The sequence below is a fragment of the Panthera uncia genome (assembly GCF_023721935.1).
Source record: "Panthera uncia isolate 11264 chromosome B2 unlocalized genomic scaffold, Puncia_PCG_1.0 HiC_scaffold_24, whole genome shotgun sequence".
Taxonomy (NCBI): Eukaryota; Metazoa; Chordata; class Mammalia; order Carnivora; family Felidae; genus Panthera; species Panthera uncia.
This window is the reverse complement of record NW_026057580.1, coordinates 34,244,846-34,316,934: the sequence shown is the minus strand read 5'-3', so window position 1 is coordinate 34,316,934 and position 72,089 is coordinate 34,244,846.

Here is a 72,089-nt window from a genome sequence, read left to right as displayed (position 1 = left end):
TCTTCCAAAGAGTCAGCCACATTTAACTTTCTGACACAATGTTTTAAGAGCATCGTTGGCTTCCTCACAAACCTCCAGCAGTTCACCACAGTGCATGTAAATGTGTGATTCTATTCCGTAGTCTCGGGTACAAACACTGCCTGCATCAGCCAGTGTCCAATCAGCAGACAGAAAACATACTAGTCATTGGGGCTGGTAAAATTTAGTTTAAAGAATTGTTAACTAGGTAAAGATGGTTAACTACTAAAAGGTGTAAATGAGAACTCTTAAGTGTACAAAGGTAGCAACTTCAGGAAGCAGCTACTACCCCTAGGACTAAATGAATAAGGAGGGAACTTTGCAACTTAGATATCATTATATCTATTATTCTTTCCTAGAGAATATATATCTCTTTCCTAGATTGGTCCATTATACTCATAATAATTCTATATAATTATATGTATAATATATAGTTACTTATATGACAAACATAATTATGTAATATATAAAACTATAAATGTAAATATGTATATTTATTATTTAAAGATAAAGTCCCTCATGTTTTCCTACTGATCCTTCCAATTCAAATTCCATATTAAACTCTTCTTTCATCCAATTAGATCAGTATTTGTGGTTAAAAAACAAACGAACAAACAAAAAAACAAAAAAAACCCTCTTGTTTCATCCAAGTCTCCTTTTGTCCACAAGAATCCTAGATCTCAAAGACAATGGGGACAAATGAATGTTTTTTCCATGTCTCAAAACATTCTTAGAATTATAATACCAAAACTATTACCACTATAATTACTGGAAAACTATTTTAAATGTTTTACATGTGCTATTCCCATTCTCTCATTTTTTAGACTATTACCATATCTATATTGTCAGAGCAAAGAGCCATTACATACTACAGTTTATTCGTTTTGCCCTTTGCTTGTTCTCCATACAAATACTTAATGCTCACTATCAACTTCTATGGCAATGTCTCTCCAGTTACTTTGATTGTCTGAAGCTCCAGTGTACCCCCCCAGGAAAAGCTCATGAAAACAACATTCCCCAAGTTTCTGCATGTTGATGGCAATTTGCTGCCTTCATACTTAAGTCACTTTAGTTGTATATAAAATCCTTGGGTCACAGTTTATTTCCCTCAACATCTTCAATATGTTACTCTGTTTTCTTCAGGGTAAGGCACTGTTATTGAAAAGCTGATAATCTACTTTTCTTGCCCTCTTAAATCACTAGGTCTATTGCTCAGATATTTGTTCTGAGTTGGTATTCTCAGATACACACACATGCACACACACACACAGGGTCCTCTCTGTCTTTTGAATAAATCACATGCTTGCTGATACTCTTCATTTCTTTAACTTTTTTCTTTTCCTTTCAATTTTTTTATTGTGATAAAATACACATAACATAAAATTTACCATCTTAACCATTTTTAAGCCTAAGTGTCATTAAGTACATTCACGTTGCTGTGTAACCATCACTAGCATCCTCCTCCAGAACTCTTTTCATCTTACAAAAATGAAACCCTGTATCCATCAAGCACTAAATACCCAGTGTACCATGCACTCTCAGCCCCAACCCCAGCCCCTGGCATCTTCATTTCTTTTTGATCTTCAGTTTTTTTCCTTCTTTTTATCCTCTCTTTATTGTGAGATATTACCTATTACGTATATTTGTTCTTTTGTTATACTTGTAGTTAGTCGATTTCTGAAATGATGTTTTCTTTTTTGTCTTATTCTTTCTTGAGTTTTACCACCTTATTACTGAGTTTTCTTCATTCTGATTCATCTCTCATATCTTATATCTTTTTTTTAAGTTTTTTTTTTAAGTTTATTTATTTTTGAGAGAGAGAGAGAACAAGCAGGGGAGGGGTAGAGAGACAGAGAGGGAGACAAAATCCAAAGCAGGCTTTAAGCTCTGAGCTGTCAGCACAGAGCCTGACCTGAGGCCCCGAACCCATGAACCGCAAGATCATGATTTGAGTTGAAGTCAGATGCTTAATCGACTGAGCCACCCAGGCACCTCTTGTATCTTCTTTTACCTCATTTTGAAATATTAAGTTTTTATTTTTCCAAGAACATTTATCCCATATTCCTTCATTACCTATAGAGTCTATTCTTTATTCTCTCTTTTAATCCTGTAATACATTTAAATGTAATTTGAACTCTATCCTTTTCTGTTGCTCATTTTGACATAGAATTAGATTTTCTGAACTTTTATAAAGGAGGCTTGGCTTAAATAATTTTTCCAATTTAACGTGTCTAGGCCACCCTCTCCTGGTTGTTTTGTAAAGTATTCAACAACATGAACACTTAAATTCTAAGATCTTCTGTTTCTATTCTCCCTTAACACTTTGATCTGGACTTTATATTTCTATGGTCTCTATTGTCCATGACCTGTTCAATTTAGATTCTCATCTCAGCAGTTTTTTCTGTTTGGACTATCGCCCAGCTTTGTCCAGGAGGGACCTTTGTTTAGTAGCTTTGAGAATGAACACCACTCGGTCTATTCAGGCTCCTTCAGTCTTTATCACAGACCATGCCTCACCACAGACACTTTTGGATCATGAAAATCCCCCTTAGTTCCAGTTGCTATTCCCAGCTTGGCTGTCTGAGTTTTTCAGGTAAATGTGTGTGTTTGCTTATTGGAAGTCATCAGGTTTGTCAGACATCTCATTGCTTCTTTCTGCCTTCTCTTGGAAGGTGCTAATACCCAGGAGATCTTGTAACTGTTGGTGATTTGTCATTACATGCTCATAATTTGGGGTTTGTGGAAATACTGTTGCCTAGTTTTGCAATGATTGTCTGTGGCCCATTTTTTTAATCCTAGTTCTCCTGTGTGTTTTATAGAGGAATTTGGGGAGATGCCACTGCGTTCCTCACAGAACCCTCAGAGCATACCCTGTAATTTCCTAGTTCAGTATACCTTGTACACAGAAGGGGCTTAATAAATGTGTGAATAAACAAATTTAAAAGTTTGAGGTATTTCCTTCAAACACTTTGTAATGTTAGAGCAAGAAGTGTCAAAATTATAAAGGAAGTGAAGCTTATTTTTAGTATCAACCCACTAACTTTCCTGATCCTGTGCTTTTGACATCTTTCTCTTGTCTTCTTTTTCTTCTTCTTTCTAAGACACATTCCCCTCCTTCCTTATCTACCTATTTATACACTATACCAATTTATACACTCATGTTGTGAATATTTGCTCAAGATTTTTTCTTCTAAGTTCACAAGTTAGATTTTCCTTTCCCAAACTGTCCTCGTTAGGTTTGATATCAAGATTATGACAACCAAATTCCTACAGTGATTTGTCAAGTGTTCTTCTTTCTCTATATTCTGGAATAGTTTGTGTAAGAAAGCAATTACTTGTTCTTTGAGTATCTGCTAGAATATATTGGAAAAACAATCTGTGCCTATACATTTTGGGTAGGAAGACTTAACTAGAAAGTAATTAATTTATTGGATATAAGAATATGTTACAAGATAAACAGGGATATTAAAAATCTTATGTGTGGGGCACCTGAGTGGCTCAGTTGGTTAAGTGTCTGACTTTGGCTAGATCATGATTTCGCAGTTTGTGAGTTTGAGCCCCACATCGGGCTCTGTGCTGACAGGTTGGAGCCTGGAGCCTACTTCAGATTCTGTGTCTCCTTCACTCTCTGCTACTCCCCTGCTTGCTCTCTGTCTCTCTTTCTCTAAAAAATAAATAAACATTAAAAACATTTTTAAAAATATTAAGTGTTTGTGTTTGAGCAAAAAACAATTCAAATGAGGCAGCATCCAGTCTAGCAAAAGAGCCCCAAAGAGCTGTACAATATGAAAGACTTTTTAAATTTTTTTTTCAACGTTTTTTATTTATTTTGGGGACAGAGAGAGACAGAGCATGAACGGGGGAGGGGCAGAGAGAGAGGGAGACACAGAATCGGAAACAGGCTCCAGGCTCCGAGCCATCAGCCCAGAGCCCGACGCGGGGCTCGAACTCACAGACCGCGAGATCGTGACCTGGCTGAAGTCGGACGCTTAACCGACTGCGCCACCCAGGCGCCCCTGAAAGACTTTTTAAAAAGATTTTATTAGTAATCTCTACATCTAACATGAGGCTCAAACTAATGACCCCAAGATCAAGAGCCGCACACTCTTCTGACTAACCCAGCCAGGCATCCCAAAATGAAAGCCTTTTAAATGACAATAAAGTCATACTGGCAAAAAAAAAAAAAAAAAACAGGTTGGTTATTGCACAGTTAATTTCCTTTAGAGGGTGGCAGGGGTTATTAGGAAGATTACTTAACTAGTGTTGATCAGGTGATTTGTAATTGACTGGTTTAAGATTCCATTTCCGGGAAAGCCAAAACTGTAGTTAAGTCTCAGTTTGGTAGCATGGGGCGTAGCATAAGCAACTCCATTATTTCTTCCTTGGTCAATTATATTTTTCTAGGAATATGTCCAAGTCTGTTATAAACGATGCTACTTATGATATCCTCCTATTATCATTTTGTTCTGTAGCTCTATAGATATGTCCTTTTTTTCCTAATGTTTGTCTTCTCCTTTTTTATTAAATTCACCTAGATTTCTCAAATGTACTCTTCAAATAATCACCTTTTGCCTTTGCTGGGCCTCTCTATTACATGTTGGTATTATATTTCACTAAATTCATACTCCTTATTATTCTTTCTACTTTCTCTTGGTTAATTTTGTTGCTTTGGGGTTTTTTTCCCTTAACTTTTGAATATAGATGATTCATTTATTTTTATTTTTCTTCTCTAATAGAAGTACTTAAGGCTAAAAACTTTCCTCTGAGCACTGCCTTAACTGCTTCCAATAAGTTTTAATAAAAGAATTTCCAAGTCATTTGGTTCTAAATATTTCCTGATTTGTTATGATCTATATTGATCATAAGTTATTTAGAACTGTGTTGCTTAAATTTCAAACATATAGACTTTTCTTTTTGTTTTTAACAATAATAGCTAAAGTTTTAGTGATAGAAAAGATATTTTAGATTTCCTCAAGACTTTTTCTCTTTGTTATTAAATTCTAACATAATTGTAATATGGTCAGAAAGTACAGTCTCTATGATAACAATCCTTTGAAATTTGTTGAGACTTGCTTCATGGACCAGTATGGATCAATCTGCGTAAATGTTTCATGAGTCCTTGAAAGGAGTGAAATGTGTATTCCACAGCTGTTAAGTGTAATATTCTTTCTATGTCCATTAGATCAAGCTTGTTAATTGTGTTATTGAAATATTTTATATTCCTATTGACTTTTTAATCTATATAAAATAGCTCTGAAAGGGTACACAGGAGACTAGTAATATTGGTTGCTTTGAGGGGAGAAACCAGATGGCCATGGAGGAATGTAAATAGGACCCTCCAAGCTGTGTCTGCTCCAGTTAATGCCACGTCATCCCAGGACTGGATCCTGCCATGAAAAGGAGGGGAGACCCCCAGACTGCCTCTTATAAAGGCATTATAAATTTATAATCTTATAAAGAAGACTAAAATTGGAACTTGTGGTACATTTTCCCCTTAGAGAACATCAGGAGTAAATCCATCCCTCTTCACATCTGTGTTTATCTCCATCACCAGGAGCAGTTCAAAGTGCCAGGTCATCCTCATTATTTGTCTATCTTTTTCATAAATTCTGTACATCCCTTCATCGATCCAGTCTCACACACTTACCCCGAATACTTACACTGTGACCTCAGGAACTCACCAATATATTACCAAATTGCATATATCTTTAGTCTCTTCATAGAATGTTCCTGCAACTTCTTACTCTGACTGAAACCTGCCACCCCGTTTTGTATTCCCACCTCACAAGCAGTAGCTGTTTGTTCTCCTACACCCCTAAGTCCATAGGGTCTGGGGTAGAATAAGTGTCCTCATTATTGATTCTAGACCATTACCTCCAAGTGTGGTCTACAGACCAGCAATAACCACATTGCCTGGGAGCTTGTTGGAAATACAGAATCTCAAGCTCCACCTGATACCTACTAAATCAGAATCTGCATTTTTAAAAATATAATTTATTGTCGAGTTAGCTAACATACAGAGTATATAGTGTGTTCTTGGTTTCAGGGATAGGTTCCCTTGATTCATCGCTTACATACAACACCCAGTGCTGCATTTTAATAAGATCTTTTCATGTCTTGCATTTACTTCATAACCGCATTTTGAAGCAAACCACTCAGGATAAAATCTGAAGTCTACAAAGCTGTAGACCTCCTATCACCTCTAAAGAACCAATACTTGTCTCTCCCACTTCTTTCCTTAGCTCCACTTAGACTCCTCTCATAGTTCCTCAAACATGCCACCATGTTCCTGATCAGGGCCTTTCTACTTCCTGCCCCCACTACCTGGGACACTCTTCCATAAGATAACCACTCAGCACATTCTGTACCACATTCAGTACTCTACTCCAACCCATTTCTCAGAGAGCTTTCCTGGACCACGCTGCATAAATACAAAATTTGCCTACCTCCCCATAATTATTAACTGCTTTATTTTCATCAGAGAACTTTGATATATTATATTATATTATATTATATTATATTATATTATATTATATTATATTCCTTTTTGTTTTATTTCTTTATTATCAGTCTCCTCCTCCTCCTCCTTCTCTCTCTCTCTCTCTCTCTCTCTCTCACACACACACACACACACACATAGAAGCACCATGTCAGCAGGAACTTCTCTGTTTTGTTTACTGTTGAGTCTCCTGCATAGGAACCAGTACCTGAATACTGCAGGTGTTCACTAAAGTGTTTTCTAAGAAGGTAAAGAATGAAAAGCAGGAATGCGGAGAACATTTTTCATTGTATAACTTTCAAATTTTGAACCATAGGATAGTATTATCTGCTCAAAAAATTTTTTTACTTAAATGTTTTTAAAGTTGTCCCAATATCTCCTTCTTTCTTGTATTCAATCTCAGGGAAAGACTTGTCCCTTTTCTCACTGAAAGACAATTCATCAGAATAGAATCTTTATCCCAGTCCCTTGTAAATTTATACGATCATGACCCTAGTGATATTCCTTCTTCATTTCCACAAACACCCACCATCAACCTTTAAATATACTTGGGGCTCTCCTGCAGAGGAAACAAAATAAACTCTCTGAAGCCACTTGGTCCATTTATACTTGTCCAAATTTCATGTGAGTTGACTACACTTAATTCCCACTTTCTTCTCAACTGACTACAATCTGCCTCTTGTTCCCACTAATCCATCAGTGTTTTACTCTCTCTCTCCTAATGGTGACATGCAATTTCTGGTTTAATCTGACTGGACTTTTCTGGTGCTCCTCACAGCTTCTATGACATGATGGTATCCTGTTGTCCTCCTATTCCATTTTTTTTATCCTTTTTTAAGGACTCTTTTACTTGTTGGGGTTCTCCAGGATTCTCTCTCCAGTCTACTCTTTTACAGACACTCCTTGAGTGGTCACATTCATTTTACAGTTTCTACCTACATGTTCATGACCTCCAAAGCTCTCATTCTTCCCCAGACTTCTCCTACATGTTTCTTTCTTATAAACAGATAAGGATATAGGTTAAAGTCCAGGCTTGTTAGTTAGCATGGTGTATGAGGTCTTCCTTGGAATGCAACATGGACCCCATTTGTCTCTTCAGCCACATAGCTTCTTATCCCAGCGATTCTCAAATGCACTGTGCTGTTTCTAGCCCCTTGCTTTTTGCTCATGCAGGCACATGTTCTGGGAACATCGTCACGCACCACACTGCATCCTTTTCTTTGACTGACTAAGCATTCCTATCTCTCCAGGCTGTGCTTAGTGTCTTCTCATGTTTGGCATACTCTTTGCACACATCTCTCAAAGCATCAGCTGCATTGTATCAAAATCATATCCTTATGAATCAGTTCTTGTCCTTTTCCAGTGAGGTTTCTGAAGGCAGATGCTGGGTCATATTCATCTTGGTTTCCCCAGAACAGGGCCTGCTATATAAAAAGTGCTCAACAAACAGGTGTTGAACTGAGCTAATAATTGTACTGAATGTATCAGGCTCTGAGAAAAACTGGTGTAAAGAGATATAGTTTTCCCCTTATTCTTATGCAGGAAAAAAATCATTACAATTAAATCCCTACCAGGTATTTTCACATGTAAGTCCATCTGTTTTATGAGTACTCTTAGAAGTTGTTTGCTGAAGATAAAATCAGCCTATAAAAGAGAGACCATGATCAGGGGTAGACAGAGTATGGCCTTCCTTAGAAATAATGGACAATCCTGGTTATAGATTTTTTTTTCTAACGATGGGCAACACTGTTGTTGCATTATATTACCATAGGAATGTTGTTGTGTGAGAAAATACATGAATGTTCACTCTTTCCCTCTTAGCATGAAAATAGCTTGTGCTTCAAGGAGATAGTCTGAGTTTATTAGTGAAAATGAAATTCTTCAGAAGACCCCAATAGTACCTTTAAAATGAATAAAAAGTAACTCCAATAACAGATAAAATACATTTTATCCAAATTGTCCTGAAGCTATTTTCTATATATTTTGGAGGATATAAAATAAATAAATACATGGCTTACTGTATTTTCTAAAGAAATATTGAAGACACATTTCTTTACCCTTGTTTCCTTAAGTCTATTTCATTCTTAAGTTACACAATTTAAAATTACTGTTCTAAGAACTGGTTTCACATTTTCCCAATGAGAAATAAATATGAGGTCTTAAACCAGACATAAAACCTTCATTATATCTCTTTAAATTTTTATACTGTTCCCACCAGCAACTTGCAGTTAGTGGATTGCATGTTTAACATTAATATCCGTGTTTAAAATGATCTCTCGTTACCTAACACAATTTCTCTATTCCTTTTAGCAACTTATTTAAATTATTAAAATATCAGCATTATTAAAAGCATCTCAAATATTTTCTTGTCTTGCTTTTATTCTAGTACAATTTTATAAACTTGAAAGCACCAAATTGCTAATACATCTTCCACCTTTACTTCTTGGAATTAGAATACAGTATATTACTTTCTGGGAAGCAAATACCTCTGAAATACATACCTTGGTAGTAAAATTGGTAACATTACCTAAATTTGAAGGTTATTGGTAGGGAGGAACATGCAATAATGCATCCTTATTAAAGAAAAAAAAGGCATTATATTCTAACTTCATAGCTTGTCATGACCACATCAAATATGAAAGTAGAAGAAGATACACAATATACAGATACTGTTTTCAATAACAGAGAATGATACGAGCTGTTCAGAATCTATCCTCATCCTATGAGAGTATGCCCTTTTCCAGCAGGTGTTTCAGAAGAGCAATGACTATGTGTGCAGAGATTCTGAGGCATTATTTATAATGCCTTAAAATGAAATTAGATTCTTTCCACACTAAGAATTTTTAAATAAGGGTCCATCAGTGAATTTCAGAGACTATTGTTACCCAAAATTGTTAGCAAAAATATTTTTATGTGCATTCTCCCGAGGAGAGGATCAGTTGCTTACACCAAGAATGTCATTAGGATTAGTAAAAGGCTAAATTCCAGAGAAATCAATAGCACCTAGTTATGGGTATTCCTTCTTTTTTTTTTAAGTTTTATTTATTTATTTTGAGAAAGCGAGAGAAAGGGCACGAGCAGGGGAGGGGCAGAGAGAGGGAGAGAGAGAATCCCAAGCAGGGTCCTCATATGAGGCTCGAACTCATGAACCATGAGATCATGACCTGAGCTGACACCAAAAGTCAAACTCTTAACTGACTGAGCCACCCAGACACCCCTGGGTATTCCTTCTATTCCTTCTTTCTTTTCTTCCTGTGCCTTCTAAACTCAAAACTCATTGGAAACTGGTGGAACTAGAAGTCACAAAACCCAGGCTCTACTTCCATTTCTATTATTTACTATGAACCATGTGGCTTTGAGCAAATAGCATCTCTCTGAGATTTAGCTTTATTTATTTATTTGTTTATGAGAGAGAGAGAGAGAGAGAGAGAGGGAGGGAGCTGGGGAGAGAGGCAGAGAGGGAGAGAGAGAGAGAGGGAGAATCTCAAGTAGGCTCCATGCTCCGTGTGGAGCCCCACACAGGGCTTGATCCCACGATCCTGGGATCTTGACCCGAGCTGAAATCAAGAGTCAGCTGCTCAACCGACTAAGCTACCCAGGCACCCAGAGATTTAGTTTTATTATCCTAAAAAGTGGACAGTAATGCCTGAAGATTCCCCCCACATGGGGAGGGCATGGTCTGAGTTTGCATAGCCAAGAGCCACCATCTGATTCTCCTTCTCCAAGTAAAAATAGACCTATCAATAAATCAGAATAACAATCTGAATATAAAGAAGAAAATCATTTTCAGGATTAAGACATTTTTAAATTTTACTCATCAACTGTGTATTGAAAAAGATGTCAAACTAGGAGAGAAAAGAGTGATTTGTCATTGCAGAGAGACCCAGCCTGGTTGTCAACCATGCTGGCTCCGAGTGACATCAATGGAAGACTGCTCTTAGATAAAGTCCTTCTTGTCAGCATCCTTACTGGCATCCTTTATAAGATACATTTTGTCAAAATTCCATTGAATTTATATTATAAATGATAGTAAGGTTGTTGTCTTAAAACTTGTCACTTCATCCGTATTCTAAAGTTACTCCATTTTATTGCCATTGTTTATTGTGCTGTCTGAACAAGGCACTGTAGTTAATCCCATATGAAGCACATCAGAATGGCAGCCCCCTTTTATTTCATGTTTCACATTTTTATTTAAATTCTAGTTAGTTGGGGACCTGGGTGGCTCATCTGGTTAAGCATCTGACTTTGGATCACGTCATGATCTCACAGGTTTGTGAGTTTGAGCCCCGCTCCAGGCTCTGTGCTGACAGCTCAGAGCCTGGAGCCTGCTTCAGATTCTGTGTATCCCTCTCTCTCTGCCCCTCCCCCACTTGTGTTCTCTCTCTCTCTCTCTCTCTCTCTCTCTCTCTCTCTCAAAAATACATAAACGTTAAAAAAAGTTTTTTGGATAAATTCTGGTTAGTTAATATATGGTGTAATATTGGTTTCAGGAGTAGAATTTAGTGATTCATCACTTGCATATAACACCCAGTGCTCATCACAAGTGTACTCCTTAATGCCCATCACCCATTTAGCCCATCCCCCACCCACATCCCTCCAGCAACCCTCAGCTTGTTGTCTATAGTTAAGTCTCTTGTGGTTTGCTTCCCTCTCTTTAGCCCTTTTGATGGTTAAGAATCTCAAATAAAATAATATATGCATAAATATCCCTAAAGTGTTTAGTTTAAATGATCTTGCACAAAATTCAATACATGCTACTAAGGTAGTGGTTTTTTTTGCCTCATTTTCTTCTTATTTGTTTCTTTACCCCATTCCTTATCTGAATAAAAGACAACACTGCAAAATCAATATAATGATAGCTACTACGTAGTAAAACTTACTATCTGCCATCTAGGGTACTCAACACTACTAAGTGATAAATTCATTTAATGCTCATTGCAATCCTATGAGGTATATACTATTGATACCTCATTTAAAGATAAGGAAACTGAGGCACAGAGAAATTAGGTCACCTTGACATAAATGTTAAGTGATAAAGCCATATCAGGTTTCTGGGTCTCAGCTATCAAACAAAATGTGATAGTGAAATAAGTATAGAACACTGACATTCATTTAATTGTCAACAGGTACTTCTTGAGTGCATAGAAAGTGTTGGGATTCCATCCTCCAGTACTGTAAATACAAAGGCAAATGAGTTGGAATCCCAGCCATCAAGAGGCTTACAGTCTATTTCAATGCTGTCCAATATGATAGCCAAAAGCCACCATGTGGCTATTTAAATTTTAATTATAATAAATAATTTGAATAAAGTATTTATAATTGATATCTACTTTATAATCTAAGTTTAAATAATTTGAACAAATATAGTTAAAATGAAATAAAATTAAAACCAGTTTCTGAGTCACATTTGCCATATTTTGAGTGCTTAATAGCCACATGTGACTAGTGGCTGTTACCACACTGGATAGCATAGATTAGAACATTTCCATCACTATAGAAAGTTCTCGGCAGTGCTGATTGTGCTTGAGCGGGAATTGAGGGGAAAATAAAAAGGTTAATTTAAGAGAAATTGAATAACCTTGCATAAGTTTTTTGCATCGTGCCTTGGAGAACAGAAAAGGGGACCTGACTCAGGTTACAGGGTCTAGAATTGCTTTCCTTTATAGGTGGCATGTAAGCCAAAACCCAGAAGGTTAAGTGGGAATTAGGCAGGCAATGAGAGAAAATGGGACATTTGAGTCAGAGAGAAGGTGTTTCTTAGTATCCTCTAGCATGACTTTCACGTCAAGCATTTGGTCCTGAAGTTCCATCCTCAAAGAATGTAAAATATTAGTCCTACATACCAGGGAGCCCAGAAGGGAAATGGGCCATGGGATGGGGAGAGGACATGGCCGTCTTCTTCTTGATAGTTTATGTCCTGTACTTCAGTGATGCTGAGCCACATCACACAGTGCAGGGTCTATCCAAACTTTTAATCCGACATCCAAATCATATCAACATGAAATGTTCCAAGCTGTAACTCATTCCTTTTAGAGTAGGTTCCCTTCATTTTTCTGTAGTCCTGTTTCTTAAAATGGAGAGAATGTCCGACAGCAGTGACAAAGGTATATTTGCCCACCAAGCCAGCCTGATAAAGTAGATTTGTATCGCTTACCGGTTTTATAGGAAAGAATACCATAGCATGGTGCTTTTGCAAGAAAGGTTATTGAATATTGAAATGATAATCTTATAACTTTTCTTCTACATCTCAAGGGCATAAGTTTGATGCTTTTATTAATATGGTAAAATCATAGATATTAAAAAGGATTTAATAAGCTATACACACAAAAATTCATTCTCAAAGGAAACCACTTAGAAGAATGTTATTCATTAATTTATTGGCAAAGGATTATATGAATTCACAAAGGAATTAGAACTGAATGACTTCTGAGACAAAATAGAAGGATACATAAACTTTCACTTCTAGGTTATCGGTTTTCATTTTTGTGAGTTGAATAAGGATAAGGGGATTTTTGACTAAAAATAAACTTTGGCATTTGAATATGTCTTCACCTAAATTGGCCACATTTTTTCTTTAATCTTTATTTACCTGGAAAGCCCCATGACTGTTTTTTTAAATTAGTTTCCTATGCCTTTTCCTTCTTACATAAAAACACAACAGGAGAGGAAAGGCAGAGAGAAAGTCTAGAATTGAATTTTCAAACTTCATTATCTCCTGAAAGTTTTTTCATAAATAGCCTCAGCATGTGCATCTCTAGTTATTGTTTCAACCTACTATTCTGTAAATTGCAAGTAACCTCAATCACAAAACTCATCATTCGCCTTTCATAACACCTTCCCTTTGCGGTTTTTGTAGTATACAGCCCAGTTCCTGGTTTATTATCACCCAGGATCCACACGAGCTCTGTATTATAGATGCAACAATTAGCATCACTAGTGCTTTAGAGAGAGGAAACCAACTGAGAGTCTCAGGCTAAAATGGGGACCCAAAATCATTCAACTGACCCTCAAACCCAGCCTTCCGCCTCCAGATTCAGTGAGTGTTCTTCTCACTTTAAGACAATAAATCTAGGAAAGTAGAGCGGAGACTGAATCAATTCCTGTTGCTCAAGGTCAGTCTGTCTATCTTATGAACACAGGCAGGCAAGGTACAATCATATGTGGGTTCTTCCCATTGCACTCACATCATTGGTCTAGCTGGTTGTGATAGTGATTGAAAAAAATGAAAACTAGCTCTGAAGAGGAGTATTCACCTCAGGCACAAGGTGGAGGGGGCGAGGGGGGGGGGCGTGTGTGGGTGGTAGAAAGAAATTCCGGTAAAGGCAGGTCTTCTGTAGTGTAAAGCATGAGAGCAGAGTGCAGGGAAGGTGAGCAACATAGTAAGCTTGGAAAGCATTGAGTGCGCACTTTTTTTTTTTAATGTTTATTTTTGAGAGGGAGAGGGAGCTAGTACGAGTGGGGGAGGGGCAGAGAGAGGGAGACAGAGGATCTGAAGCAGGCTCTACACTGCGAACCCAGAGCCCAATTCCAGGCTACAACTCATGAACAGTAAGATCGTGACCTGAGCTGAAATCAATAGTCAGCAGCTTAACTGACCCAGCTACGCATGCGCTGGGAGCACACACTTCTAGTACTATTCCATAGCTCTCATCCTTACACCATAGAGGAGGCGTTGATTGAGCAAAAATAATGATAGAGCTTGAAAACACTCTAGAAACCATTTCCTTCAACCTCTTTTTAAAGAAAGAAATGGGTTCAAGCAGGTTATACACTCACCCAATGTCCTGCAGCTCAACAAAGCCAGGACTAAGCACCCATATCTCCTCATTCTCAATGCACTGCTGCCAAGCAGAGACTCTAAGTCGGCACTAGCCAAGCTGTTTCACAAAACTCTAGTGTTCTGTGGGATGTGAATAAACAGTCCCAATTAATTAATTAATTATTAATTAAGATGTGAGATTCCACATTCACGTAATTTGGGAAATAAAGGGTTAATCACAATATTAAAGTTCTATTTATTGCACAAATTCTCAGAAGCTTTAACATGATAATATGCACTGTGTATTCCTAAGAGCAGAAGACACAGTATACATGATTTATCCAAAATTTTTACCATGAAATGTTTAAATTTTTTTCGAAGAAAATCTATTACCACTTATGTCACACGATATTAAATCTCCACAGAATATGGTTTGGAAAAGCAGCTCTAATATTGTGAGATGTTCTCAATGGCCTTTTGAGAATAAGCGTGAGTGGGGGTTGGTTGGTTTGTCTGAAAAAGGTAAGAAATATAGCTTCAGATTCTAGCAATACAACTCTTTTTCTAAAAAAGAGCTGAATTTCATAAAATATAATTTTATTGACTTTCTATGTTCAAAGAAAGTAAGAAAACTCTGCAAGATGGTTCCCGGCCTCTAAAAATAACCCATGAACTAAAACCTGAGCACATATACACACACACTTAGATACATGGGAAGAAAGAAGGCAGGTTTTATATGTTTGTATATAAAACAAACTTTAGAAGGAAAGATGCTGGGACCCAGATGGCTTGGTCAGTTTAGCTTCTAACTCTTTTTTTTTTTAATGTTTGTTTATTTTTGAGAGAGACAGAGACAGAGCACAAGTAGGGAAGGGTAGAGAGAGGAGGGAGACACAGAATCCAAAGCAGGGTCCAGGCTCTGAGCTGTCAGCACAGAGTCTGACGTGGGGCTTGAACCCACTAACCGTGAGATCATGACCAGAGCCAAAGTCAGATGCCTAACTGACTGAGCCACCCGGGTACCCCGGGTACCCCTCTAACTCTTGATTTCAGCCCAGGTTATGATCTCACAGTTCGGGGGATTAAGCCCCTCATCAGGCTCACAATGATAATGGACAGCCTGCTTGGGATTCTCTCCCTCCTCTTTCTCTCTGACTCCCTCCACTCATATGTGCACTTTCTCTCTCTCTCTCTCTCTCTCTCAAAAATAAACATTAAAAAATCTTTTTGTTTTTTTAAATGTTTTTTTTAATGTTTATTTTTGAGAGAGAGAGAGAGAGAGAGGGTGAGAGCAGGGGAGGGACAGAAAGAGGGAGACAGAGAATCCCAAGCAGGCTCCCTGCTGTCAGCACAGAGCCTGACATAGGGCTCAAACCCACAAACCGTGAGATCATGACCTGAGCCAAAGTTGGACACCCAGCCAACTGAGCCACCCTGGTTCCCCTCCAAAAATCTTTAAGAAAAAAAGGAAGGAAAGATGCCTGTATTGGTACTGCAGTCAGGAGACTAAGCCTGAGACAGAGGCAATGAGGAAGAGGTGAACCTGAGGCTAAATTAAACCAAATTAAAATACAGACTGAGTGAATGCTAAAATCATCCCAGGTAGCATATTTTGGCATCTAGTAGAAGCAAAAGAAAATTCTCTTAGGAGATAAATATCTTCACTGTAAGTGCTAGTCTCAGCTCAAATCGGGATCACCCAACATAAGGAAACAAATGGCAATGAGTGAAAGTCACCAAGGGGAAAAAGAGATTTTGCCCTCCAAGATTTTCAAATACAATGTAAGATAAAATTATAAAATCATTATGTAATAATATATTGTCAAAAATATAAAAGTATGGACATCCAGGAAGATGGTATAGACATACTTTTCCCTATTCCTTCTTCTAATTACAACTATAGCTTTGGTCATTGTATAAAATAAACATAAGACCGTGAAATGTAGAGAGAAGGCAGACTGTCTAGGAATCTCAGGAACCAAGGATTAATGTGGTGGTAAGCCTCCTGAGTTTTTTTTTTAGCTTTATATATCCCAGTTTTAGAGTTAACGAATCTAGCACCCAGAGATGCTGATGAGTATGGGGCAGGAGTAGGAGGGGGGTAAGCTCCTACAAAAGCCTGCTCTCTCCAGCAAAAGGCCAGTAAAGAGGAAGTATAGCCAGACAGAAAACCATTAGAAAATAACTGCACTATTCCTGCCAAACACAACAGGGAAACTGTGGCATCACTCCCACCATGCCAGCAACAACCAAGTGGGGAGCCTAGACTTCAACATTTCTACTGCCATTATGAGACATTGAAACACCCCTACCAGGATAGTGGCAGAGAAGGCTAGGTCAGGCTCCAGAACTTTTGTCTCAGCTAGCCAATAACAACTCCCCAACCTGTGGTATCAGTAGAAACAAAAACACTGCTGATAAATCAAAATGGAATTTTAAATTATGTTTTTATAACCAACAGGAAGGAGGAGTAAAGCAGAGAAATTAAAGAAACAGAAAACAAAATATTAAAATGATAAACCCTAACATAACAATAATTACATAAAATATAAATTGTCTAAATACACCAATTAAAAGAGAAATTGGCAGAGTGTATTTAAAAACATGACTCAGTTATGTGCTATCTACATGAAACTTCAAATATAAATATAGGTGGGTTGAAACTAGAGAAAGGTGGGGGGTGTATGTTATATAAACATTAATCAAGGAAAGCAGAAGTAGTTTTATTAGTATTAGATAAAGTAGACATCAGAGTAAAGAAATTTATTAGAGATCGAGAGGAACATAATATAATGATAAAAGAATTCAATCCACTAGGAAGCCATAAAAAGTCTTAACTGTTCATATACCAATGGTAAAAATTATTTAACTATAATAATTACTATAAATGTAAATGGCCTACATAATTTAATGAGTTTATGTCTGGGCTCTCTATTCTGTTCTCTTGATTTGTGTGTGTATGTGTGTGTGTGTGTGTGTGTGTGTGTGTGTGTGTTTGTGCCAGTACCATAGTGTCTTGATTATTATAACGCTGTAGTATATTTTGAAATCTGGGGTTGTGATACCTCCAACTTTGTTTTTTCTCAAGATTGCTTTGGCTTTTTGGGGTCTTATTTGGTTCCATACAAATTTTAGGATTATTTTTTCTAGTTCTCTGAAAAATGCCATTAGAATTTTGATAGGGATTGCATTGAATCTGTAGATTGCTTTGGATAGTATGGACATTTTAACAACATTAATTCTTCCAGGCCATGAGCATGGTATATCTTTCTATTTGTTTGTGTTATCTTCAGTTTTTTTTTCATCAATGTCTTATAGTGTTCAGAGTACAAGTGTTTCACTTTCTTAGCTAAATTTATTTCTGTGTATTTTAATCTTTTTGATGCAATTGTAAATGGAATTGTTTTCTTAATTTATCTTTCAGTTACTTCATTATTAGTGTTTAGAAATGTAGCAAATTTTTGTATATTTGTCTTGTATCCTACAACTTTATTGAATTCACTTATTAGTTCTAATAGTTTTTTGGTGGAGTCTTTAGGGTTTTCTATTTATAGTATGATGTCATCTGCAAATAGTGACAGTTTTGCTTCTTCCCTACCAATTTGGATGCCTTTTACTTCTTTTTTCTTGTCTGATTGCTATAGCTAAAACCTCCAATTCTATCCTGAGTAAAAGTGGTAATAGTGGACATCCTTGTCTTTTTCCTGATCTTAGCAAAAAAAACTCTTGTTTTTTTTTCCCCACTGAGGATGATATTACCTGTGGGTTTGTAATATATGGCCTTCATTATGTTGAGGTATATCCCATATAAACCCACTTTGTTGAAAGTTTTTGTCATGAATGGATGTTGATTTTGATCAAATAGTTTTTCGGCATCTATTGAGATGATTTTATCTTTTATGTTAATTGTGTTGTATCACATTGATTGATTTGCAGACATTGAACCATCCTTGCATCCCTGGAGTAAATCCCAGTTGATTGTGGTAAATGATCCTCTTAATGTATTGTTGAATGTAGGTTTTATAATATCTTGTTGAGGATTTTTGCATCTATGTTCAGTAGGGATAATGGCCTGTAGTTTCTTTTTTTGTCATGTCTTTGATTTAATGCTGACCTCCTATTATGTAGAAGCAACCTCAGTGTCCATTGATAGGTGAATGGATAAAGAAGGTGTGGTATATATACAATGGAAAATTACTCAACCATAAAAAAGAATGAGATCTTGCCATTTGCAACAACATGGATGGACCTAGAAGGTATTATGTTAAGTAAAATAAGTCAGAAAAAGACAAATAACATATGACTCCACTTATATGTGGAACCTGCAAAACCAAACAACAAACAAAAAAGTAGAAACAGGCCCATAATTCATAGAAAAACTAGTGGTTGACAGAGGGTAGAAGAATGGGGGAATGGGCAAAAGGGAGTGAAAGGAAGTGGGATGTACAGACTTCCAGTTATAGAATGCATAAGTCATGAGGATGAAAGATACAGCATAGAGAATATAGTCAATGGTATTGTAATAGCATTATATTGTGACAGATGGTGAACATAGTATAATGTATAGAGTTGTCAAATCACCATATTGTATGCCTGAAACTAATGTCACATTGTGTTTCAACTACACTTTAATAAATACATAAATAAAGTAATAAAAAAGTGTATGCACCAAACAAAAAAATGAGAAAATAGTAAAGCAAAAACTGATAGAACTAAAGGAGAAATAGATAACTCATACTTGTAGTAGAAGACTTCAATTCTCCCTCACAACAATTAATAGAACAATTAGACAGAAATCAGCAAGGATATAGAACTGAACTTATCATCCAACACAATCTAATCAACATATATAGAACACTACACCCAACAAGAGCAGAATACATATTTTTAAGTGCTCATAGAACATAGGTTAATATAGACCATATATATATAATATGAACCATACCCTAGGGCCATAAAAACCCCCAACAAATTTAAAATGATTGAAATAATATAGAGTGTGTTTTCCAACCACAATGGAATGAATTTAGAAATCAATAACAGATAGTAAGAAAATCTCCAAGCACTTGGAAAGTAACCAATATATTTCTTAATAATCCTTGGTTAATGGGTCCCCTTCGTGGCTCAGTCGGTTAAGCATCCAACTCTTGATTTTGGCTCGTGTCATGATCTCACAGTTTGTGAGTTCAAGCTCTGTGTTGGGCTCTGCGCTGACTGTGCAGAGCCTGGTTGGCCCCGTCTCCCTCTCTCTCTGCCCCTCCCCATCTCATAGTCTCTCTCTCTCTCTCTCTCTCTCTCTCTCTCTATCTCTCAAATAAATAAGCATTAAAAAAATAATCATGGGTAAAGGAGGAAGTCTTAAAGGAATATTTTTAAATTATATTGAATGAAAATGAAAATATAATATATCAAAATATATGTGACATAGGTAAAGGAGTGCTAAAAAGGACAGTTACAGCACTAACGGAAGATACTAAAAGGAACAAAGATCTCAAAGCAATTCTTTAAACTCCCACCTCAAGAAACTGGAAAAAACGGAAAGCAAAACAAACCCAATGCAAATAGAAGAAAAGAAAAACAAGGTAAAACGGAAATCTGTGAAATTGAAAACAGTAAATGTATCAAAGAGCTTGGGAAGAAAAATAAAACTGCCAAACGTATAGCAAAACTGACAAAAAAAATAGAAGAAACAACTTGTCCTTATACAAAAGTTGCCACAAATGCTCATAGCAGATTTGCTCATGATAGCCAAAACCTAGAGTAAATCCAGATGTCTTTCCACAGGTGAATGGGTAAACAAACTGTGGTACATCCATATCATGGAATACTATTCAGCAATAAAAGCAAATAAACTGCTGAAACATGCAACAACCTGGGTGAATTCTCAGAGAATTAAAGAGTGAAAAAGCCAATCCCAAAGGTTGCATAACATATGATTCCATTTATGTAAAATTCTTGAATGTGACAAAATTACAGAAATCAAGAACAAAGTAGTGTTTTCCAAGAGCCAAGGAGGAGATGAGGTGGTAAGGAAGTAGGTAAGGCTAGTAAAAGGGCAACATGAGGGATCTTTGTGGTGAAGGAAGCGTTGTATATTTTGACAGTATCAATGTCAATATCCTATTGTGATATTATACTATAATTCTTCAAGATGTTATTGTTGGAAAAAACTGGGGGTCTCCCTGTATTCTTTCTTACAACTATATGTGAATCTATAATTTTTAATTGTAACTTTTAAAAAATAATTCAATAGAATAAAATAGAGATGACAAAATCAAGAATGTTTAAAAATTAAATGGAACTTTTAAAAATTATATAAAATTTCTGGGTAAAGGCAAAGAATTTACTATAAGCATCTACTTTTGCTCCTTCTTTAATCACAAAATTCCTCCAGTGAAAAGTAAGACCCAGAAATCGCTACTAGAGCTTTGCCTGGAGGTGCAAGAAGAGCAGAAGAGCTAAGCTACCCCTTCACCCTAACAAGGAGAATGTACTCTTCTCCTTATAGTTCTAATATAAACACTTGGTGCACACATAAGAGCAAAGCCCTCAGCAATGATTTCTTGAACTCAGTTCTCATTACACTATGCCACTCAGAGCTTCTTGGAGTTGCTGGCAACATGTGGGGTTTTTTAAATGTTTGTTTGTTTGTTTGTTTGTTTGTTTGTTTGTTTAGAGAGAGGGATTGATTGAGCGGGAGAAGGGCAGAGAGAGAGAGGGAAAGAGAGAATCCCAAGCAGGCTTTGCATTGTCAGCACAAAGCCCCCTGTGGGGCTCAATCCCATGAACCATGAGATCATGACCTGAGCTAAAATCAAGAGTCCAAGGCTTAACCAACTGAGCTACCCAGGTGCCCCAACATGTGGGATTTCTTAAACCTCTCACAGACTTAAGCCGCAAAGAACAACTTCTGAAAATTCTCCCCATGCTCTGTAGGCTTGCAAGCACTCTGCAGTGGCCCAGACCTGAAATAACACCAGCAGTAGTTAGTTTATTAGAGAGGCAGGCTCACATAGCAGTACTAGCAGAGGCTTGATGTTCAGGTTGGGCCCTCCTCCTTGCCATCTTCTTCTTCATTTGTGCACATTTAAAAAATGTCCTAGGGGCCATTCAGCAAGCAGCAGAATGAGAAGTCCATCCAAACGCACAAGATATAGTTCTCACCGTAAATAACCTGGCCAGCCTATTCTCTATTAGATGGTTCGCTTAGGTACAGAAGTCACTCCCACATTATCAACTTCTGCATCTCCATGCCTTGTCAGTTCAAACCAAACCTCTAGAATTTTCTACATCAGAAACTAACCAAACCTCTTTTCATTACTATAGGCCCAGAGATGTTATGAACAACATCTGCCAGACGTTGGAACCAACGTCCATTCTTCTCTGATGCAGTGGACAGGACCTGGGTCTCAAACACAATAAGGTATAGTGGAAACCATGTGAGAGCACAGGAAATATAAGTATTGCCTGGTTGACACTACAGTGTAAAAAGAGAGGGATTTAATTACTTTAGCATCTTTTTTTTTTTTTAATATATGAAATTTACTGTCAAATTGGTTTCCATACAACACCCAGTGCTCATCCCAAAAGGTGCCCTCCTCAATACCCATCACCCACCCTGCCCTCCCTCCCACCCCCCATCAACCCTCAGTTTGTTCTCAGTTTTTAACAGTCTCTTATGCTTTGGCTCTCTCCCACTCTAACCTCTTTTTTTTTTTTCTTCTTTCCTTCCCCTCCCCCATTAGCATCTTAATTATACTCACATTCTTTCCTGACGGTACTTGACCCGAATCAATATCTATTGTAGAAGGTTTGAAATGTAAGATCAAAAGGTAAAATCTTATGACTTAGAATGTTTTGCTTTCAGAATATAATTGTCTATCTATAAAGGAAGCTTCCTTTAGTTCCTGAGGAAAAGAAGCCCCACAGAAGGAGGCAGCATCTTCTACTTTTTTTAAAATAACATATTAGTAAGCAAAGTAGGAAATAATGAGTTTTACTGTGTAAATAATAACTCACAATTGGACTTATAACCCTTTGAAAATGCTCTTGTTAGAAGTCAGAAATTTATCTTCATGCATTTTCTCCCATGGAAAGTTTAATATTTATTCATGGAGTCGCCAAATAGCATTAACAAGTGCAGGACTCTTTAGCTGTGTGACTCTATAATAGCTGTGTGATCACTTAGCTCCATGGCCTAACAAATCACTTTTCCTCTCTCTGTCAGAATTTCCAATTGAGTAATATCTGCCCCTACCTACTTCTTGAGGGTTATGATCAGACAAGTCTCTATTTCACATTGATAACACTGAATTTCATATTTCAACCCATTCTATTCCGCTCCATAATATAAGTTAATTGATTTATGACCCAATTCAAAAAACCAGGAGAAAAAAAATGCATATTCCTTAAGCTCGGTTTTTGATAAATTATGTCTACTTGAGATAAAATCATGGTAGTTAAGTTTTCAATTCAAAATCATTTCTTTAATTTTAAACAGATTGCAAGGAAATATGGTGCGTGGGTAGAATTTGCAGAGATAAATGACTAACAGGGGAGAAATTCATTTAACAGTAGATTCTTAGGAACTTGGATTTGGAAAAAGATCTTAACAAATATTTGGTCCAATTGAAGAATTTGTCTCCAGCAGCTAGGATAGATAGCTTTCTAGGGGGTTAATGAGTACTTCTTTATTGGCATAGTTCAAGACCATGTTAGGCAATTATTTTATTTCTGGGAAGCTTACCTAGAAATATTTTCCTTGGGATGAACAAGTTTCCCTCATTCTAAATGCCAAACTCTAATCCTAATTCTGCCTTGCCTTGTAAGATAGAAACGTTTTCTCCCTTTCCTACATAACGGCCCTTCCAATATTTGCAGACACTCAGTCTTTCTTTCCTGGTCCTCCTAACAGCTTATATAATCTCTGTACAAAAGCCCTGGCATATGCAGACTGCTCATAACAAAATCGACCTAACCACCATATGCTACTTTGAAAATACCCTACAGAGGATCAGGGTAAGATCGCAGGGAAAGCATATTATTAAGCATCAGAAAATTTGGAGTTGGATCATGGCTCCAACTGTTTCTAAATGTGGGGCCTTGGGGAAGTCCTCTCCCTTCTAACTTCTTGTACTGCTTTTGTAAGGTTTTGTTATCAAAATTAAGCTGATTTTATTAAATGAGTTGGGTAGTGCTCCCTTTTTTTCTAGAATCTGGAAGGGTTTGTATATGAGTTTTGCCTTAAGTGATGAAGAAAATAAAGTTCCATAAAGTGACAAAAACATTTTGACAAATTCCTATAGATAAGAGACAATTTCATTTCTAACCTTCCTTCACATCAATATTAACCAATAATTATTAGTTAAACCTCTAGACTAATTGGATTTTTGTATGTCCTTGTTAGGCACAGGGAAAATACAAAGTAATTATATAGGCATTTTAATGGAAAGAACTAAGCTGTAAGGAAAGCATTTTAAACCATCATCCAATTTATACATACATATATATGCAAAAAGTTGCACAATACATATTACCACTATGTGCAATGCACTATGATATTTTGTATTCTAGACTAGTCTGTTTCTTTATAAAAACATTCTGGTTGTGACTGGCTGAGTTGATTTCATGACCCATTAATGTGTCACCACATATAGTTTAAAAAATTCTACTTTAGGGGTCTTGGGATTTGTTTCAGACCATGCTATTAATTCTCTGTATGACCCAAGTTACTTAATGTCTCTGTGTCTCAGTTTCCTATAAAATGTTACTGAGCTTATAGATGTGATGTAAGTATAAAATCAGATATGAGTTTTAAGATGATTTTAAACAAGGCAAAAAGACTAAGGAAAGATGATTTTATTCAGGGATTAATATCAGAGCTGTAACTGATCAAGAAACTGCACTTTGTGTCATAATACAAAAATGTGGAGTAGGAAAACTATTTTAAATAATGAGTTTAAAAGGTTAAACAATACGTGCATCTACCAAATGACCCAGAAGTTGCGCTCTTGGGCACTTATCCCAGGGAAATAAAACTTATGCTCACACGAAGACCTGGACATGAATGCTCATAGCAACTCTATTTGTAATAGCCAAAAACTGGAATCAGCCCAGATGTCCTTCAGTAGGTGAATGGTTAAACAAACTGATGCAATCATACCACGGAATACTACTTAGCAATAAAAAGGAACTATTAACGTATACAACTGGTATAAACCTCCAGAGACTTACGCTAAGTGAAAAAAGCCAATCCTGAAAAGTTGCATGATATATGCTTCCATTTATGTGGCATTTGTTTTATTTTTAAAAATTATTTAATGTTTATTTATTTTTGAGAGACAGAGAGAGACAGAGTGTGAGTGGGGGAGGGGCAGAGAGAGAGAGGGAGACATGGAATCCAAAGCAGGCTCCAGTCTCTGAGCTGTCAGCACAGAGTCCGACACAGGGCTCAAACTCATGAACCTTGAGATCATAACCTGAACCCAAGTCGGATGCTCAACCGACTGAATCACCCAGGCGCCCCTATGTGACATTTTTGAAATGGCAAAATTTAGGAATGGCAGACAGATGAATGGCTGCCAGGGTAAACTGGAGGAATGGAGCGAGGGAGCTCCAAAAGGGCAATGAGGCAGTCCTTGTGCTGATGGAACTGTTCTGTATTTTCCCTGTGGCTGTGGGCACACAAACCTACACGTTAGATAAACTTACATAGACACATACACAAAAATGAGTACACATTAAACTAGGGAAATCTGCAGAAGATTAGTGGTTTGAATCAATGCCAATATCCTGGTTGTGATACTGGAGTATAGCTCTGTAGCATCTGCCCAAGGAGAGAAGCTGCATAAAGGGTATATGGGATCTCTCTCTGTATTATTGCTTACATCCAGATGTGAATCAACAATTTTCTCAATAAAAAATCAATTAAAACTATGCACAAATTGTATGATCTCCATATAATTCTCCATAAATCTCCTCCTCTCTGTGTGTGCGTGCACACACACACACACACACACACACACCCCTCTTCAAATCAGGGCTAAACTCTCCCCTAAGACTATCATGTATGCAGTCCTAAAGACCCCAAGGTTAAGAATCCTTGTCCCTACTATCCCCCTTACACCACCACCCCTGTCTGTTGTATATATGGTGGCTTGCTCCCTGCCCCCCCATCCCTTGACTAAAAACATTCCATGTTTCTTGCCCACCAAATTCATTAGTTACTCATTAATCCATATGCAATCCATTTGAAAAAAATGAAGCAGAGAGCAGTATTTGTGGTTCAGTATGTTATAGGCAATCTGGATATAATGCAGCCAAGTGTAGCGAACAGAGGTTGCTTTCTAGCTGTGTGCTGAGGAACGACTTTCTAGCAAATGAAGAGAACCACAGAGAGGGCTGAGGTCTGTGGCTGGGACAGAGGTTGCTTTCTAGCTGTGTGCTGAGGAATGACTTTCTAGCAAATGAAGAGAACCACAGAGAGGGCTGAGGTCTGTGGCTGGGACACAGGCTGAATGTTGTCAGAAGCTGAAGAATTTTGAGCTACGGGATGATGAGTAGGGATTTCATTTCAGCATATTTTAGGAAGATAACCAGGATGGCATGGCGAATGGGCAGAGATAGTAGACTCTAGAACAGGACCCCAGAAACCCCCCCAAGTGTGGTCCACACATCAGTGCCAGTCTTCCAGCTCCTTGTTTCTATTCTGTAAGGAAATTAGTATAGGACTAGAGAGTTCAGATTTAGAAACTTGCCCTTCACCACAGATTGTTTGAGAAGGTCTGCTCTATAAGGCTACCATGACTATCCAGCAGTGAGGTGACGTGTGTCTGGGAAGTGGTCAATCTAAAAGAAAAAAAAAATCAAATCTGATGAAAGTTTGAGCATCTGTTTTGAAGTAGTGCTAAAAATTTGAGGTACAATATAACATCATAAGCTATTATCAGAATACTGGACGAAAAAGAGGGTTAACTTTATCACTGAGAAAACATTTCCCCCATAACTATTACAGAAACTTCTGAGGAGAAAACCACTAAGAAAACCACTAAACAATTTGTCTCTCCATTCCATACAGAGCTTCTATTATTTTTCAAGAGAACATTAACTGAACAAGGAGTTTTTCAAATAAACACTCAGTGAAGGAGGCAACAGGCATAACTGATTTTCTTCAGCCGTTTATATTTCAAAAAAGCCATTAAAAGATTTGGATGCTTGAGGTATTACATAAATTATCTTATTATTATAGCAATGAAAGGATTTCACACCCATCCATTTACTTCTGATTTAATTTCCCTCCATGAAAATTCTTTGTTTTTGGAAAATATTTGTCATGCTGCAGATACAATTTACATTAACCAAGGAGTATATTTATAAGGTAAGATTTTCAGTGCTTTATTAGAAGGAAAAAAAAAACTTGGCCCTACATAACCACTTAACAATCCACTTCTTTGCACAGTATACTTGCCAGGCACCTAAAATTAATTGTCCTTAGAAACTTATCAGAGAAAGGTAATTTCACTGCATAGCTTACAATTTGTATCTCTTCTACCAAATGGCCTATCTAATAAGTGACAGGGAGTGGATGAACACTTGTTGGTTCCTCACTGCTTGCACACTCTGCAGCTTGAAGGAAAGGCTATCAGCACAGTGTTCTGGAATAGTTCTTACAAAATGAAATATACATTAAAAAAATCCCATACATAAATAAATGATACTTTGAGGTGTTCTCCCTCTATTCGAGATAGCTCTCTGTGTCTGCCCCTTTGTTACCAATTCCCTTCCCTCCCCATTCAGGTCATGCTAAGTTCCTTAGGGAAGGGCATGAATGGCCTCTCCAGCATAAATGCAGCTTTCATTCCCAAAGGTCTAAGAGGAGGGGATTGAACGGGCATAAACATGAAAAAATATGGATTTCTCTAAGACTAGGAGAAGAGTCCTCAAGGTTGGAAGGACAAAAAAAGAGCATGATTCCCAAGAACAAAAAGAGATGGCCAGAATGCAGAGATATCGGCTGTGCTGTATGTCTAGAAAGACAGGACCACAGACAGGCCAGGGAAGGGTTTCCATGACCAAAGAATAACACCAGATAGCAGAAAGTGGGATCTGAAGAGGACAAGGACACCAGGACTTCAGTGGAAATATGGGCACCGGCAACCATTCCCTGTCTGCCATCTCAACATCTTAAAACTATGTAGGATCTTGGAATTACGGAGCAACACCAGGAACATTGTACAGGGGAGATGTAACTCCATGAAAAGCTAACATAAAGACTTTTCTGCCCACTCCCAGCAGACCAAAACCTCAAGCTCCAAGTATAAAGTTACATTTCTTGCCCACCTGAGTTTACAAATTGAGATTCAGCCCGCCACAAATAAACACAGACACACACAGTGTAAGTGTATACTGTGTAATATTGATGCCACATGACAGACCATTACTTTTCACATTTCATCATGTGATGGGTGCGATGTGCTATGTCATTAGAGTAATTGCCATAGACATCCAAATTCAAAGTGTCTATAAAATAACTTTTATTAACGATAAAGCAGTGCATGTGTACATACAAGTACATGTATACGTTTATAAGAGAACAGGTACCTATGGGAGCTGAAGCAGGAGAGATGTCAGGAGAAGAAATATCAACCTTTGAGTTCTTTAATTCAGAATTCAAAGGCACACCAAAAAAGAACTAGTTCTATTTCTTCATTATGATGGTGTAGAAAATCACAAAGAATCCTTGGAACCAGAATACCAGATTTGCCTGAGTCTGTCATATTTACTGATGGCAGGCTTTCTCTGCTATTACATTTTAGTCCTGAATAAATGACTTTCCAAACTGATCTAGAATGGGGCAAGAAAATTATTTTTCATGCGTCACACCTATCCAAGCATACCTGCAAAATATTACCTTCTTCCCCAAATTATGCTATCCCCAACACCATGATACACTTGGAAACCCTACATACACAAATCAAAATATAAATAGCAATGGGAAAAAGAATGAAAAGCAATTGGACACCTACCTGCTTTGCTCCAGAGTTCTGAATTCATTATCTGGGGAGTAGTCTTGATCCAAGAGACAAAACTATAGCATAAACAAAAATTATAAATAAAAGCCCCAATTTTAAATGAAGCTATCAAGTCAAAACAGACCTAAAGAGAATAAGCAAGCTCAATCAATTCCTATTAGCAAATGTGCAAAAAATAAATTAAATCAATATGTGTCCACAAGGTGAGAAACAGGAGCAAGTTGAAAAGCACCTCAAGTTTACATATAAAGCAATTAAGATCAAGACACATAGCTAAACCTACAGCCTATTAGACTGTTGCTAAGAACTTGAAAGCAAAATCAGAAACAAAAATCCAACTTAAATTTAAAAGTGGCATAATCAGGGTAAGACAAGTGGTCTTTGTGATACAACTGTTTACCTACACCTCTGGCCCCCAAATCATGTTCCTTCCATGTTCTGGACTTTGCTGGTTGAACTTCAGAGCTGCAGTCCAGATATTCTTATTACCTTTCTTCTCTTTGCCCTCCCACTTTCATGTGTGATTTGATTTTTCCTCATAGAAACATCTCTCCAAAATCTGGACTTCTGTGAGTCTCGCCCAAGTCTTACACACCAATGGAGCAGGTGTCTACCAAGAGCTGGGATTAAGGGATGCCAGGAGAGATCTCTACAGTCCACAGCCATTGTCACCACACACACACACACACACACACACACACACACCCACACCCACACCAATCCTACAAAATCTATACTTCTCCCCCACAGAAGTACTTTTCTTGGGCAAAAAGATTACATTCAGAAAACCCTGATCAAAGTAAATGCCTCTGGGAAGATTAGCATAGCACATAACCTTCATTTGAACCTTATTGGAATATAACTATGTGGGACAAGGAACAGGTGGTACTCTGATTGGGGAAAAGCACATTGGACTTTCAACAGTGAGGTACCTGAGCACTGAAGGATAAAGGAGAGTTGAAGGAGAGGTGAGAGGCACCAAGGGCTTTACTACTCAAGAAATTCACTTTCCTGGGGCGCCTGGGTGGCACAGTCGGTTAAGCGTCCGACTTCAGCCAGGTCACGATCTCGCGGTCCGTGAGTTCGAGCCCAGCGTCAGGCTCTGGGCTGATGGCTCGGAGCCTGGAGCCTGTTTCCGATTCTGTGTCTCCCTCTCTCTCTGCCCCTCCCCTGTTCATGCTCTGTTTCTCTCTGTCCCAAAAATAAATAAAAAACGTTGAAAAAAAAAAATTTTTAAAAAAAGAAATTCACTTTCCTTTTGAGAAAAGGTTTGTAATATTAATGACACAGGCTTTGGAATCAAAAGATCTAGGTTTCAATCCTAGCCCTGTTACTCACTGTGTTTGAGTCACCTCACCTGTTTAATGGCAAGAAAAATATAAGTAACACATATGGTTTTAAGAACTCAAGGGGTTATGGCCAACATCCATTGAGCACTTACTATGCACCGATTACTCCATCCAGATTACATCCATGCTTCTCAAACTTTAATGTGCACACAGCCACCTCAGCATCTTATTAAAATGCACATGAGTCAGTCAATCCAGGGCCTGAGTTTCTGCAATTCTAATAAGTTCCCAGGTGACTCTGCTGCTGCTACTGGCTTACAGATTATACTTGGAGTAGCAAGGGCTTGTATCATTGAATTCTCACACTAACCCTAGGAAGATAGACTGTTATCGCCCATGCAAAGCCCATCCTAGATAGGCTAAAAGAAACAAAAGTACTAATGCTGCCGTAACAATGAAATGTTTTAAAAAGTAAAGACTTAGGCTGCCTTGAGGGTAGCTTCTTATTTCTCAAGGTACAGAGGCAGAGCCAGCAGCAGTAGCCTCTCCTGGAGCTTGTTAGAAATGCACAATCACAGGCTCCTTACTGGACCCACTGACTCCAGATCTGCCCTGAAACAAGATCCCAGGTGATTCACATCAATAGTAAATAGTTTGAGAAGACTGAATGATAGGATTAGTCTTCCTTTAAAAAAAAAAAAAAAGTGCATTTATTTATTTTGAGAGACAGAGAGAGAGAAAGCAAGGGAGGGCAGAGAGAGAGGGAGAGAGAGAGAATCCCAAGCAGGCTCTGTGCTGCCAGTGCAGAGCCCAGTGCAGGGCTCAATCTCAAGAACCATGAGATCATGACCTGAGCTGAAACCAAGAGTCGGACACAACGGACTGAGCCAACCAGGCACCCCCTTCATTTTTTAATAGGTATGCCTGTTGCTACCAGGAAAATTTCTTTATGTAAAGTTAAATTTTATACAAAATAATTATAATTTTAAATATTCAAGGGAAATGATTAAATAAGTTTGCATCCTCACCACCCCACCCCACCACAAACACACATTCCTGGTGGCAAGTAGAAAACGTGTTTCTTGTCACATCCTCTTAGTTAGAATAGCTGAGGAGCACTCCTTCCTAAGGTCAACAATCTTGACCAAAAACAAACAAAAAATTATATTGCCCAAAATAAAAATTTTTTAAACTTTCAAGATAATTTAATTTCCTGCAAGTATGTGGAAAGTTAGTAAATAAATTTTCTTATTCAATTAGTAGTACTTGAAATTCATTGTTGGGAATTACATGTTCCATCCTACACATCTGCAAGGCTGTTTTCTCTCTATGAGAGCCTTTCCCACCAAGGACACGTGGGAAAAATTGATAAGCTCAGACCCTGTGTTCAGCGGTGTTTATTTTATCTAAGGTGATATAATTTGAGAGAAATTACTAACAGAGATAGAATAACAGGGATATAATCAAACAACAGTTAAAGAAAAGAACCGTTACCACATATTTACTTGTGGAGTCTGGATACTACCCTAGAAAGAGCCATTTCCTAACAAAATGATAGCTGACTCGCTGTCACACAGGGTCTGTGGATTGGTTGAGCCTAACTGAGGTGCCTCAGCAGACCTCCCTCCACCCAAAGGGCTCTCTAGTGAAGGAGAAAGGGACTGTGAGTGAGAAACAAAGGATATGGAACACATGCTGTGGTCTCTCCCATGCAGAAAAGAACCCGTAGCTATTAATTCCATTGTTATGTTCAACGGATGGGATGCAATAAATACATTTCAGCTTTATAAAGACGGGAAGGGGCTGAGACTCAGAGTGTCAATTCGATGTGAGAAAACTATCCTCCCAAATCCACTGCCAACTTCCCACGGTCACCTGCCTTTCCTCACCCTGGGAATTGCTGATTTCAAGAGCAAAGAGAAGCAAACTAGACCTACCAACATGCCAGGCTTTAGACACACATACACATTTTTGGCTTTTGGACCAAGTGTGTGAGGCAGGAAATGAGCAAGAGATGCCATCTTTGTCTATTTCGACTCTATTTTCCCCCTCTGAAAAAACACTGGAAGTTTGTGTATGAGAATGTATGTGTGTTTTTAATTTATATTTATGCCCTCATATTTATAATTAATACTATTAGGGTGGCCACTGGCAATTTACTGTGAAAGTGCAATTTCTACATGTAAAAGAAGAATAGGCAAACCTTTCTAGTGCCACATTTCAGTGCTGAGCACTTTTAAAATTACCTGTCGTATATAGTATTAAAATTGCCAATCTGCATTTATTTTGAATATGGAATATATATTAAACTTTCATTTTAATAATAGAAGTGAAACCATGACAGTTCAAATCATCACAGTTCTCAACTTTAATTCAAGTCAACGAATTTCGAGCACTAACTATGCACAAAGCATAAGTAGTAGTAGGTGCTATAAGGTAACCCAAAAAGTAACCATGCCTATGTCCATCTGGGGTCCTGCTCTCGTGATATTCAAGTCTACCACAAAGTGAAACTACTTCTTTTTAAGAGGAAAATAAGGTTCTGGCCTATCTCCAATGAGGGAATGCCTGAATTAGGGAAAAATGTTCATACACACGCAGAGAATTTTCAGTGAAGACAGTAGGCGACAGGTGCCAAATGAATTCTGCCAATTAAAAGAATGCTGTAAATCCAAAGATGAGATGACTGGGACCCGTGTAGCCATGGGAGGCTCTGTGAAAGACAGCAGAACTTGGTTTCAGCCTTACAGGATGAGTTGGATTTCAAGGGTAGAAAGAAGAAAAGAGCACATTCTCCATCAGAGAGAGCAAAGCTGCAGTAAAGTAATATCAAGGCGAGTTTGGAGGGCAGTTGGGCAGCCAGAGATGTGATGGTGAAGAGCCCAGACTGAGGAGCCAGGCTGGGTGTGAATCCTGGCTCCACCACTCCCTAGCTGATGATCTGGGGCAGGTGTTTACAGTACCTCATAGACATGTGTGTGGATTCAACGAGCTAATATTTGTAAAGTGCTCAGATTAGGTAGGGGTGGAGTAGACCATTCCTGCAAGTGAGCTCTGGGAAACAGGTTTGAAAAGATAGACTGGGGTTGGCTTGTGGAGGTCCTTGGATGACTCACTTTGATCTTGTTCTTCAAAAAGACAGGAAGCCATTGAGCGCTTTGAATGGCAGAAAAGTCCAAACACCACAGAATAACCTTCCTGATGTGTCAATGCAAGGGTTTCTTTCTGTACCCTCTTCTCTAAATCCACAGTTTCTGCGTATCTTGAAAAATGCTTATTTTCCTCACTTACCATATCTTTTCAGTCCAGCTTTCATTCCTTTTTGCATCTTTATAATTGTTTTGTTCAAATTTGTGACAGATTTGCATTCATATTGTATTAATGACCCTATACTTACTAAGCTAAACTATAAGGAAGTCGAAAATAAAGATGGACCATAACAAAGGACATTTTCCCCCATCCTAATTGCTATTAAAAAGAATGTCTGTTTAAAGCAAGCAAGCCTTAATGTATTATACGACCATTATCAGCAAAATATTAGGTTCATTGAGTTCATAATTTATAAATGTAAGAATAAAGTGCCCCAGGGGTGTGTTCCAAGTGAGGCTAGATTTGGGAATACAGAATTAATCACCTCTACAATGTTAAAACATCAGATTTATTATATTTAATTAAGTGACTCAATGATCTCTCCAACTCTGATAAGTTGTCTTTATACCAAGTATAGAAATACAGATATGAGCAGTCAGGGAAAGTGTTCAGTCTTCAGATAGGATTGTTTTCCTTATGAATAATTTTTGTGCTGTTTGATCTGGATTTTTTTCTCAACTACATACTGGTAGCCCATGTTGGACACTCTGGAATCTGGCCCCATAGCCTCCTCAGCCTCCTCTGAGTGCAGCCACAATCATGAGGACATTTCCTCAGGGACTCTGCCCACTTCTACCTAACCAGTACCTCTTCTCCAGCATGCACCCCGTGTCTGGTTCTAACGGGGCCCACTCAGCCCCACACATGCTCATGAGGAACCCGCAGGGGATTTAATGCCCCACGGGCAAGCCTCAACTGGGGGGGGAGGGGGGCTGGGATAAACAAATGCTTCTCCCATCCTTTCCGCAGGTGGAAATACTGATAAGTGTCCTGCATGCTGCCAAAAGGACTGGGTGGCATCAAGCCTTAGCCACCCACAGCAGTGCTGACTCAGGGCTTTCCCATTTCACTTCCAAGCTCACTTCCCACATTAACTACCTAAACAAGGCTTTTTCTCAGACTCTGCTCTAGGGGCTCGCTGACTACAACAGTCTGAAAACACAAATCCAAATACAGGGAAATATAGTTTATTTTGTAAATTAAAGTGATGTCAAATAGCTATAAAAATCCATAACTAAGGTCCATATTATAGAAGAGACATTTATTTTAATTTCAAAAATGAGTAGTGTTACATAAATATTTCTAGCAGCAGCTTGACTTTACTTCATTCTTTTATATTTTAAAGGCTAATTTGGGAAGCTTTGAATATACAACTGCCACCAACATTTCCCCAGTTCCTGCCTGGAAATTCCAAATTAAATCCAAGAATATGCTAATTGGGTGATAAGGCAGAAAGTTGAGTTTATGTCAGATATAATGGCTTTGTTTTATATTGGGACATGTCAAAGATGACTTTTTAATGAGGATTCTATGATTATTAAGCAGTACCTTATTATCTTGGCAAACTGATTTTTATACAGGAATGTCTTCTTTTATTGATGTATAATTGACCTACAATATTATATTCAGGTGTATAAGATAGTGATTCAATATTTTTATACGTTACGAAATGATCACTACAATAGGTCTAGCCACCATCTGTCGCCATACAACATTATTACAATATTATTTACTTGATTCCCTATGCTGTATTTTATATACCTGTGATTTATTTATTTTTTTATCTGGAAGTTTGTACATCTTATTCCCCTTCAGCTATTTTGGCCACCTTCCCACACACCGCCCCCCCCTTTTGACAATCACCAGTGTGTTCTCTGAATCTATGAGTCTGTCTCTGTTTTGTTTTGTTTGTTTGTTTTGCTTTTTAGATTCCACATAAACGTGAAATCATATGATATTTGTCTTTCAGGCATACCTTTTAGTAAGAATGTGTTCAATGCAGCTTTGTGATAAACTTCACTATCATAGGTAGAAATAATACAGAAAGCACAGGAATGAGGTCTAAGACACGAGGACAAAGATCTTTGTGTTAGAAAAATACCATTAAATAGGACCATATATATATATATATATATATATATATATATATACAGTATATAATCACTGGTCACTATGTTTGCTGCAAACAGTAATAGCATGTCTATAGCATGTCTATTACTGGCACTACACTGTGGTGAAAGAATAAAATTCTATGCTTAAAGAACAGTTGTAAGTATTCTCTATTTTCAACCTTAGTAAAGTGACAGGGAAGGCTAGGGAGTAGCCTCTTCTGAAAAGTGGCTAGTGTGTTTCTAGTCTGTATAGTTGTAATGTGTTAGGCAGAATTATGGCCTTGTTGTAGTCTTTATTTGGAGATTGAGCATAGGTTAAGAAGATGCAAATTGGTGTCAAGTTGATGGTATTTGTAAGGATAATTGTATTCATCATCTGGCTGGTCATGGAGTACCTAGATATTCGGTTAGACATTATTCCTGGATGTTTCTGTGAGGGTGTTTCTGAAGGCAATTAATATTTTAAGCAGTGGACTGAGTAAAGCAGATTGCCTTCCTCAGTGTGAGTGGGTCTCATCCAATGCTGTGAAGGCCGAATAGAATGAAAGACTGAGTAAGGAAGGAAGAATCTCTGCCTTACTACCTTCAAGCTGGGACATCAGTCTTTTCCTGTCTTCAGACTCTCACTGGAACTTACACATTGGCTCTCCTGGTGATCAGGCCTTCAGATTCAGGCTGGAACTATACCATCAGCTGTCCTTGTTCTCCATCTTGCCAACTGCAGATCTTGGACTTCTCAGCCTCCATAATCACATGAACCAATTCCTTCTAATAAGTATATTTGCTAGATATATAATTATTATAGAGACATAGATATTTAAGGGCTAAAACATTCAGTAGATGACTTGAAAGACAAGAAGATCCCTATGGAGAACCAAACTAGTGAACTACAAAATGAAGTGTAAGAAATATCTCAAAGGCCAATGAAAACATATAAAGGCATGGAAATAATAAGGGAGAAGGTAAACTACTTGAAAAATAAATACAGGGGACCTAAACCTAAATGTCTAGTCACCAGACTGGAAGACAGGAGCAGAATTGAAGGTAGTGAAATAACATAATTACCAGTCCTACTTTACTGGTAAAGTACCAAAAAATCTTGGTAGAGAAAGAGGGAAAACATATGAATGGCCTTTGAATTCACTAAGAGGAAATTGAGTTAAATAGCCAAAGAGAAGATGGAGTTGAGAGAACTCTGTAAGGTGATTAAAATGTTGAGGGAAAGAATTGGAGAAAGGTGTATCAAAGGCAATTAGAAATCTCAAAAGGTCTTGGATGTGTATGCCTATCTGTGCATGTGCACTTCTGGGCACCTTTTTATTCACAAATGATACAAATTATGTGCTCTCTAATGATGTTGGCCATAGCAATGGTGGGTGATGTAAAAAGAAAACTGGAATCAAGCACACATGCGTTCTGGCCCCTGTTCTGTTACCACCAAATCCTTGGACAAGTCATTTAATTCAATTAAATGTATTTTATTCATGACACACAATCCACAGTCTCTCTAGACTTCTGTGAAGTAGAGATGTAAGACCAGACCACTGATCCCCAAACCAGAATCACCAAGGGAAATTGCCACTCCAAAGCCTTGGGACTCTACTTTGCTAGATCTAGAGTAAGTCCTGGTATGAGTTTTTAACAAGCTCCTCTGGTGACTCTAAAACAGCCAGTTTGGGGAACCACTAGTCTGTATGATATTTATGATTTCCTCCAGCTCTAAAATCCCAGAGTGGTCCCTGAGTCACCAAGAACAAGAGACTGAGATTCCCATCCATCAAACTAGGTATTTGATTCACATGAGTCACAGAAATAACAGGGCTTTTTGGTTTTCAAATAACCTCACATACCAGGCACTGTTAATTTTCTTTTATTATTTAGTTGTAGGGAAGAAAGAGCAGTTGGGATAAACCATCTGCCTTTGTGTCAACAATGCACCTCCAAACCAAATGATTAAAAGAATTGAAGGGGGCTGAGCATAGATTAGTAGATAAGCATATTATAAAATCTAGAAATAAATTATACTTTCCCAAGAGACTAAATAAAAATCATAAGTATAGAGACAGCAAATGTTTTCATTTAATAATAACTTCCTTTCCTAAAAATCCACTGTGGGCTGTGTAGTGGGCTGGCACAAGCAATGACACACACGAGTGAGAATCTGATTATACTATATCTGAGGGGGAAATATCTCATTTAGGACTGTTCTCATTATTCAGTGTGTTAGTTATATTTACTAAGGGTACAATTTTGCAGAGATCATACCTCTTTTAGGGGCTTCTTAAAACCACAAACTTGTGCTATTCTGACTTATCTAGATTCAAAAATTCATTTTGCAACTAAAAAATCATTTAAAATACTTTGAAACCTCTATTTGATTTTTTAAATTTTTTATATAATGTTTCCTTATTACATAATATCAGTTAGGACATAATAATTCATTATCAAACCTCCCCAGGACATCCTGAATGTTTAGGAACTCACACTATGGTAATTTGATTTTCATTTTATAAGACGATCTTACCACCTAGTCACCCCCACTTCCTAAGAAGCCTTCTTTCTACTCTTAAATTAGAAGTCCAGTATGAATTTTAACCTTTTTGGTCTGTGATAAAGGTATTTTAAAGGTTTCATTTAACAAAAAATATTATTTCATTGCTTTGATTTATCTAATTTTGCAAGGTATACAGGGTAATAGAGTATCTGTGAAAAACAAATTAACAATACTTACTGCCACATATATCTGACAGCTGACTTCTCCCACACTCATTTGGTTCCCCAGTACACTGGAGCTTCACAACACCCAACACTCTTCCTAATCCAATCCAAGGGTCTAGAATGGCAAATTATGAGAGGATGTCATCAAATGCAAGTTCTTCCTTTTTTGGAAGCCAATCTATATTTCTACCCTGAAACATCAGGTATCAGCTTCTGCATGAACTCCTGGGACAAGGAGAGAGCCAGAACCAATGTTGGCAACTCCAACTCTACTTGAAAACACCACTGTCACACAGAGCTGTTCACTCCCAACTTCGGGTTCTGGAGTTTCTAGATCTCTGTCACCCAAGATTTCTAGAGCTGTTATACTTCCTATTATGTTTTTTCTATAGAGGAGAAATATTATTTTTTGTAAGGTAGTATTGATTTCTTTTTTAGAATTTAAAATTTAATGCTCACTGTAGAAAAAAAAAGTTTCAATTTACACGGTGTAAGTATGCACCAGGCATCACATATTCTTTTTATGAGCTTTTAAGTCAATGGATTACTGCTTTCCAGCACAGACAATATCATATTTGTCTTGAGTCCTCAGCAGCTAACAAATTGCTAGCACATGATGAGCATTCAATAAATGTTTGCCTAAATTAATGAAATTTAAGACACCTCAGTAAAACTTTTAGAAACCTTGTCCTCCTTAATTAATTGCATAATAAATACTTCTCTAGTCCAAGATCCACCAATGAAAGAAAGTCCAGCTGTTTGCATGAAGCAGAGGGGTCTTGTGGGTGTAACATGGAAGTTCTGTGCTGCTATTCTTTCCCAAGTAATTCTTCTTTTGTATAAAATCCATTCTTTTTCAGAATAATATTATTTTTGCTACTCTTCAGATCATTTGCAAAGCCAAGGGTCTCTGTTTAAAATACTACAGTAGAAGCATGTTTTCCTTTTAAAGTCCATTTTAAATATTCTTTTATTAATCAACATATTAATCATTAATAACAACAAAAAATATTGCAATTAGACATCTTGCCTCTTGAACTCTTATCAGATAAAAGCACTTCCAAAATATATGAAATTATCATCAGCCAATCCTTATGAGATCTGTGTAATTCTCTAGTTTTCCTTCCTTTTATAAAGAGAATTGAGACAATTGCCTTAAAAAGAATTCTTTGACCTAAGAAATACCCCTTTTAACCCACAGTTGTTACACCTGAAACTCCCCTGCTATTTCCCGACCTACAAGGAGCCCTGGAGCAAACTTACCTCTGAGACTAAGGCTGCTTTGCACCCAAAGATTTGAGAGTGGTTTAGCCAGCCCCACAGAAATCCAAATAGTAATCCCTCATTTCTTCATCCAGGCCACAGAGACCATCCTCTATCCTGTTCAACTTTAACAATGAAATTAGGGTAACTTTTGGGTTTATGCAAACTTCAGATCTCTTCAAAGCAGACCAAGCAAACTCTCAAAGTGATGAGCCACAAGAGAAAGTACCTAAGAAGGACAGCCTGTTGTAACTCCAGCTGATGATCTAGTCCCATCTGTTGAAAGGACTGACAACTACAAAGGCCTTCAGAATAAAAGTCCTCAACCTTAGCCCCACTGAAGTGATTTGATTAGTGTTGTCGGAAACATGGAAAAAAGTAGCAACCAGGGGTAACTTCATTCCCTTAATAAAATCATTTCGTTCAAGAAATATATATTGTGCTCCGCCCATGTAACAGGCATAAATAATTTTTTTAAATTTAACTTTGAGCAAATTAACTTCCTTGCATCTTTCCTTATAGTGTGATATCTCTGAGAATCAGAGGAGAGTGAAATTGATTGTCTCGAGGAAGTAGAAGTATCAGCTTTCAAAATATCTTTTTGTTGTTTCCAGTCATTTTTGTTTCATTTTCCTCATATATGATCATCTTGGTTAAATCCTTGGACCAAAACCCCTCCCATGGTATATTTTTATCAGTTGAAATGGATGTCGTTTTCATCTGCCCAGCATGTTATAAACAGTATGTTTCTTTCATTAAAGATCCCATATTTCTCTTTAAATGTATCCAGATTTTGAAACTCCTTTGAAAACATTTTAGTTTATTATTTTTTTTAATATGATTTATTGTCAAATTGGTTTCCATACAACACCCAGTGCTCATCCCAACAAGTGCCCTCCTCCATGCCCATCAACCTCAGTTGTTCTCAGTCCTTAAGAAAACATTTTAAAATAAAACTGTACAGGTTCTTATTGATAGTGATAAGAGGACCCCAATTCCACAATAAATCCAAGGTTCAAACATAAATACTAGGGATAGGTACTAAATTAAGCTATGTTTCATCAAACAGACTTCTGTCAACTAAATGTCACAATTTATTGATAGGGAGAAACTGTAAATGTCTCTTAAAGAAAATTATTGTGCAGAGGTAGAATTGTTAAATACAATTACAAGTAGCCCCTGTAATGTTTTAGGTGTTAAAAGAATAAAAAGTTCCATACACAGATCAAAAAAGAATGTATAATAGATTTCCCCTGGAATTTCTGTTTCTATATTTGTTCACCAAAAATTTAGTAATTTAAAATGGTATTTGCATGAACTCATTGCATAGTTATCTTTATAGAAAATCAAATAATAGATTTTAGAAGACAGAGGAAAGAAAATAAAGACACAACATAGAATAGAATTAATACATAAGAAGAAATAAACAGTAGACAATCATTTCCCTTGCCAAATTGGTTCCCAGAAGGGATCTCAAATCAACTACAAAGTTTGTGTGATAGTCAATAACTTTTTATCTTGAAACTTACTGCGCTTCTTCTATTTGTGCCAGTCCTGAAGATTATCAGAAGTTTTTTTTTTCCATTATAAGAATTATTGCATGGTATAGTACACCCAGTCCATAATTATATAATATATTCATTCAAAAAATATATTCGTTCAAAAAATATCTACTAAGAGCATGGCACCAGATTAGATGCTAGAGACACAACTGAAGGCAAAACAGACCACTGTCTCTGCCGTAGTGGATCTCTTAGTCTAGATGTACAGTTAGACATTAATTTCATAAGCATATCATTGCAACTATGCTTAAGTGCCAAGAGGCAAAGGTCCAGGGTGTTATGAAAATGGGTACCCAGATGGACATGATCTGAAGTGAGAGGATGAACAAAGACTGTGTGTCTTCTGAGTTTCCAGGGAAGTAGTACTGAGAAATGCAAATAAAGTCCTAGTGGCTTTAATGGTGGCTTTTAATGGTCTGATAGCCTGGTGCATTGGATTTAATTGGTTTAATGTTATATTATACTGCCCACCCCAGGGAAAGAAAAGTATTTTAAAAATCTTGGTGCTCTCTTGACCTCTATGCAAAATTGGGCCTTTAAGTAAAGCATCATTGTATAGATCTCTTCCTTGAGACTTCTCCAAAACCATAACAAGTTTAAATATTGTTAAATTCTTATCACATCATAAAACAGGGCTAAAGAGAACAAGGAAAGTGGATGTTGTAAAATCACCTCTTGTTTTGTATGATAAACTATTATGATAAATAATTGTGGTTTTGACAAAGCACATTAAGAAGAGAGACATAATTCAAAAATAGCATAGATTTACATATTGCAGAAAGAGCATTATTAATGTCAGCCATCATTGACAAAAGGATGGGATCATTTTTGTTGTAGATCTGTATGCCAAAGTAAAAGTGTCCAGATATCCAAAAGCTTTCTAATTCTGCTCAACACTATTTAGAAGTTTAAAGATAAACTTAACTTGTAAAAATACATAAGGTAAATTCGCCCTGAAATTTTCTACATTTGTGACCTGAATGTGTGGATTTGAAAGTTTAAATATTTTACAAATCTAAGATAAGATGTACTCAACTTCCTTCCCTTGTCTTATACCTTGGGTTGATTACTAAGCAACATGGGGTGTCAGTGTGTAGCTTCAGGTGTATTCAGAGAAGTATTGCTTTGCTTCTATTGTCTAAATGGCTTCTCCTTGAGGGAATGTCAACACCTTCCTGGTTCCCTGCTCCTCTAGTCCACTTCCTCTCTCCTATTTTGTTTCAGAGTCTGCCAACGCCCACATCTTCTCACCTTCTAGAAATAAGCTCTGAGAGTACTGACTCACCTCTGGCTAAGACAGATATTATCTGTCTCCATCTCTGAATAGCAAGGAAAGGCAGTAGAGCTTATTTCTCCTTTACAACGTCAGAAGTCAAGAAATATAGAAAAATTAGGAAACCTCTGGCAATATGGCAGACTGTGTGAATGCATACCCTAAAATTCTGGATAAAAATCAGTATCAGTGAATGAAATCAAAGAGCTAAATAAATGAAAATATATCCCATGTTTAAGAATACAAACTCTCGGGGCGCCTGGGTGGCTCAGTCGGTTGAGCGCCGACTTCGGCTTGGGTCACGATCTCGCGGTCCGTAAGTTCGAGCCCCGCATCGGGCCCCTGTGCTGACAGCTCGGAGCCCGGAGCCTGTTTCAGAGTCTGTGTCTCCCTCTCTCTGACCCTCCCCCATTCATGCTCTGTCTCTCTCTGTCTCAAAAATAAATAAACGTTAAAAAAAAAATTTAAAAAAAAAGAATACAAAGTCTCAATATTGTCAAGATGTCTGTTCTTCCTAATTTGATCTATATTATCAATGCAATCCCAGTTGAAATCCCAGCAATTTGTGTTCTGGATATTCACAAACAGATTCTAAAGTTTATATGGAGATGCAAAAGACACAGGATAGCCAATACAATATTGAAGAACAAAGTTGGAAGACTGTCGCTTCCTGACTTTAAGACTTACCATAAAGCTACAGTAATCAAGGTGGTATGGTATTGGTGAAAGACTAAACAAATAGAGCAATGGAACAGAATAGAGAGCCAAGACATAGACCCCATAAAGAGAATCAGCTGATCTTTGACATAGGAGCAAAGGCAATACAATGGAGCTGAGAGAATCTCTTCAACAAATGGTGCTGGAAAAATTGGAATCCAAATTCCAAAAAACAAACAAACAAACAAACCAATTCTAGACACGGACTTTACACCCTTCACAAAAATAATCCAAATAGACCATAGACCTAAATGTACAATGCAAAACTATAAAATTCTTAGAAGACAACAGAGGAGAAAGTCTGGATGACCTTGGGTATGGTGATACTGTTTTATGTACAACATCAAAGCCATGAAAGAAACAGTTGATAAACTGGATTTCATTAACATTAGAAAATTCTGCTCTTCAAAAGATACTGTCAAGAGGATAAAAAGATAAGCTGCAGAATGGGAGAAAATATTTGCAAAAGACACATCTGATAAAGGACTGTTCTCCAAAATTTAGAAAAAAACACAACAATAAGAAAACAAACAACTTTTATGTGGATCCTGAGAAACTTAACAGAAACCCATGGGGGAGGGGAAGGGGAAAAAAAGGAAAAAAAAGAGGTTAGAGTGGGAGAGAGAGCCAAAGCATAAGAGACTCTTAAAAACTGAGAACAAACTGAGGGTTGATGGGGGGTGGGAGGGAGGGGAGGGTAGGTGATGGGCATTGAAGAAGGCATCTTTTGGGATGAGCACTGGGTGTTGTATGGAAACTAATTTGACAATAAATTTCATATAAGAAAGAAAGAAAAGAAAGAAAAGAAAGAAAGAAAGAAAGAAAGAAAGAAAGAAAGAAAGAAAGAAAATAACTTTATTGAAAAATGGGCCAAAGACCTTAACAGAAACCTCACTAAAGGAGATACACAGATGGCAAATAAGCATATAAAAAGATGCTCCACATCGTAAGTTTTGAGGGAAATAAAAATTTAAATAACAATGAGACACCACTACTCACCTGTTAGACTGGCCAAAATCTGGAACATTGACAAGACCGAGTGCTGGAGAGAATGTAGAGCAACAGACACTCTCATACATTGCTGGTGGTAATGTACAGCAACTTTGGAAAAATGATACAGCCCTTTGGAAAACAGTTTGGTGGCTTCTGACAAAAATAAGTACACCCTTAGCATATAATCTAGCAATCACGTTCTTTGGTATTTACCCAAAGAAGTCAAAAACTAATGTCCACACAAAAACATGTGCAAGTATGTTTGCAGCAGCTTTATTCATAATTGTCAAAACTTGGAAACAACCAAAACATGTCCTTTAGTAGGTGAATGAATAAACTGTTACACTCAAACAATGGGATATTATTCAGTGCTAAAAAGCAATAAGCTATCAAGCTATGAAAAAGAGGAAACTTAAATGCATATTTCTAGGTAAAAGAAACCAAACCATACTGTATCATTCCAACTATATGACATTCTGGAAAAGCCAAACTGTGAAGATAACAGATCAGTGGTTGTCAGTAGTGGGGAGATGGGGATGGAGGGAGAGATGAATAGGCAGAGCACAGATAATTTTTAGTGTAACTACTCTGTATGATATAATAATGATGGATATATGTCATTATACATTTGCCCAAGCCCTTAGAGTATACAACACCAAGAGTGAGCCCTAAGGTAAACTAAGGACTTTGAGTGGTTACAATGTGTCAATGTAGTTTTATCCTTACAAGGAAATGTTTGGTTCTGGTGAGTGATAATGATAATGGGGGAGGCTGTGCATGTCTGGGGGCAGAGGAGTATATGAGAAATCCCTGTACCTCATTTTGAATTTTGTTGTAAACTTAACACTGCTCTTAAAAAAAGTCTCTTAAAAATAATAATATCCCGAAACATTGCTTAAGTAGAAAGACAAAAAGGGGATCCCTAAGTGATCAGAAATTATAAAAGAATTAGAAGCCAAGATGCAAAGCATGAGCTGATAATACACAGGGACTGGGGAAATCAAAAGGAAATGGGTCATGGTTTTCCTTGATGTTTATCTTAAATTTCACCTGTTTTTATATGAATCAGTGTTTTCTATTCTTATCACAAAGCTATTTTTATTTTATGTACCCAAATGATTTTTGAATTATTTTTATTACTTTGCATGAGAAATGTATTAATTTTGTTCTTAACATTTTGTAAAAGTTAATCAGAGGAAACATGATTCTCAAAAGAGTGAGAGATCTTGTATATTTTCTTTTTATAACCAATATCATTAACTGGCATGTGTAGGAGAGCACACTTTAATAATCATTACAACCATACAAATATAAATTAAAATCCACAGGTTCCAATTTCCACTGACTTGACTATAATCCTGGGAAATTCACTTAATATCTGTCTGTCTCAATTTAGCCATTTGTAAAACCAATTTAATAATATTCTTAATTTACTTCTAATGGCAGTAAGAGACTTAATTAATGTTAGTAAACTAATTTTCTTTGGTTAAAAAGGCTACATAATTATGCATCAGTGTTCTTACTTTTGAAAATAATTAATTTTGAAAATAATTTTAAGATGTCTAAATGATTAAATCCGTGAAATTTTAATTTTTTTCATGTTTATTTCTGAGAGAGAGAGAGACAGAGTCAGAGTGTGGGAGGGGCAAAGAGACAGGGAGACACAGAATCTGAAGCAGGCTTCAGACTCTGAGCTGTCAGGATAGAGCCCCACGCCAGACTTGAACTTGGGAACGGAGAGATCGTGACCTAGGCCGAAGTCAGAAGCTTAACCGACTGAGCCACCCAGGTGCCCCTAAATCTGTGAAATTTTTAATGACCTTTATTTGAATTCAATTAATCACCACATACTTTAATTTTTTGTTTTTTCTCCTTTTTTTTATTAAACTATAATTGACATATAATATTATATTTCAGGTATATAACATAGTGATTTAATACTTTTATACATTACAAAATTATCACCCCAATAGATCTAGTTACCATATGTCTTTATACAAAGTTGTTACAATATTATTAATCATAGTGCCTATGCTGTACATTATATCCCTATGAGTTATTTATCTTATACCTGGAAATTTGCGTATTTTAATTTTGATGGTATATACATGGCTTTTCAGAGTGATAAAATTTCTTCTATTCAATTAAAACACAAACTACACCAAAATACCCTCTCCTAAAGTTAAAACTCTTGGTACTTCATTTCTTACATGTATCCATTGTTTTCACTTTTCATTTTATTCAAAGCCAATATGATTAAACGAAGAGGATTCATTGTGAATTAAAAATATATACCTGAAACTGATATAACACTATGTGTTAACTACACTGCCATTAAAATAAAAAAACTTAAATGTAAAAAAAAAATCATTTTGAATGAGCTTTAAATGCTGACTTCATCTTATTTCTTCATATATATTGTGAATATGTGTGGTCTTGTGTTTGTGTATGTAATGGGTAAAAGGATAGAATATGATCTCAACATAAGTTTCTTAGAAGTAAGCTTTATTACAAATGTGTAATTGGTATAAATAGGTCAGGTAAAGCAAAATAGGATTTGGGTATTTAAGAATAAGAATATATATTGTCTTGTCACATCTCTTCCAAGAAGTTAATAAAAACATGTAAACAAGGTGATTTTTGTCTCTGTCTTATCACAGTGCCACTTTTTTCTAATATCTTAGCCTTAGTTTTGCCTAATGCGTTTTCCTCACTTCCTTTTATGTCCCCAAATAATCAGACCTTCTTCTGAGAAAAAGTAATGTGGAGAAAACTGCCTTAAAATTAGCTTTTCACAAAAGATGACATAAAATATCAGTGCAAAGAAAGAGATAATAGATCTAGGGAAAGCATGTCAGGTTAGGTATTCTGGAGCATTTCCCTGGCTTTCTGGAAGAAAGGTAGAAATTGTCAGTCCGCCAATAATAATTTTTATGAGATTTTGGTGTTCCAAGAGCAGTGCTGAGGGACATTTGCAAAACCTGCCTCACTAACTGAAGAGTTGCTTTTTCCAAGGGCTTTACCCATTCCATTGGGTGAGGCCAGCCTATGTATCCAGCTTGTTCCATTTAGGAGCATCTGTGCTCATTACTGGCCCAGTCCCTCTGTTCATTTCCTTAGCCATTAACCTAGCTACATGTCCTTTCTCATTAAATCTCTCATCAAAACATTTGTTGGTGCTTTGAGGAAAATACAAAGTTTGGTCAGCTCTCATTTATCTACATAGAGACTCTGTGTTGTACATTTTCCTTTTATTCCTCCTCTACTAAAGCAAAGGATGAATGAGAAAGAGTTGTATGAAATAATGCTGGAAAGATGTATGAAAGTCAAATTAGGGAAAATCCCAAATGTTGTACCAAGGAATTTTGTACTTTATGAAGGATGTCAGTGGGGAACTATGGAAGGTGTTTGAGAGTAGAGAGTAATATTCTAATTGTAATTAGAGGAAATGTTTAGAAGATCATAATAATTTAATCTTTTCCTATTGAGATAAATAGATTAAAAGGATAGGGGTTGAAACAAAGATAATTAGGAGATTATTTTAATCAGTGAAGCAATGATGAGGTTCTAACCTAAAATAATGTTATTGGAGATGGAGAGGAAAAGGACAGCTTAGAAGGAGATTTTAAGAATAGAAGTTGGAAGAGTAGAAATGACCCAAGACAGTGACAAGAGCAACCAGGAAGACTGGGGAGACAGAAAGAGAAGGATGATCTTGGGCATGCTGAAGCTGTAAAAGCCACTGGGTCCATCAGGTGAGACTAGAAGAGGAAGGAATGAAGGCTAGAATGAAAGAATCCACAGAAAGTATCCATAAGGTTGAGAGAGAGTAAAAGAGCATGGTGAGAACACAGAGAACAGGAGGTGGAGGGAACAGAAAATTGACTATCAGAGGAGTTAAGGTGAGTGTGGAGGAGGCAAAGTCAAAGAAAGAGAGGAGTTCAAGAAGAGTTCATCAGTCTCAGAGGTACTAGGAGATCAAAAAGGATAAGGGTGAAAGGGAGACCATGGAATTTGCCCCAGAGAGGGAGGCGACACCCCTGACCAGCTGAGCAGATTACTCCATGTTCAGTTGTCCATGTTACTGCTCCTTTCTCTGGCACAAAGAATTGAAAGTTGACTCTACAGACACTTTCAACATGGCAGCCTATCATTACAGTCTCTTTTCTTTGTCTATAGCCTATTGTCTTGTTTCTCTCTCAAACCTGGATTATAAAGCCAATGTTTGAGAAGCACATCCGCTATTAAGCTCTAAGAAAGGCTTGGTACCTGATATCTAAATGACATGAAGGGGCATTGCCAAATTAAGTCTTTTTCCAAGGTGCAATCCTTGGTTTTTATATTTCCAGTCCTTTAGAGAAATGAGTAAAATATTTCTTTTCAGAATAGAACTTTAGTTTTCTGGGAAACACTTTTTGTAATAAATCTGCAAGCACATTTCTAGGAGTAAATGCCAAATGATCTGTTCAGAAGTGGCCATTTACTTCAAATAATTGTGAGTAAGCTCTTTTCATCCATCTTACTCTACAGTATCACTGCCCATCAGGCCATTGCTGTCTGTTTCAATATCTAAATGGTAACATGCACCTAAAAAAACCATGGAAGTCTAGCCAGGAGCCCTTGCCATGTGGAATGTAAAAGTCACCTGTCTTCTAACAAAGATAATGACCACCATTTGTCCAGCTTATATTATAGCCAGCTCCATAGCTCTGCTTTGTGGCTGGCATAATATTTTACTCTATCTGGGTAGATTGCCAGATGCCAGTGTGTTGCGTTTTACCATCAGAAGTAGATTTACTAAGAGACTAATGAGAGTTAAGCTTGCATGGGCCCTTTCCATGTCACACATTATTATAAAATTTGCAAAAGCGAGATATTTTAATGATAATCAGCTATGGGCACTATCTCTTTCCACCTTGACTTTCACCCATCCCCAAACTAAGTCACATTTTTCCTCCTGTCTGTTGGTGTTGGGGCCATCTGTGTCTTTGGAATAAGCCAAAAGGAACTTGAATTTGGGACTCAATTCGCTTGAGATATCACTTTAATGTTATTGCTAGCAGTTCTAATGAAGGAATGACTTCAACACCCACTCTTTTGCCAACTCCCCCAGGGGTTATACTGTAAAGTGAACATGTTCTAGAGAGCCTGGCACCAGAAGCATGCAGGTGGCACAAAATCTATCTGTGCAAAATAAATCTCACAGCTCCTGCGAGAAAGAAACTTAACAATAGTTTTCCCAAAATTGACAGCAATCCTAAAAACATGAACAATAATGAGTTATGATGCTGAAAGAAATTTTTCTAAGCTTACAATTAAAAAAAGACAAATTCCTGGGTTCAAGCCCTACATGGGGCTCCGTGCTGATAGTGTGGGGCCTGCTTAGAATTCTCTCTCTCTCTCTCCCTCTCTCTCTGCCAATCCCACACTCGCTCTGTCTTTCAAAATAAATCAACTTAAAAAAAGACAAATTTCAATCAAATATTCTAAAAGAAAGACAGAATTATCCTTTAAGTCTACCCCCTTGAAAAAGATACTACAAAATAGTGACACTTCACGTGAAGTGTCAATCAAAGTATATACAGCCAAAAAAATGTAGGAAAAACCTATCACAGAAGGGGTCCATAATTAATAAAAATACTGCATTATTTGTTTTATTCCCTGTATTTTTCAGTTCTCATAGGGCCTGCTTTATGGACATATGATGTGTGCAGTCACAGAGGACTGCACACTCAGTTGAGCCCAGTGGTTGGTTTAATGCTTTGCCGTCTCCATCTTGCAATTCTTAATTTTTGACCAAACATCCATGGAATTTCATTTTGCACTGTACCTCACAGATTTTGTACCTGGTCCTGATAATAGCCTCTCCAGTGATGGTGTGGATAGAAAAAATCTAGCTCAGTAATTGAAACAAGAAATAACACATCCTAGATGTGGAACTATTTCTCAAGTTTTAAAAATTTATAATTCCTTGTGATTTCTTATTCTGAATAATTGTACACTTTTGTACCTATTGATTTCATAAATGGGTCTTCTTTTTCATAAAACATGCTCTTCCCCCACCCTCCGCAATTATGTAAGCTTCAGGCCCCACAAGACCTCTGCCATGTATGTGTCCTTCAGGCTCTACTTATCCAGAACTGAATAACAGCTGGTAAATTATTCAGACTCAATTCCTTGCCTTCTGTCCAACTTGTGATCATTTCTCAGCTTTTATGTTTGGCAGGGGCTGGGAAGAAGTAAAGGAAGGAAAAACACAACTTGGCCGATTCTCATAATTTGTTAAGAACTCCAGAAAGCCAATAGGAAATGGAGAAATTGAAAAGATTTTGGTATTGTTTGCCATTTTCTTTTTGAGGTTAACCCTATACCTTCATTTCCGAGCTCCCCCACTGAAGGGAGATGTGTCTAATAATATCCTTATCGTGTCTTGCCTACAGAGCACCTTTCAAGTTATGGGAGGACATTTCTCAGTTGTGAAATTCCCTTGCTCTTTTCCTTTGTTCCACTGTGAACTTGTTATGGACAGAAAGCTGGAGAAAGTAGCCAGCTCATTAATTCAGTTTTAGAAAGGGGTTGGTGCGGGTGAGCAGAGCCAAAGCTTGAATCTGTGTGACCTTTCTCAGGCACGTCGTTCTCTCCATCTATGGGAGTGACAGCCCCTATATTCACTCTCACTTTGGTGCAGCACTTCCTACCAGTCTATTTTAAGGCTGAATTCACATATATTTTTCACTTTTATTAATAGGCAAAATTTTTTCTTAAGCTGGCAAAATTTGGAAGGTACTCATTTCTTTCGATAATGTGATGAATTGTTTCTTAATATGGACAGTGAAACTTCACCCATATTTGCCATAGTTAGTATACTCAAAATCAAAGAATCTGAGAAACAGTGATTAAACCCCAACTAATTTTCTTTAAAAAAATCGATTACCCATAAATTCTAAGGAATTTGGGGGGGAAGCTAGCTAAGTAATACATGGAGTTTCTTCAACATATTAATTTTCATTTTTTAGATGAGGTTTGAAATTAGATTCAGATTGCAAATTACAGCTTTGTATGGGCTCCCCACTGCTAGCTAGTGAAATCCTCTGGCTTCTGGGGATGAAGCAATTTGGCTTCCTGTAATAGGGCTGTGAGGATCTTATTTCCCACTGGTAGAATAATACGTCTGCAGCCTGAAATGTAGGAATCCAACATTTGCCCTTTGACTGGGTCACCAGTAGGGATACATAAATGCAAAGAAAACAGGCATAGTAAAACAGCGATCTCCCTGTGCATTTCAAATTTATTCTAAAACCCACCCTCCAACTCATTTTATTCAGTTACTCAGATGTGGCTCACAAAATTGTATTTTCCTTGCTACGAAAAGAATTAACCTTCTGGTGGTTTCTGAGCGTGTGACACATACACATTTGGCACTTCTCATGCCCCAGCCACACCGTGGTAGATACTCCAATGGGTTTTTTCAGGGCATGAAGTGAAGGTTCTTTCAGTTGAGGTGTCCAAAATCTATTGCAGACTGCTTGATGACAAAACCTGTGGTGATTAACTGCTATACATGCACCTTATTGAGCCTTTAGGAAGAGCTTAGAAGCTGGTTAACAGGACAACATCTTCCATCTTTACAAGTTAAATATATACTGATTGACTGCCTGACTTCACACTCCATCACGAATTTCTCTCTCTCTAGGGGATATTTCCCCTAGAGACTGTTGATTCAATCATAGAATCTAGTTTTCAAATATACCTGCTTCCTCAGAGTTTCTTGGAACTTCCTGCACAGTTTCAATTAATTTTACTGCTTCTTTGGTTACTTGGGGCCAGAAGGAGGTGGGGCACTGAGGGATGCAAAAAAAGAGAGCAGATTCCATAAGTTTATCAAAATTGTTTTGCCTCATGTGGTTTTCTGTTGCCCTTTCTGCTGTGTCTTTGAGTGTTTGGAAGCAATTTATGTTGCACTAAGACTGTTTTTCTTTCAGAAGTTCCTGCATTTGAAATTCAAATCTCAACTGTCAGCAGGCTGTTTGCTCCAACTGTGCCTTTTCATAAGGCCCTTAGCAGGGTCCCTTATGGCATATTCCTCAAACCAGAAGCTTTCTTACTCCAAAGGCCCAGAAGGCTCCTGTTCTAGCTGGTGGGAAGATAGAGGTTTAAAATACTGGGCTAATCCTTCTTGCTTTCGTTTGTCAGCTACTACTGAGAGTTCTTTGCCTCAAATTCAGGTCATATCCTCTTTAGCTTCATACACCTATATGGCTTTGTACCCTGGTTTTGTCTTGTTCATCCCTGTGTCTGTGTTGGCAGTGTCTAGCTAGAATGAGGACTCAGGCCTGGTAAACACCAGGAAACAGTTCTTGGTCTCCTTCTCTCTCTCAGAATCATTCTTCCATTGACAGAAGGCTCGCAGTGTTTTCTAACAATAAAAAATATGATGTTTCTAAATTTTAAGTAATCACAACTTTAATTAAACTTACCAACCTACATTATTATATTTTTAATAGTCTCTAGAGCTATTCAACTTTGTATAAAACTGGAATTTTCTTTGTTATATTTGCTCACCCCAAAGAACCATATTTAATACATTCGTCAGGCAAGGAGGCCTGGGGAAGAGGCATGAGGGTTGCCATATGGCACTGGACACGAAGTATGGAGATTTTTGTGTCACATGGTAATGCTACCAGAAAGCACCCACCACAGAAGAGGCAGTAAATAACCAAGAGGACAAAATGACCCAACCAGTTGCCATTAGCCAGTTTTCATCATTGGCCACCCTGGCTATGATGGGTACATGAATGGAGTGCAAGAAGCACATAGACCCAGAAGCACAGATTTCCACTTACCAAACTAGCAAAGATAGTGCAAGAATTACTTTCTAAGAGCAAGCCTGAAGTACCAGCTCAGAGACAATGCTGACATATGGAGTGCCATCTTCCATAATGCAGCATATACATTAAATCACAGACTTCAATATGGTACTCCTGTGTCCACAGGAAGAATACATGGGTTTGAGAATCAAAAGCTAATTCTCCCTTGTTCCATTGTACAGAGTGCACATGTGCAACAACCCATCTGAGAAGGGTGTGATTACCAAGGACCCTTAAGAATGAAGATTTGGGGTGCTTGGGTGGCTCAGTCAGTTCAGCGTCTGACTCTAGATTTTGGCTCAGGCCATGATCCCAGGGTCTTGGGATCAAGCTCCATATTAGGCTCTGAGTTGAGCATGGAGCCTGCTTAAGATTCTCTCTCTCTCTCTCTCTCTCTCTGCCCCTCCCCCCATTCATTCTCTCTCTCTCTCTCTCTCTCAGGAGGAAAGGAAAGGAAAGGAAAGGAAAGGGAAGGGAAGGGAAGGGAAGAGAAGAGAAGAGAAGAGAAGAGAAGAGAAGAGAAGAGAAGAGAAGAAAAATGAAGGTTTGAATCTCACCTTCCAAAGGTAAGCCACCAAGACCTGTTGAGGTGGCAGCTGCAGATGATGGAAATTTAGAATGGTTAGAGGAGGAGGGGAGGATGAGTACCAGATGTGGCCTTGAAACCAACTACAGTATCAGGGCCTTAATGTATCCTTAAGACACCTAACCCACCCCTCTTAAGTTTCTCCTCAGGAAGAGGCCCACTGGAATCATGGAGGTTCTATTTCCAAACCTGGGTGGAAAAGTAAATCTTGATTTCATATTTCTGGCCTCCAGAACTACAAAAAGTAAATTTCTGTTGTTTTAGGCCACCAATTTTGTGGTAATTTGTTACAGCAGCCCAAGGAAATCAATACAAGTTGGGAGAGCCTTCAGATTACAATGCAGGTTTGACTGTATGAAAGGAAAGGGTGAAGGAAGATTTGGGTAGGAAGAGTCACAATGGCAGTGCAGTTCCAGGTAAGTTTTTGCTAAGCTGGTAGAGAATCCTTACAACCAAGAACCACTTTCATAGGTGGTTCTACCAGTGAACCAACACACACAATGCTAAGCATAACAAGCTAGCCATAGAAGAAAATATGCAGCTGTATTTTGTTCATATACTGTTCAAATACAAGCAAACAAGCCTCTGTTGCTCAGGAATGTCCAGAGAAAGTGGCACAACTACAAAAACAGCAAGGTACTAGTTATTATAAAAGTTATGATGGGAGTGAAGGCTTCAACTAGGAGAGGTACAGGGAGACTGGCAAAGTTCTGTTTCTTTAACCAACATTTGTCAGAAGTTAACCAACTCTGTGGTTAAACCAAAAATTTAGCCTACATATGACCAAAAAAAACTTGACCAAAGAAGTTCAACCTCACTAGTAAGCAAATAAATGCAAATTAAACTGAGAAGTGCCATTTTTCACTTAACAATTTGAAAACGATGCAAAAGAATAATTACCTCAGGTAAGACTAATTAGGTGAGGAAATGGGTAAGCTTATGCATGCCATTTGGGAGTGAGTATACACTGGCACAGTTTTTCTACACAAACTTTTGGCACTATACATCAAAACTTAGGACATGTATCCTTATGACCAAAAGACCACAACTCTAAATTTAAAAAAAACTATTTTAAGATAATTTTATTATTTTATTTTTTGATTTATTTCAATTATTTATATATTCTTTATAATTATTTAAGATAATTTTACAAATATGCAAATAAATATATAAATTCATAAATACATTTACAATAATAAATATTATACATCCATATAAAGGAATAATATTTAAACATTATAACTATTATGTACAAATAAACTTACCCATTCACAAGGAAAGATGACCACAGTAAATTAAGAATAGAAACTAGGTCTGAAAGAAATATATGAAGTAAAACTGTATTTTTGTAAAAATATATGTGTGTATACACACGTATACTCACACATAACACTGAAAAAACCTTAAAAGAACAGAAAATAAGCATAATTATCTCATGGTGACACTATGGTCATTTTTAATACTTTCCCATATATTATAACTTTCTTAAAATTAACAAATACTATATTTATAGTCATGAAAAAAGTAACTAAAATTTTAGAAATAGTTGTAAATTCAGACCTGGCTGCACATGAGTCAAAATAATTTCTCAACTGAATTTTTGGATTTCATTTATTGTAGGAACACTAGCAGTGCTACTGTGTAAATATTTTTAGATGAATACTATTTCTCTTTTCTTGGAAGTTCTCAGTATACCTACCTACCACTTCTAAACATTGGAGAGGAGCTCATATAATTTTCCTTTTCCATGTCATAACAAAGATAATTTAAAAAGTTCTAGAAACTAAAAATTCTTGAAGGAAGAACCATATTAATATTCATTCATTTATTCAACAACTAAACATTTATATAGTCCAGTGGGAAGAGAGATAAGCAAATATGACATGATAATAAAGAATGATGTTGTGATGCTGCATACAGTATAGTTATTCAGAAGGTATCTGACCTAGGCTTGTGGCTTGCCCATCCCCTCCCTCCTCAGGGACTCCTAGCCAAAACTCAAATAGTTTAGGCTTCCTCAAAATGAAGGAAGAGACTGTCTTCAAGCAACTTCTGATGTAGACCTGCAAACAACCGTGATATATAAGAAAGGGAGTAAGAGAGAAATGAAGAGACCATCAAACCCAAGTAAACTACAGTCTTCCTGAGTCTTCATCAGAAGTGAATATACATTGTAATATGAATAACTTATCCTGCCACATGGTTTAAAGGGACATCCAAGGATGCAGTGCAGAGAGCAAAGAATTTCAACACATCTGGGCACTTGATATACAGAAGATATCGGATGCCTTGTTGTATAGATAGATATGTTTTCAATGTATTGACCAAGAAGCAAGTTCAGGGAAAGTAACAACTCTTGATTTGTAACAGCCATCTATCTTTCTTCTTGTAGCATACACACAACACTGTATTCTGTAAAATGGATGTATTTTAGCATATGCTTATTCATGAGTATTTCTCTAATTACTGCAAAATCCCAAATGTAAATCTTACTCCAGCCTGCCTAGGTAATTATATTAAAAACTTCCATGCTCTTTGCAGACTTTCTCACATTGACATTAGTGGTTCATTAATATTAAAGAGACCTGCAGTACTGTGAGTATTAGCTAAGCATACTAAAGACTATCTTTGGAATCTGTCAAGCATAGACCTGGCTTCTATTTTTATAGCTTGACATGTACAATAGGCTGATCTATTTTTAAAACTATCTATCAATCTCCCTTTGACTAAAAGAAAATTGTCTGCTTTAAGATGCACGCTTCAACCAAAGTAAATATCACCTACGAATAATACAATTTCAATTGCTACTTTTGAGAAATAAAAATAGAAAAAACATATTCAGTTCAGGCTATTGGGCCAACTTTTGTAAAGCTAAAGGAACAAGTCTTCTAGAAGTGTTTGTGTAACATAACCAGGAAGAAGAACGTCTACCATCCATCATGCAAACCATGTAGCTCTCTACTTTCACTTACCCCTGGGTACAGGTACATCTGAACATGCGTCTGAACGTGCACCTGAATGTTCTTCTGGGCATGGAGTTATATCCTATGCTCCCCCTTTTGGTCATGTCCAGAGGACTTTAATAACTGAATAGAAAAATGTCAAAGTCAGGGTACAGAGAATATCATTATATTCTCGATTTCACCCACTGGTCAATGTCTAGATACACAAAGGATATTAAAAATTTCTCATTTGGGGGACCTGGCTGGCTCAGTGAGTAGAGCAAGTGACTCTCGATCTCGGGGTCATGAGTTCAAGCCCCATGTTGGGTGTGGAGTTGACTTAAAAACAAGACAAAATAAAATTTCTCAGTTAACATTCGGTATTTACTACATAAGTGAGCATTGCCAGTTATCTCCAATAATGACTTGACCATTATCAAGTCCCTATTCTATAAAAGACACCCTGCTGGACCATGTGGGAAAATCAAAAACACCAAGAGAGAACCTGCCCACAAACCCCTATAACCTGGTTAGGGAGACAAGAGAGATGCTGAATGTGAGCTGATAACCAACCAGTAAAAGGAAGCATATGTGGGTGACATAGACACTGGGACAGGCTTTGTAAGGAAAATCTTATAAAAGCTGTTTATTTGATACTAGGCAAAAAGTCCAAATTTTGGTGTTATCTTACACTGTTTCATTCTCCCTGAGTCTAGGTTTCCTCACCTTGCAGAAGGCAATTCCTACATTTTTCATAGCCAGGAAGTCAAAAAGCCAGAACTCAAATCTGAGGATTTAGAGTGAGCTCTAAATTCAGGCTTTTTTCATTGTTTAGAAAAATAAGAATTTCAAAAGAAGAATGCTGCCTGCAGAAGTGAGGGTGTTTTTTGTCCTTTTTTTTTTTTTTTTAATAACAGGAGGTATTATAAAGGATTCGTCCTTCACAAAAAGTCAAGGTTAAATAGTGACTGATAACTAATGAAGTTCAGCAAAAGAGCAAACCCTGTAAAAAGTAAAGCAGTTTTATGGTGTTTCTTTTGAAACTTTCCCTCAGTGTGTTTCTTTGTTTATCTGTAGTTTATGTTTATAGTTTATGTTTAAGACTCTTACCATTATTTTAAGGCTTTTATTTAATAGAAAAAGCTTCATGAGTTTGGGAACATTTGTCTCTCTAATTTCCTGACATTTGGAGAAAGCCTAATTAGATAGTGCCTTAGCCCTTGTCTTCTAGAAAACAGAGCAGAAGGTAAGGATTAGGTTTTTAGCAATTTGGGAAGTGCAAGCCCAGGGCAGTGAGTGCAAAGGGTAAAGGATAAAGGAAAAGAAAGGATAATATGATACAAAGTGTTGCACTTTGTACTGCACTGACTGTTGCTTCACAACTAGTTACGGAGCGGAGAAATATAGAGGTTACTCCGCAGGCTCAAGTTCACTCAGCATGCAGAACTTCCCCAGAAAGTTATGAGGAGGAACTGACCCTAAGAATCATCCAAACTCCAGAAAAAGGAAGGGGAGATAATTAGTCAACCCACAATCTCCCTTTTTTTGTGTGGTTTATCCCACTGGAGGCTAGCTGCCCTGAACTTTGGAGTTGCATCAATCAACTCTTCAGTGATTGCTCAGATCCTACGCACCCCTCAGTGACTGCCAGGACCACTGCCTGTAATGTGACATTTCATCTAAGTCCAAAAGTGTATGGCCACCCAGTGCAGGAAAGAAGGAAGAGGTATTATTACAGAAGACATGCAAGATTTCTGTCTGGTAGAGATGGTTTATACAACACAATTTTCATTTCTCTTAGCATCTTTCATAATATTTAACATAATACCTTTTAAACAGGAAGTACTCTGTAGCTACTGGTTCAGAGAATTAAAAAGATGTTTATCTGCAAGATGGTAGCGTAGGAAGATCCTGAACTCACCTCCTCCCACAGACATACCAAATCTATAGCTACTATGGATCATTTTCCTCTGAAAAATACATGAAAACTAGATGAACTGCTTCTCCACAACAAGTGATAAAAGACCACATCACGTTTTTTAGTCTCACCAAACTGCACCCCCACATACAACACACACAACAGGGAGAGGCTCACCAGCCTATACCAGTAGTATAGTGCTACTATCAGAGAAGCAAGGGGTTGTTGCCCCACATGAGGAACCCTGACCCCTGGGATCTTCACCAGACAGATGAGCCCCCAAAATGACTTAGAATGGCTTAGAAAACCAACAACACTAACATCCAAGGGACCCAAAGCGCTATAGGAAACTGAGATTCCCCCTTTAAAGGGCTTGCATACAATCTCACTCACACTGAGACCCAAAGAAAAGAGAAAAGAAAAGAAAAGAAAACGAAAGGAAAGAAAAAAAAAAACATCATTTGAAGAGCACCTAAACTATATGTAAAAGAAATTCATTTGCTAATATAAAAGCATCTGCTGGAGAGGCAAGGGACAACTGAAACTCTCCCTGGAGACAGGCACTGGTGAACACCATTTTTGTACTCTGCACCTACCCTGCTATTACAGGTGAACAAACTCATTGGCAGCACCTTTTTGCCACATTGCTAAGACAGGCCAGGGCCAGCAGTGGTGGTCCACTGCCTTGTTGAAGCAGGAGAGCACAGGTAGTTACAGCACTCCCCTGCTCCTTAGCTGGGGCAGGTGAGCACAAATGGTTGCAGCATTCTCCCACCACCTAGTAAATTCAGTGAGTATAGGCAGTTGATGAGTACCAGTGGTAGTTACATTTTCCTATTCCCAGCTTAAAGCTGGCATGTGCACACAGACAAGGCACTCTCCCACTGCATTCCTAATGCAGCTGTGGCTTTACACAGTCAAAACATTTTCCCTTTACCTTTGTGAAGCCATGAGCATGCCCCACCTCTTACACTACCCAGCTGTGTGGGTAAACCAACAGGTGGGGACAATCCACACAGGGGATGCCCTTTGATTGCCTGGCCCTGGTGGCCAAGGAGGCTGGCATTCCAGGCTCCCTGGGAACTTAACAATCAAAATGACAGTTCTTCACAGGCCACCCCTCCCCCAGAACACTGCACAAAGAGCACACTGAAACACAACTCCAATTTTCCTGTAAAAAGAAGCCTATTAACTTAGTCTGGAGCATCAGGCTTAGGCACAGGCTTCAGATTTCCCATTCATCTAAAGGCTAAGGAAGTGCTCCAGGGAATATAAGCAGGGAGACACCATTCTGTGGACTCCTTTGGCCTGTAGTTCTATGAGACTTCCCAGAAAGGAACCTCCAAACTCATCTGGAGCCCCAATTTTTGTAACTGTCACCCATGGGCACCTCCAGATCTGGTCTGGAGGATAACAGAGATTACAGTTGCAGGCTCACAGAACTGTATATATTTGCATATTTGCATATTTTAAAAGCTGCTGTCTGAGGGTCTGGCTTCCAATCAGCCTGAAACTACATGCTAAATGAGATTCCTCCCCTTGGATCACTGACAGGTCTTGGCACACCCTCAACAACGAAGACATATCAAGAATAAATCAGGAGGTTTAGATAATCACAAAGGTTCCAAGACAACCAAGAGCTACAACAAAGTTGAATAAGAAGGTTCATCACCTACATAAGACTCCAAGACTAACCTTCAAGACTAAGAAAGGTAGCTGTTTCACCTGATATATAAAAACAAACACATAGAGTCAAGCAAAATGAGGAAACAGAGAAACATGTCCAAACAAAAGACCAAGACAAAACCTCAGAAAAAGACCTTAATGATAACAGAGAAAAGTAATCTATCTGATAAAGAATTCAGAGCAGAAGGTAAGGATTAAGTTTCTAACAATTTGGTAAGTGCAAGCCCAGGGCAGTGAGCACAAAGGGTAAAGGATGAAGAAAAAGAAAATAAGGAATTAAGATGCTCGCTGGACTCAGGAAAAGAATGGATGAACACAGTGAGGACTTCAATAAAGTGACAGAAAATATAAGAAAGTACCAAACAAAAGTTACAGAACTGATGAATATTACAACAACTGAAAAATACACTAGAGGTTCAACAGCAAACAGTATGAAGTAGAAGAACAGATCAGCAAGCTGGAAGACAAAGCAATAGCATCCACCCAGACAGAGAAGCAAAAAGAAAAGAATTTTTTAAAGAATTTTTTTAAATGATTACTTAAGGGACCTATAGGACAACATCAAGCAGAGTAGCATTCATATTGTAGGAGTTCCAAAACAAGAAGAGAAAGAAAGGAGCAGAATCTTATTTGAAAAAATAATAGCTGAAAACTTCCCTAAGCTGGAGAAGAAGATAGACATCTAAGTTCAGGAATAAGATCAACCCAAAGAGATCCACATCAAGACACATTACAATTAAAATGTCAAAAGTTAAAGAGAAAATCAAGAGAAAAAACAAATTGTGAGTTACAAAGGAAACTCCATAAGGCTATCAGAGTTCTTCAGCAGAAACTTAGGAAGCCAGTTACATATTCAAAGTGGAAAAAGGAAAATACTTCCAACCAATACTCTAGCTGGCAAGATTATCATTCAGAATTGCAGGAGAGGGGCACCTGGGTGGCTTAGTCGGTTAAGTATCCAACTCTTGATTTCAGCTCAGGTTGTGATCTCATGGTCATAAGTTCAAGCCCCCCATTGGGTTCTGCACTGGTAGTGTGGAGCCTGATTGGCATTCTTTCTCCCTCTCCCCCTGTCCCTTCTCCACTCATGCTTTCTGTCTCTCTCAAAATAAATAAATGAACATTAAAAAAAAAGAATTGAAGGAGAGATAAAGAGTTTTTCAGACAACCAAAAGTTAAAGAAGTTCATCATTACTAAACAGGCTTAACAAGAAATGTTAAAGGAACTCTTTGAAGGTGAAAATAAATGGCAGTAATTAATGATAAGGAAACATATGAAAGTAAAAATCTCATTGGAAAAGGTAAATATATAGTAAAAGGTGTGGATTAACCCCTTATAAAGCTAGTATAAAGGTTAAAAGACAAAAGTAGCAAAATGAACTAAAACTAGAATAATTAAGAGATACATAATACAAAAAGATGTAAAATGTGGCATCAACAACACAAAACTTGTAGGTAAAAATGTAGTTTTAGAATGTGTTCAAACTTAAACTTAAAACTATTAATTTAAAGTAGGCTGCTATATACATAGAACAGTATATGTGAACCTCAGGGTAACCACAAGCAAAAACTTACAGTAAGTACACAAAAGAAAAAGAGAAAGGAATCTAGACATACACCACACAAAGTTATCAAACCATAGGGGAAGAAAGCTAAAGAAGAAGAAAGGAACAGAGAGGAACTACAAAAACAGCCAGAAAACAATTAATAGAGTGGTGATAAGTATATACCTATCAACAATTATTTTAAATGTAAATTAAATAAATTCTACAATCAAAAGACATAGAATGGCTGAATGGATTAAAAAAACCCCAAGACACATCTTTATACTGCCTACAAGAGACTTGCTTTAGAAATAAGAACACACAGGGGCACCTGGATGGCTCAGTCCGTTGAGAATCTGACTCTTGATTTGGGCTCAGGTCATGATCTTACAGTTTGTGGGAACAAGCCCCGCATTGGGCTCTGCACTTCAGTGCTTGGGATTCTCTCTCTCTCTCTCTCTCTCTCTCTCTCTGCTCCTCCCCCAGCTCTGAAAAGAAATAAACTTAAAAAAAAAGGGAGGACACATACAGACTGAAAATAAAGAAATAGAAGAAGAAATTTCATGAAAATGGAAATGAAAAAAGAGCTGGTGTAGCTATACTCAGACAAGATAAACCTTTAAAAAAGATGTAATAAAAGATAAAAAGGTCATTACATAATGATAAAGAGGTCAATCCAGCAAGAAGATATAACATTTATAAATATGCACCCAACATAGGAGCATCAATATACATAAAGCAACTATTAATAAATATAAAGGGAGATATTGGTAGCAATACAAAAATAGTAGGGAATTTAACACCTTACTTACATTGATGATAGATCATCCAGACAGAAAGCAAACAAGGAAACATAGCCTTTAATGACACATAAGGCCAGGTGAACTAACAGACATATACAGAACATTCCATCCAAAAGCAGAATGCATATTCTTCCCTAGTACACATGGAACATTTTCCAAGATAGATCACATGTGAGGCCATAAAATAAAATTCAATACATGTACAAAAATTAAAATTATATTGAGCATTTCATCTTATCACAATGGTATGTAACAGGAAATGAATCACAAAAAAAAAAAACAGGAAAAACTACAAATATGTGGAGATTACACAACATGTTACTGAACAACTACTGGGTCATAGAAGACATGGAAGGGGAAGTCAAAAAGTACCTAGAGACAAATTAAAACAGAAATACAATATAGCAAAAATCTATGAGATGCACCAAAAGTAGTTCTAAGAGGTAACTTCATAACAGTACAGGCCTGCTTCAACAAGCAAGAGAAACACCAAATAAACAATTCAACTTTACACCTAAAGAAACTAGAAAAAGAATAACAAATGGAGACCAAAGTTAGTAGATGGAAGGAAATAATAAAGATAAGAGCAGAAATAAAGACTAAGCATATAATAGAAAAAAAACCTCAATGAAGCTATGAGCTGGTTCTTTGAAAAGATAAATAAAACTGAAAACTTGTAGCCACATTCACTAAGAACGTAAGAAAAAAGGCCCAAATAAATAAAATCAGAAATGAAAGAGAAGTAACATCTGATACCACAGAAATACAAAAGATCATAAGAGACTACTATGAACAATTATACACCAACTAATTAAGTAACTTAGAAGAAATGGATAAATTTCTAGAGGCTAACAATTTTCCAATACTTAATCATGAAGAAATAGAAAATCTGAATAGACTGATTGCTAGTAAGAAGACAGAATCAGTTATCAAACAAAAAAACAAAAGTTCAAGATCACCAAGTTTCACTGGTGAATTCTACAAATATTCAAAGATTTAATACTTATCCTTCTCAAACTCTTTCAAAAACTTGAAGAGGAGGTTAATGCTTCTAAACTCTTTTTACAAGGCCAGTGTTACCTTTACACCAAAGCAAAATAAGAGCACCACAAAAAAAAAAAAAAGGAAAGAAAGAAAAAAAAAATATATCAAATTGATAATTACCAATTACCAATAGTATCAAGAAAAGGCCAATATACCTATTGAACATAGATGCAAAAATCCTCAACATAATATTAGCAAACCATATTCAGCAATAGATTAGAAGAAATATACATCATGTTCAAGTGGAATTTATTTCAGGAATGCAAAAATAGTCAATATGATTATAAATCACTCAATATAATATACCACATTACCAAAATAAAAGACAAAAATCATATCTTCACCATAGATATGAGAAAAATATTTGACAAAACATAATATCTATTTGTGATTAAAACTATCAACAAAGTGAATATAGAGGTGACATACCTCAACATAATAAAGGCCATATATGACAAACTCACAGCTAATATCTAAAAACTAAAAGCTTTCCTTTAAGACCAGAAACAAGACAAGGATGTCCACTCTCACCACTTTTATTCAATACAGTATTGCAAGTCTTAGCCATGGCATTTAGGCAAGTAAAAGAAATAAAATGCATCCAAATTGGTACGAAAGAAGTAAAACTTTCACTATTTGCAGATGACATGATACTATACACAGAAAACCCTAAAGACTGCACCAAAAAAAACTATTAGAACTAATAAATGAATTCAGTAAAGTCACAGGATACAAAATTAACATACAGAAATCCATTGCATTTCTATAGACTAATAATGAGGTATCAGAAAGAGAAATTTTTTAATTCCATTTATGATTATATCAAAAAGAATAAAATTCCTAGGAATAAATTTAACCAAGAAGGTGAAAGACCTGTACTCTGTAAACTATAAGACATTGAGGAAAGGAATTGAAGATGACATAAATAAATTGAAAGATATTCTATGCTCATGGATCAGAAGAATTGTTTAAATATCCATACTACCCAAAACAATCTACAGATTCAATGCAGTCCTTATCAAAATTCCAATGGCATTTTTCACAGAACTAGAACAAATAGTTGTAAAATTTATATGGAACCACATGAGACCCTGAAGAGTCAAAACAATATTGAGAAAAAAACAAAGCTGGAGATATGACACTCCCTGATTTCAAACTATACCACAAATTGATAATAATCAAAACAGTATGGTATTGGAATAAAAATAGACACATAGATTAATGGAAGAAAATAGCTCAGAAATAAACCCACACACGCACATTAATTAATCTCTGACAGAGGAGGCAAGAATATACGATGGAGAAAGGACAAGTCTCCTCAATAAATGATATTTATATCAAACTAGATATTTATATCAAAACTAGATAGCTACATGCAAAAGAATGAAACTGGACCACTTCCTTACACCATACACAAAAATTAAGTCAGAATATAAGACATGAAACCACGAAAATTCTAGAAGAAATTTAGAGGCAGCCTCTACAAGCTGAAAAGTCAAGGATTCAGATCTTACCCACAGCCTACAAAAAGGAACACATCCCTGCTGATATCTTGATTTTAGCCTAGTAAGACCCATAGCAAATTTCTGACTACAGAACTGTAAGTTAATGAATTTGTGTTAAGCTTCTAAGTTTGTGCTAATTTATTTTTCTTAAGTTTATCTGTTATTTTGAGAGAGAGAGAGAGAGAGAGAGCAAGCGAGCAAGGAGGGAAGAGCAGAAAGGGAGAATCCCAAGCAGGCTCCATGCTGACAGTGTGGAGCCTGATGCAGGGCTCAAACCCATAAACCAAAGTCAGATGCTCAACCAAGTGAGTCACCCAGGCGACTCTGTGCTAATTTACTGTGAGAGCAGCAAAACACTAATACAGTGTCTGGCGGGGAAAATCATGCAGTTTATATGAGACTGTCTTCCCATAACAAACTTTAATTCATTCTTGCCATACAATCACTTCTTTCAAGAAATATGACTTGAATGGATATGTTTATATGATTTTGGTTTTATAACCTTTCTAATTTTTAAGAAATATTACATAGTTTACAGTTTAATGATGCAAATTAAAAACCATGTTCATTGAAAGAGGGAGAAGTAGTAGGTGAATTTTTGAAATAGTAAAGGAGTCCTTTACAAGAGCCAAAAGATAAAGATTTGCAAACAGTATCATTATTCGTCAGATATGTTAAATATAGAGGAAAGGATACTTACTGAGGGGGCAAAGAAAGGAGATAACTTGGTATAATACAGATTTGACTCAATGTAAGGAAAATTTTTCTAAAATCAAGCTGTGCATGTAGGAAACCAACTTGGGAGATGGTGATTGTTCAAACATAGTTGGAATAAACATTTGGTAGATATATCAAGGAAACGCAAGTTTCCAATAAGTTATGAGCTGGATAACCTTTATCATTCCTCCAATCTTGAAATCCTGTGATTAGCCTAGGAAATAATTTTATGGACTTTATTTATATAAATGATGTAAAAGTGAGAAATATAGAAAAATAGAACCTAGATATCAGGAATATATCTGTAGGCAAATGGGAAAGGAAGAATAAAAAGAAACGTCAAACTGAGTTAAGAGGAAAAAAGTAAATTCCCAAATGAAATTCCTATTATACTAACCATTGCTAGAAAAATATGTTAAGATTGATTCCTATGAGATATCTCTCTCAAAGAAAAACAAAAATGTGTTATATCCTTGGTATTACAGAGAGATAGTTAAAATAAGGAAATGGTAACAGGGAGGATTCAAAATATCAAAGAGCTGTGTATACAAGAAAGACATAAACATGACAAAGAGGAGATAGGTGACATTAATAATGATGGATGACATAATATTTTATAAGAGAAATGATATTAGAGCTCTGGCTGACAAAAGGAAATGGTTTTGGCAAAATTTGCAACATGCACAAAAATAGTAGAAAGGTAATTCTTAGATATGAATGCATGGTGATAAATTCCTTTTCGGATAGATCTTTCTGAAAATTATAAAAGATGGAAATGATAATACCATTGATCACAAGAGGTTTTAATTGGCCAGAAATTGTTTAGAGACTATGCTATAGAAAAAAATAAGGAAAATCTGCTTCCTAAATGTGCTGAAATGTGTTTACAGCCTCAATAAATTATTGAACAGTCAACATCCTGAAAGCACATTTACACTTTCGTCCTTGGAAATGAATCAAATGTGTAACAAGGAAGGCTGGAGCAGAGAGGTTGTAAAATGATTCCAGGCTGTCTACATTTACAGTCTAATGGGCTTAGTGGGATTAAGAAGTGGCTTAAAGGTTGGTGTCACTAACCTTTTTATGTCTCATCTTTCTCTTTGTACAATAAAGGGTCTGACTAAGTGGGCTCTGTGTTTCTTATAGCTCCAGAGTTGAAGGTGATGCTTGTCAGTAATGGCTATGTAATATTCTGTTGATCCCAACCTAATTTTTTAACTTAAGCCTCAATGTGATAACTCATCATGCTTGTATCTTTAAGCTTCCATTTATAATTATTTGAAACTTTCCTCTTTTCAACATATTCAAGTTTACTTATTCCTTGGCCTATACCTACAAATCTCATATTTCACAGATTGTTGTTAGGGTCCTATCTAGTAATAATACACTAAACTAGCCTAAACTTATTTTGCATCTCAGCTATTCATCCCATCACTCTCAATTCTTTACATTGGATTCTGGACCATAAGTAAATCTTTGAACGTGTATGAGTTTTCTATTGGTGCATAACAAGAGTGAGAGATAGGGGTGGGGTGGGAGGAGGGGTTCATTAAAAGTTGCTGTAGGAACTGCTGTGCACTCCAGATTTCCCAGCCTGACCCTCAGTCTTCATTCCCACTCCAGCACTAAAATGCGGTGAGAGCATTTTACCCTTTAGGCAAAATAGAGGGCTCCTTTCCAAAGAAGTTGAATTAACCTCCTGGATAATCTTCAGGCTTCAGGTGTGAGTGCTTTGGGGTCAAATGAATGCTGTCCTCTTTGTGGCATTTGGACAGCCTGAAGTTTTCAACCAGTCTTTCGGTGGGTGCACTCTACTCCCTCAAAATCTGAGGACACAGTGTGCCCAGAGTGATGCCCTACTTGCCAGAGATCTCCCCCACTGCCAGGAAGCACGTGTGACACACCAGAAGTGAGAATCACCTGATGTCAGCATTAACATAAAAGAAAGACCACGGTAAACCATCAGAAAGAAAGGACTCTGACAGGAACGTTATTCAGAAGACAGAAGAGCATTTAAAAAATAAACCTACAAAACCCTGGAGTAGGGTGATAGGAAGCAGAGAGGAATCAGAAAATATTGCCTAAAGTCAAAAACGGAAAATCAAGAGAGATATATACTTAATGTGCTGTTATAGGGAATGACTAAAACAGAAAATCGTTTAAAACATGGTTACTTCTATAAATTGGAATGTGGAGCAGGACAAATGGAGCAAGAAACTTTCCTTTCATCATAATTACTGCTATGCAATTTGACTTACTACTATGTCATTTAAATTTTAAAAAAAATTGTTTTTCTTAATTTTTTTTAAATTTTTTTATTTTTACGTTTATTTATTTTTGAGACAGAGAGAGACACAGCATGAACTGGGGAGGGGCCGAGAGAGAGGGAGACACAGAATCGGAAGCAGGCTCCAGGCTGTCAGCCCAGAGCCCGACGCGAGGCTTGAACTCGCGGACCGCGAGATCGTGACCTGAGCTGAAGTCGGACGCCCAACCGACTGAGCCACCTAGGCACCCCCCCCAAAAAATTTGTTTTTCAATTAGAAAAAGTACTTCGTACAGAAGGATACTCGTGAGGTAGATAGAAACTCCCAGTTTCTTAGAAAAATGGCCCTCTCTGGACAAGGTGGGCATGAGCCACCACCTTCTTCTGACCAGGAGAGGCCCCCAGGGGAGGTATCTGGAGAGAATCCAGCCCACCTCTGGGGCCCACTTCAACCAAAGAACACCATCCACTTCAAAGGCCCTGAGTTGAAGACAGAGGTTCCACAGAAGAAAACTGAGATGACCAGCTCCTGAGATGTACATAGGGGATGGTTGAGACTGGAGGTTTTAGAGGGCTGCTGGGGCTAGGGCCAGATGGTGGAAAACAACTATCAAAGCCTTACAATGAGCCAAGCCTGGTGCTAAAACATTAGAAATAAAGTGAGAAACAAGACAAAAGCAATCCTTATCCTTGCTGGGCTAACCCTGAGCCAGGTGGTGTTCTAAGTTTCTACAAACACTAGCCCTATGAGGTAAGTCTCTCGTTATCCCCCCATTACAGGTAGGGAGACTGCGGAGGCAAACCAGTGTTAAGTCTCTTGTCCAAAATATCATGCTAGTGAGGGGCAGAGATTTGAACACAGTCAGGGAAAGACAGATGCTAAACAATCACTTAGGGGTCTGGTAGGTATGATGAGGTACAGGATATGGACACAGTTGGCAAAGGGACACCCAGTGTGAACAGCCAAGAGAGACTAATTTGCTCACTTCATTTTTCCTTTTTAGTCATCCTTTTCAGCTTCCCCCTCTCTCTCTCCCTCTGCTTTGACAGATTTGATCAGCTATAACCAAAGGGCCTGCAGGGGCCAGAAAAATTCTGTATCCCTTAATACATCTCACTTTGGAACTCAAATCTTTTCTCTCTGGTCAATACTTGATGGATCTCTTCCTTGTTAAACTACCATCTTCTTTACTGGCTTTTAGTTACTTGATGTCTATTTATTTAAATGATCCTTACAAAATTAGTAAAGCTTAATGATACCTCTTCATGTTACATATTAGCTACTGATTGCCAGAAGAATGTGACTTGTTGGCACACACTGAAGTCAACCAAATTGACAAATAAGCACACCACACAAGTTGGGCAGGGGAAGAGCACCACCACCCCCCCGAGAACGGGGGTTTCCTTGACCTTCAAATGTTTCATCTTCCCCCAAACTAATCTTTTGCATTGTTAAGAGGCTATGACTAAAGGTTTATAGATCTGAAATTGACTTTGGTCAGTTCAGCAGATTTTACAACAAATGTAATTTATTTTCCTTCTTCTCTTCATAATCAGGAAATAGCACATGAAATAAGAGACATCAAGTAAACAGTTTCTGAAAGTACTGGTTTGACATAAAGCAGCACTTCACATGCAATGCAAATGAATAATTAAAATTATCTAAGTGTAGACCCTGCTGTTAAAATCTATGATGCTAAGAAAAATAAGATGTTAGTAATATCTTTTGAAAAAAAACTGCCTACAGTAAAAATTACATTTTCAAAAAAAACTGATGGAAGGAGTAAAAAAAATAACAAGTATCTCTTACTTAAAAATACTGATTTAATATTCAGAAATCATATAGATATAGATATAGATATAGATATAGATATAGATCTCCACCATAAACATCTCCAGCAAAAAGAATATCATTTTCCATTAAGCTTTGTAGAAATGAATCTATTCTAACTGTTATGCAGAGAGGGAAAAGTGCATTTTAGAGTGGAAGTAGATGTGGCCTGGATGGGGATGTCAAACCCTCTTTCTAGGTCTACTCCACTGTGACCCAGAAAGTATGGGGTTGAGTTAGGGAAACATGGCTTCTGGTGTGTCTCAGTCATTAATTACTGAGCAACATTAAACAAACTGTTTAATAGCTATGGGACTTAGTCTCTTCATCTGGAAAATAAGACTTTTTAATTACATGATCCAATGTAGTCCACTCCAGCTATGCATCTGATAATTCTATCAGATCAGGGCTCTACTGTTACGAATTCATTTGACCTCATCACCTCCTTGGAGGACATATCTCCAAATATAGCCACAGTTGGAGTTAGGGCATTAACATATGAGTTTGGAGGGAACACAAATACTCGGTCCATAATGATAGATTAGATGGATGGATGGATGGATGGATGGATGGATGGATAGATAGATCCATCTCTCTCCCTGCTGTACCTGGCTGACCCCTAACATAATCTTCCTCCTAAACATAGCACAGACTTCACTCATTAGCCCTCCTTGTCCACCATTTCAGCTAAACCCCTCCCCTGTACCTCTATATGCTTCCAGCATGGATCACTGACACTGTATTGTATATATATTGTTGGTTGTGGAGTCTGTCTTTGCCTTCCAGTCAATGAGTTCTTTGGGAGAAGAGATGCTTACTTGTTCATTATTTAACTATATCTCTGTTACAAGCTAGGTAGCAACTGAATATTCAATGATCATGTGAATGAGAAGACATGGGTCTTAGAATCAGACAAACGTGACATCCCTTTGCCATTATTTCTTAGCTGGGGGATCTCGAGCTAATTTTTTTTTAATGTTTATTTATTTTGAGAGAGAGAGCAAGCAGGGGAGGGACACAGAGAGAGAATTCCAAGCAGGCTCCACACTGTCAGCATAGAGCCTGACGCGGAGTTGGAACTTATAAACTGTGAGATCATGACTTGAGCCAAAGTCAGATGCTTAACCAACTGAGCCACACAGGCAACCCATAAGCTAATTTTATGTTTTAAACAAAATGAATCTCAGATAATTGTCTATAAAGTGAAGATAATGCTATATAATGTTCAAGGGAACATTATATAGTGAAAAGTATATGAAAGTGCCAGGAGAGCGTGGGGACAGGAGGGGCCGCCTGGGTCACTCATTTGGTTAAGCGTCTGACTCTTGATTTCAGCTCATGTCATGATGGGGTCATGGTCATGGGGTCGAGCCCTGCTTCAGGCTCTGTGCTGACAGTGTGGAACCTGCTTGGGATTCTCTCTCTTCCTCTCTCTCAACCCTCCCCCACTCATTTCTCTCTCTCTCTCTTTCAGAATAAATAAATAAAAACATTTTTTAAGTGCCCAGCACAGTGCCTGATATATTATAGGAGTTCAATATATGCTACTTTTCCCTTCCCCATAATTTTGAGATTAAATGAATCACCAAATAAGTATTGACTACCAAAAATGTACCAAGATTAGTTCTTTATTCAAATTCAGTAAAAATGAATAGGATGTATTTTCTCTAGCTATGGCTAATCTGGAAGGAGACATAATTTCATATTGGATACTTTCAAGAACAGTACTAGTCTATTGCCTGAATAAATAACAGCTTTACACGCAGCAAAGATGAACTTCCTGGTAGTTAAAAGCATTCTAAAGTGTCACTATTTGTTGCCACTAGTTAACCCAGCCAACTGAGGCACACCCCGAAGGAGTCTTTTAATGAAGTGACTAAAGATTCCCAAGCAGCATTTTAAATGCTTGTAAAAATGAACATCCCAAAGGGATGGATTTTTAAACACTTAAGGATGTATGAATGGTGCATAGCACACAATGAAGTAGGGATTTGGCAACCTTCCAACACAAGCAACTCCCTGCTGCTGAGCATCTCTCTGCAGCACAAGCAGAAAGCAGGACACAGGCCTTCCTTGACAGAGGGTCTGAGTGACATGCACCATACCCCTTACACCACTGCCCCCACTAGTGCTAATTAGAGTTTCCTGTTACAAATACCAGACTCTCACTCTAGTACAGCATGATGACTAGTTAATAATACTGGACTGTATATTTGAAAGTTTCCAAGAGAGTAGATCTTAAAAGTTCTCCTAAAACAAGCTGCTCAACATCACTCATCATCAGGGAAATGTAAATAAAAACCACAGTGAGATATCACCTCACACATGTCAGAATGGCTAAAGTCAAAGACTCAAAAAATAAAAAGTGTTGGCAAGGATGTGGGGGAAAAAAGGAACCCCCTTGCACTGTTGGTGGGAATGTAAACTAGTGCAGCCACTGTGGAAAACAGTATGGATCTTTTCAAAAAATTAAAAACAGAACTACTCTATGATCCAGGAATCACACTACAGGGTATTTCCCCAAAGAACATGAAAACACTAATTTGAAGGGATTCATGCACCCCTATGTTTATTGCAGCATTGTTTACAAGAGCCAAACTATTGAAGCCACTCAAATGCCAATCAATAAACAAATGGATAAAGAGGTACTATACACACACACACACACACACACACACACACACACACTGGAATATTATTAACCATAAAAAGAACAAAATCTTGCCCCTAGCAACAACATGGATGGATCTAGAGAGTATTATGGTAAATGAAATAAACCAGTAAGAGAAAGACAAACGCCATATGATCTCACTCATATGTGGAATTTAAGAAACAAAACAAATGAGCAAAAGAAAAAAAAAAAGAGATGAATCATAAAACAGACTCTTCACTATAGAGAGCAGATAGTTACCAGAGGGGAGGTATGTGGGAGTATGAGTGAAATGGGTGAAGGAAATGAAGACTACTCTAATCTTGATGAGCACTGAGTAGTACACCG